The 72,089-nt window shown below is 33.3% G+C and overlaps 1 protein-coding gene across 1 annotated transcript; it reads right to left on the minus strand.

The window, feature by feature from the left end:
* Positions 1 to 32,953: 32,953 nt before the first annotated feature.
* Positions 32,954 to 53,258, minus strand: LOC137397102 (uncharacterized). The gene is made up of 7 exons (XM_068083389.1): positions 53,086 to 53,258; positions 44,767 to 44,926; positions 43,488 to 43,680; positions 42,887 to 43,083; positions 41,980 to 42,150; positions 39,862 to 39,970; positions 32,954 to 32,985 (listed from the first exon to the last, which is right to left on the minus strand). Exons 1-7 carry the CDS (start codon positions 53,256 to 53,258, stop codon positions 32,954 to 32,956), a joined length of 1,035 nt encoding a protein of 344 aa, XP_067939490.1.
* Between the last annotated feature and the right edge of the window lie 18,831 nt (positions 53,259 to 72,089).

The raw sequence follows: 72,089 nt of genomic DNA on the forward strand, positions 1-72,089 counted from the left end.
TTTTAAACTTTTTATGAACGGAATTTTTATACCACAGGCGAATGGTCTGAAATATTTGGGGGTTTTCATACAAAGCGACATCAAGTGGCACGAGCATATTTTAAACATTACCAAGAAAAGTAATAAGGCACTCGGACTTATCCGACGCTGCCTTTTTAATGCAAGCATATCAACAAAAATTGTCGCCTATAACACAATTGTTCGACCATTACTCGAATATGCCTGTCAGGTATGGTCACCGCACGCAAAAGGCTTAACTGACAAATTAGAAACAATTCAAAGACGGGGGGTTCGATGGATTTTCAGACTCGGGCCTATGGATAGTGTCACAGAGTGCATGCGTGTAAATAACATCCAAGAACTAAAAGATAGAAGAGAAGATTTGGATTTGAAATTTTTAAAAAGAATTGAGTTTGGTCTATACGATCTAGACCTCAATAACTATATCTCTTTTAACCCATCCCACCAAACCCGTCATGGAGTAGTCCACCCACATTTTAGGATAGACCAATATAAGCACTCTTTTTATAATAGAATGGCACCGAATGTTGTGGGTCAGGGCGTTGATGACTCCCTCAGTTTTTAATACGATCTTGGTGTTGCAACAAATTTAGGTTTTAGCGTTCTTATCAATCATTTTATCTCAAATTTTATGTTCATATAATGCCCTCGGGCGTATTGGACAGATTCGAATATATATATATATATGAGTATGGTGAATTTTTATTATATCATTTTTTCTGTCAATTGTTCTAATAGCTGTGCTATTGTTGAAATGAGCGCTACACAAGCTGACTCTATAATTAATAGTATCTATGTTGCTGTGTTATTGTTATAAAGTATTGAGGGAGTTGCATCAGAGCTATTGAGATGAGTAGAAAATGATATGACTACTGATATTAATATTACAAACTCTCAAGTACCTCGTCTCCAAGCTGTTCAAATAAGCATGACACCACAACACCTCCATTGCATTGGCTGATAATTGCTGTGATTCTGTTTACGTGTTCCAATTGCAATGCCAACTTACCATACTAGTACTTGCTTGCACTTGCCATTATGCTATTGCCTTAGTTTGTAACTACATGTATGATTTTTATTCCGGGGACCATGCTAGTTTTTAAAATGCATAATTTAAAAAATCAACATCTGCATCGCTTTATAAAAAACAAAACAACTCAAAAGTAGGAGAGAAAATGTCTATCAACAAAACATAAGTGTTACACTTACGCGCACTTGCACGCCTGATACGCACATGCACACACATACTCGAGCACGTGCATGCACACACATGCCTAAGCAAGCAAAACTGCGCGCAAACAAAAGTGTGCAAAGTTTGAAGATTATCTAAGTTTAGAGGTGGTGGTATAACTAATCATAGCCTAGTGTACATGCATCTCTCTCCTAGACTATGACTGAGTGTAATGCGGGTCGAGTACAATGTATATTTATATTGATTTTTATACTCTGCGAGTTTTGTTGATTATGCTATTCATCTATGATCTTTTAGGCTAGACCTATGATAATTGGGATGCACTGTTGGTGCAATTTCATGTGTATGTCCGTGGTTGCTAGGAAAAAGCTACCACTACTACACTTTGACTGGTGGGTGAAGAGATTTCTCACTTTCATCCTAAACAGCATTTCTAATTAAAGCATTATCATTAACTTAATGAAGCTAATCACATAGTTGGTAACAACAAACAATAACTATCTGCAAGTGAACAATTCCAGGGCCAGTAATTTGTTTAGGTACATTACACTGGTGAGCGCAGGACTTTGCTAGCGTTTGAGCTGGCAGGTGGCTTGCATTGCTCTCCAATTTTACTGTAAAGCAGCATGTATAAAAATGTTTGTATTCAATGTCATACAAATTTGATTATTTGAATGCAATCACCCACTACATTAAAACCTACGAATAGTATTTTATTTGTCATATTATCATTCATAATTGCCCGTAATCCTGGAGTTTATTGGAAGAAACATCTCGATAATGCTCCGCTTGGTTGTTCAAAACATCCTAACACCAGTTTCTTTCTTTTACTGTTAGTACTAAATACTTTTACATTGTCTCTAAAATCATATTGCACCAAGTAAATGCTATATGAATGAATGGTTAACTCAAAATTAATTAACTGTCCAGCTTTCATCACTGTATAAAATGTGATTATAAACTGTACCACATGTAGGCAAGGTGATTATATTGTAATTGATCAAAAAAATTCATAAACCAACAGCAAGAGAAGTACGCAGAAGAAAATGGCTGACTCTGTGTTTGTCAGCATTAAATTATTTGGTTTGATCTGAAAGCTTGACTTCCAGTTTCCTTTCAACTGAAATTGTTGAGTGTGATGCGTCAGCTAGTTCATTTTTTGACAGCGTGCATCTGTATAAACATATAACATTCGGTCTAAATATCTGGATAAATATGCAGCATTATGTCTAAAATCTCTGCATTGATATATTATGTTGTTTGAGAAATGATTGACATTTTAATGCAGACAGTATAGCCTACTACTATTACACTAGGACTGAGCTATTGTTCAAATGTAAGCTACCTCAACTGTTTCCATAAGTTCTACCATTAATTCAGCCTTGTTATGGTCACATGGACTTGACAGTCTTTGTCCAAGCAGTTCAAATGTCCATGACATGATAACACCTTTGTTTAGCTGAATGCTATCTGTTGTGATTCTGTTTGCCAGTACAATTGTCATACCATTTTACTAAACCATTCATTTGTACTTTAATACAGTTGCCCTAATGTCTAAATTTAAATTTTTGCAGCCATTTTACTGATTCTTTAGAAACATTAGTAATTGTACAATTAAAAACTGCAGCACATTACTCTATGGTCTATGGACCTTAGACCTTAGACCATAGAGCATAGAGCATAGAGCCATGACCATGCTTCATTGATAGACCATTGCTTTATAGAACAATGGTCTATCAATGACCCACTTAAATATTGCACACACAGGCCTGTGCAAGCAAAACTTTGCACTGAAGGAAAAGTTTGCAAAAAATGAAAACTATCCAAGCGTAAAGGAGTAATGGACTATCAATAAAAAAAGCAAATATTGCACAGGCCTGTTCGAGAGTCTAAGGTTTCTTAGGCTATGCCAATGATCAATAGGAATGCATTGTGTGAGCAGTTTCATTTCATACGTATGTTCCGTGATTACTAGGAGGAAGTTACTACTACTACACTTTGACTGGTGGGCAAAGAAATTTCTTACTTGTATCCTAAACAGCAGCTCTAACCAAAACATTATCATTAATTCTAACAGAGTAGTTGAAGATAAAGTACTAACCAGGTAACTTGAACTACTAGCTGGGAAGTTGTTAATAACCAACAATAATGATCTACAAGTGAACATATTCATAGCCGGTAATTTGTTTAAGTACATTACATTAATATACATTATGGTCTATTAATTGTTATTGTAAGTTTGCATCTTTGTGCCCTTTACTGATTGGCTAGTTTCAAAAATAGGATATTATCGATTCACTTAAAATACCTTGCTTTTTCCTCAACTGTTTAGGGTGAACTGGTTGAGCTAGTTAGGCTACTACTAAGGCACAGTTCAGCAATATCTGGTCTGCTATATAAATTAATTGTTAGAAATTTTCATGATATGCTTTTTATGTAATAATAACTCTAGCAGAAATTCAATATAATACAAAAAATATCTGATAAAATTAATAGGTAAAACAAGCTTGCATTTTACATGAAATACTGTATATTTTTTGGCCCTCTCTAAAAATAGCTACATGTACACCATTGTTCCTGACTACTGTTAGGTTAGGTAGCCAAGTATCAATAGATATACTACACGCTGTTTAGTAATTGCTGTTTGATTGAAAGAATTATTGCAGTTTTGCTGCTTGCAGTAGAAATATTTTGTAGCCTGCAGTAGAAAAATTTATTTTATCCTTGTTGTCATGAACCTTCTTGTAGCAAAATAATTATAGTGAGTGGCTAGCGTTGAGAACACAAAATAGTAAGCTTTCAGAACTTGTATACTTTGTTCTGTGACAGATATATATAGCTCTTCTTTTTATTGTCTCTTTTCTCATAATGGCTCAGCACCACAGAGATTATGATTGCTCATGGAATAGGGTTAATTGTTATCAACTGACTATGAGAATTGGTAAAAGGTCAATTGCATGTAAACATCTTCTCTAGCAACAAGCAAGGTCCTTGTTTAATATGAATCAATAGGCCAGTGATTATGAGTAAGTATACTAGCTACAAAAACACAGTAAGTGCTCAGTATCAGAAGCATACTTCCAAAAACGGAAATTTCTTACAAACTCTGCTTTTTAGGTGAAATATTGAAAAAACATTCATTGGTTCTTTAAGCGAAATCAATTTGCCATGAGAAAAAGTTTCTTTTTAGGAAATTTTTGTATTAAAACTGTTTTAATGACTTAATTACACCAGAGCACTAAAATGATACTCAGTAGAATTCAGAAACACCAATGATTTCAAACACAAACAGTTTAGTTCTCAAATAAAACTTTTGAGGGTATTTTGTTATAGAGTTTGCTTCTATAATCGGAACTCGATTTGGCAGGCATCCTTGAATTCGGCAGAATCAACCTTAGTCTGCTGTGAATAAGGAAATATTTGTGTTTTGTGTTTACTTCGAGAATTGCGCAAGAATTTTATTTAAAACAATTTGGTTAGTCATTTTTATTAGCCTCAAGTTCAATGGAAGTAAGTGCCCATTAAGCGCCAAAAAGGAACACAATGACAACCAGAGTTAATTTAACAAAAGAAAATTAGTAGCTATGGTGACTGGTATTACTTGTTTTTACAAGCTTATGACATGTTTTAAATACATATTTAATTCATCAGATCTATTCAAAAGTATATACATTATAATATGCCTAAAAATATTAATATGTTCACCCATATTTCCTAGAGAAGATTGACTCAGCGTTTAATAAATTTTGTTGTCATGCAAAATTGATCTCTAAGCAGGAAATATTTGCAGAGGGGTAGTCACATGATACTTTAAAAATATAAATTCTCACCACTGAGCGTTCACTAACTATGAGACTATGTGAGTTGCCTTTTTGATATACCATATGAAATTATTTTTGTAGTTCCTATCATGGCTAACATGGAAGAGATTGTGCCACCTGCCATTGAATGTGGTTTCTGTTTGAGACAAGGAGTGGCTCTGCCCATTCCTCGCCAGCTCACCTGCAACCATGTACATTGCCTTGAATGTCTGACTGGCTTCTATGATGAGAATAACATTCTCGTTTGTCCATTGAAAGATTGCAGGTATGTTGCTAGGTATCAGAATTTTAATTTTGGTTAAGGTTTCGAAGGCTGACGAAATTGGTCTATTCTGATAGCATTCATGCTGGGCATATTTAGTTCATTGAAACACAGTAAATATATTGTTTCTGTTTAACAATGATTTATTAGTTTAAAAATTTCATAAGGCAAGATAGCAGATAACTTCAGTCTATAAAATATGGAGCCTACTACAAGTCGAGTGAACGCACACACTAAAATTTTAAAACCAGTATCAGCTGAACACAGGCACTTTGTATATTCACTGGAGACTGTAAGTTGCAAAATAAAACATATGTCTGGTTGACACTGTATCACTTTGGCACCAGTTCCATGCTACATAGGAATTCATCTATCATATGGTTTTTAACATCATGACAAACCTATATGCATTGACTTTAGTGATTGGCCTGTAGCTTACATTATTTTTATACAATGTTGTCACTGTGGTGATAAATTACTAATCCTACGTGCGTGTGGAATATTTTATGCAGACAGCCTAGATCAAACAACTTGTGACAGCTTGTCACTATTGCCGAAGTAGCTCACATTACCTACACTTCTGTAATTCAATGGCAACATATTAATATGGGTAATATTGACACTTCATTGTTTCCCAGAATGTCTACAATGCCTTAGGAACGGTGTTGGTCTACTTGCCCGAAATCAATGAATAGCTTGCGAACACGGCTGCTAAGACAGTCTGACACACTGTATACTAGCTTTTGAGAGCCTTAGTGCGAATATATTGATTAAATGATTTGTGTTTTCTTTTGTGAACAATCAAATAGAGTGGCGCCACCTTTTTATGTAGACAATACGCCAAGACTAGGGATATAGTTGCTCCGCTTTACTAATGCAGAGTAAACTTTTGATCTTTTTCAAGAACCGGAGAAGGAAACCTAACACCTAACAGCTATTAGAGAAAATATGTGTATGTAGTCAGAAATAATGGATGATTATTGACTGGGTTTATCCTGAAATTAAGGAAAGAAATATTTGGGATTTCATCATTTCTGTATTAAACTATTAAACAATCAAGAATTACATTATCTATACTATCTCTATTTCTTAGCAGCTCTTTCTGTATGGCACTTGTGTTGCCACATAATATGCTTTCAGCAGAATCCCTTCAGATTATAATGGTTTCTTGCAGATTATATTAACTACAAATACTCACTAAGTGGGTTGCCCCTTTGATTTTGCAACGAAAAATCAGTCATACTTCAATTCTATATGCATTTTTTACGTTGTGAAGCATTTGCATCAATCTAACCTTGAGTTTAACAAAAATGATAATATTTTGTTTAAAAGAAAGCACTTTTTTAAATTTACAGGATAAGCTGTAATGATATCAATAGCTTTCGCTAAAGATTCTTCATTGCATGTCATGCATCAGTCATTGCATAAGTCATGTCAGTCATCAGTCATGCATGCATGATGCATTGTCATGCATCAGTTCTATATGCATTTATTCAAGTTGTGAAGCCTTTTCAACAATCTAACTTTGAGTTTGAAAAAGTGATAATATTTTGTAAAATACAAAATCCTTTTTTTAAACTTACAGGTTAAGCTGTAATTATATCAATAGATTTCGCTAAAGAACAACTTAAAAAAACAGATTCGTCATTGCGATTATTGAAGCAACGAGTTTCGCAAAATTAAGCAAATTGTCTAATAAGACTGAAGCATGCAGGAGACATAATTGATGATGCTGAAAATTAAAGAGTTAGCAGCAAGTGTTCATGAGAAACTATGCTGTGCACAATATGTTTGAAAATATGTCTAATTCGCTAGTCGTATTCTGTTAGCATTAAATCAATAAACATAAATCTCTGAAACTATAACACATCCTATTATACTGTGAATATTAATGGTGATATAATCTTTTATCAGTGAGCCACGGAAGTTGCTATTTTCAGTTCATAAAATAGCTGCTAGGAGTTGGGTAAATACCTGCACATGCACCGTCTAAATACAAGCATGTAACCAATTGAATAAGAACTGTAGGCTATAAAGTAAATGCAATGCTAAGAGTCTGTGTGCTCTGGTATCAATACCATGATTGGAACTGATGGCTAGATGATAAGGCTTCATACTTACAATGTAATCCACTTACCTGCAAGTAACAAGTTTAGACTGAGTCTGAGTAGATTGAACGGGCAAAGTAGAGTTTATGAACTATAAAATATTCATTCAATTTTGCAGTTCAAAGCGTTTTTATTTGTTTAACGTTATATCCGGTTGTTTAAAGAGCAACTCAATATTGCAATATTTCTTTCCATTTGGTTCAACTAGTCTAGACAATAAATATGCAGAGCAAAGGGCAAAAATTCATGTTATTTTATTATTATTTTTAACTAAACAGTGCAAAACATTGTATAGTGTCTCTTTTGTAAAAGACTTGGTAATGCACACTATTGATATGCACATTTTTCTCAGCCTACTTATTGGTAGCACCTGATGGAAACAAATATTGTTAGAAAAACCTATGATTTTCACTTGTCACTATATTAAATAGTTCTCAAGGAAAGGAAGCTGAACTTTTATAAACAGTTCAATGCTAGCACATGCATGCAAAGGAAAAATAGGGTTTTATACTAGCAGTACAGACTATATGACGTATTCATCTTGCCAATGAGACAAATGAACGAATAATTGAATTGATTTGAAGAATTTGTTTAAAATCAATCATTGCAAAGATTTTGTTCAAGGACAGACAACCCTATATTGTGCAATCTGTTTAGAAAAGATGAAAGCTATTAACAGCTGAATACAAATGAATCCATAAACGCTAAGAGTTGTGTGCTATATAGTAAACACACCAATAATAGTTATTGAGCAGCGATTGAGACTCGTGCTTAAATTGTATGCCTTCATGATCGCCATTTGTAGATTGGGTGACATGTACCAACATAATGGCACTTGCAGAAGTCTATTTGATCTATAATAGAAAAAACTATAAACTAAGAAAATAGCTAAACAAACTCAAACTGGTAACAAAGTCACTCATACACTGTTTTGTGTGTGGGATTTTACTCAGGCTTTATTGAATACTAATCCTTAAATGAATGAGAGCTTGGCAATGAATCAAAAACTCATCATGCAGAAAATCAATATTTAAAGCTGCATTCTGCAGCTACTATGAACTACACTGTACTTGTTAAAAAACCAGTACAATTTTGAAACGTGATCAAAAAACATTTTTTTGGCATAAATTACGATTTGTCGGTAATTATTACAAAACATACAATTTGCTATTTTCTTTTTGTTAAATACTTGATATAAATGATGTGAATTCTCATAAAGCGTTCAAAACCAGCGCAAACTAAATATAAGTACTCCCTGTGTTTGCTTAAAGCAACAAGCTATGAAGTGGCCAAAGTGATAAAAGCATGTGTGCATTGAGTAGGACTTTACTCTTAAAAAGAGGGTTTTCTATCTTTTTTGTAAAGAAGATAGACTTTAGTTTTCTAATAGACAGCTGCCTTTGTTCATAGCAAATGCGCTAATAGAAAGTATTTTGTCACAGGCTTTATTGGATTAGAGGGAACTGAGTCTCATTTGTTAAATAATACCAATAACTAGAATATCTACCTGTACAAATGCTATGCAAAAGAATAAGCTCATGCGGAAGCCGAAATGCATGATGATTATTACCTCCTTTTGGTTTGGAGTCTTCGAGTATAAACCGCATGTACCCAGAGCAAGTAATGGTAATCTCACCATTTTTGTGGCTCATATTTTAACTAAATACTCAGTAAAATAACACAAGTTTGCCAATAGAAAATTTGCAGGAATGTTGGTAGGTGACATCGTTTTAATATTTCATTAAATTTTTAAAGCAGGCTAACTTTGCCTATCATATTTGGTTGACAAAGTCTGTGTATGGGTGTTTTCTTAAAAAACAGTCTAAAAATAATTATTTGCAAAATGTGATTAGTTTTGGAAATTGTTATATAACAAAGATTAGGCTTTCATAGTCTTGTATTGTTCAAACAGTTAAATAAAGAGAGAAACAGGAAACAGTCAAGTAAAAAATTTGCACAAATGAAAACAAAAGTCTTATAGGGAGTTGCCCCTCCTTTGATTGACATGAGGAAACGACTTCAAACTGTGTGCATGATATTATGATGTTTATGAAAACCGCACAAACAATACTCCTACATAGTTTTTACAATTTGCAGAGGAAATAAGTGATACATGTAGTCAACGAGTGAATTATTATTCTCAATTATTGTCGAATTATTATTATCATTAATATTATTATTGTCAATGAACGAGTAGTTTACTAAATCACTAAATTACTAAATCAGGGGCGAGCGGTTTTGTGAAGATTTCAACTATGTTTTTCTCAGTCGGGCAATAAGAAGTTATTATGACACCGTTTTTGATAGCTTCTCTACAGTAGTGATACCTTATGTCAATGTCCTTAGTTCATTTCGTGTTTGAACTTGAGTTTGCTATCATGATAGTTGATTGGTTGTCAACGTAGACAGTAATTGCTGGAGTCAGGCAGTTGGTGACAGCGTCGTATACCTGACGAAGCCATGTGGCCTATCTTGCAGCATCATACAGCACTACATTATCTGCTTTGGCGGCAGATACGGCAACAATACTCTGCGGTTTACTGAACTAGCTTACTACCATTGTTTTTTATAAACTTCACATCGGTAGCCATTGGGGTAGAAACTAAAAAAGCATTTTCCATTCCATATTTGCGTAGAACTTCCTCGATATAATGTTTTTAATTTATCGTGATGGCGGTTTCACTTTGTCGGATGAAAATTCCCAGGCAGTAGTGCAAACTTCTAGGATGTTTCATCTGACACTGTTTGATGAAGATCAAACAAGATCAACTCTTGTTTAATCTTATTCATGTCACATTCAGTATCTGAAATAATAATTAAGCCATCGACGTATGCAGCAATGATGGTTTTCACTTTACATATGTTGCGTACATACGCACAATGATCCGCATTTGAATTACTGAAACTATGAGATTTGACAGAGTTATCTAACACAATGTCCCAACACCTTGGCTATTGCTCTAAACCCTACCACGACTTTCTGAGTTTACAGACTAGGTGTTCTTCTTTTGTCTTTTAAAACCCTGATGGCAGACGCATACAAATTTTTTCCTCGAGTACGCCATTTAAGAACGCTGTCACAATGTCCATCTGGTGCACTGGCATACCTCGATCTACAGCTTGAGTAAACGCAGCTCTAAGAGATGAGTGTCGAACTACCGGAGAGTATGTTTTATCATAATCGATGCCAGCTTTTTTGCGCATATCCTTTTTCTACAAGGCGATCTTTGAAACGATCGACTTGACAATCGGCATTGTACTTCTCCTTAAATACCCATTTGCATCCAATTGATTTACGTTGGGAAGGCAGCTCTAAGAGTTTCCATGTTTCATTGCTCAGAAGAACATCATACTCATTCTCAGCTGCAGCTAATCATTCATCTCACTGCTCACATCTTTCTATGTCAATAAGGTTCAATGGTTCGACAATCTCACTAACATGACAAGCAATGTCTATACGTCGACGCTGTGGTGATTTGCGAGGGCGGTCAAATTGGCAATGCTGAGTTTCATCAGCACTGGAAATATTTACTGTTACTGGACTTGCGGCTGGGATACACGATACATCTGTGATACTCAACAGTTGTTCATTGAGCATAACATCCCTTCTCACAACCACAGAATTAGATTGATGGTCGTACAAGCGATAGCCTTTAGACCTTACACTCTAGCTGACAAATGTCAAGGATTCAGCTTTGGCGTCAAGCGTTCTACGAATAGTGTCTGGTATGTGAGCATATGCCATGCAGCTGAAGACTCAAAGGTGATCTATATCAGGTTTCCCACCATACTATATCTGATAAGGTGTTGTAGGCGCTTTGTGTGTGCAAGTCGAAATTCTGTTTCTTCAATAAACAACAGTGGCAATGCCCTCAGCCCATAAAAATTTGAGAATATTTGCATTTATGATCATAGCACAAGCAGATTCACATACCGCTCTGTTATAACGTTCGGCTGCACCATTTTGCTCCTGAGTATGTCTAACGGTCAGTTCATGACGAATACATTGGGATTTTTGATGGTTTTCGAATTATGTAGAGATATACTTGCCACCCCAATCAGAACGTATTGCGCGGATTGTTTTTCCGGTTTGGTTGGTTACTTAAGCTGCAAACTCACAGAATCTAAAAAATACATCAGACTTATCTCGTATAAAATATGTATAAGTATACCTACTAAAATCATCAATAAAAGTAACATAGTATTTACTACCTCATATGGATTGTGTTTGCATAGGACCACACACATCTGTGTGTACAAGTTCAAAGACACGCGTAGACTTGATGTCGCTGTTGGGCTTAAAGGGTTTTCTTGAGATTTTCCGTTTACACACAGTTTAGACAAATCTAGTTTTACACAAGAGGGATTAACACCACTCACCAGTTGTTTCCTGTCTTACGATGTATAGCAGTTTCATCAACATGACCAAGGTGTTGATGCCATAGCTCACTGCTGTGCGAAGTGATGTTCGCACTGTCGTTTAAAGTTTCTATATCTAGGCAATACAGTTTATCTATGAGTGTTCCTCGGCCACATACTTGTTTTCATTGGTTTATAATCCAACATCGACTATCTCCAAATTGTACAATCAATCCCTTAGAGGCTGCAGCGCCAATAGAGAACAGGTGTGTGCTTAGTCAGGTATGTACAGAACACCATATAATGTAGCTTTTCCATTTACTCTACGACTTAACTGTGTTGATACTTCAATGTTACTTATCCTAATGACGTATACAGAGCTTCCATTAGGTACTTCTACTTTAGGAGGTTGGTCAAATTTAGTCAACTCGCTGAGCAAACTTTTATAAGGAGTCATGTACTTTGTAGCGCGTAAATGTATCTGCCAGCGCTGATTAATTTTATCGGTGGAGTCACTACTCATACCAGCCAAAAAGGCCAACTCATCTGTGTCAGAATAGTTATCTGCTGCATGCTTAGCATAGGTGTGGAACTTCTTTGGGTTCTGCATCTTTTCTCTCTCTACAGAAACGTTGAACGTGGCCATTTTATTACAGTACCAGCAGGTAACCCCTTGTCTAATTTGTCGTCATTGAGAGAGCAGTAGTAAGGTTGGCGACAGAGTTTCTTCTGCTAGAGGCTGATACAGAGCTATGCTCTTTTCGTTTCTGTTTGTTTAGAAGAGTTTGTCATGTCATATTCTTTAGATGACCTTCAATTGATCTGCTCTCAGACATTACTGAGCGAAAGTAGCGCTTCTTCAAGAACATTTTATTAGCTAAAGTGTCTCTCTTAAAATGTTTAGACAGTTTATATCACATCTCCTTGGCGGTTTCACATTCAGTTATAAAGTAGAGCAACTCATCGCTAACCGCAAGCACAATATGAGATGGTGACTTGCTCGAGTTTCTATTATAGGCAGCTTTTACAGCCCAATCAGCTGTGTTTGCCGGAACAACTGTAGTTCCATCAATATATCCAAAGAGCTCCTTACCAATCAGCAGATGTTTAAGCTTAAACTTCCATGTGGTATAGTTGCTGCTAGAAAGTTTGCCTACCCTCAATTTATTGCCCATAATGATCACAGATGACTAATCTAACTAGTTACACAGTACAAATAACGTTCCTGGTCCCATAACCTGTAGGAAACTGCTAGTTAACTAAGATTAGGCTTTCATAGTCTTGTATTGTTTGAACAGTTAATTACAGATATAAACAGGAAACAGTAAAGTAAAAGGTTTGCACAAATAATAACAAAAGTATTATAAGGAGTTGCCCCTCCTTTGATTAACATGAGGAAACAACTTCAATTTGTGTGCATGATATTATGATTTCCATAAAACTATATAAAGAATTATTAGCTAGAAGCCAATTACCATAAGGTTTGCAAATAACCATTGGCAATCCAGTAACTATTTGCTAAAAATCCTGTCAATGCTCTTAAAGGGCTTACAGCTGGCAGCAGCTAAATAAAAGTTCTTTAAGTGTTGATAAGAACTATAAAGCTATATCAAGCTATAAAGTAAACGCTGCTAAAAGCCCTTGTGCAGACTTATCAATTCAATAATTAGTGTTTCTCGTCAGAGAAGAAGGCCTCATATCGGCTATGTACACTGTTAGAGACAGTGATATAGCCTTAAGGCATAGCCACACAAGACGAAATCTGGTGTTTGTTTGACCGAAATCACGAAATGAACCAAAAAACACAGAATTATTAGGCTGAAATTCACCGAATTGTCAAAGCTGTCCATGCAAACCAAGATCGTCAACTAAATGCTTTTAATTGGTTAAACAAATTATTAGTGATCGCGATTTTAGGAGCATTCGTGATTGGTATAGTCTGAGACACGTATTATGACATACAACAAAAGTACTAGCTCACTTCAACATAATGCATACGATGCAGCTGTCTAATTTGTGCTATCGTTGGTTCATTATTGTTAGAACAGCATGGTTACAAATCATTTATTTTTATTAATAGCAAAATATTTTTATCAGCAACAGCTCCATAGTAAAAATAATTGCCATCTTTAGCGCAATGAAGTCAGCTGCATCGTATTTACTATGCCAAATCGCGTAAACCTTTTTATTGAGTGTTGCGTTATGTCTTGGACTATATAAATTGCCAAAGCTTCTAGAATCATGATCGTTAATGATTTGTTTAGGCAATTAAGAGAGAATGAACTACAGCTTCGGTGTGAATACACAGCTTTGACAATTCTGTAAATTTCACCTCAATTATTCAATGTTCTTGGTTAATTTCGTGATTTTAGGCAGAACCGATGAAAAAATTGTTAGAATGATTAAAATGGTAATGTTAAGGCCACCATTGAAAGTAGTTAAGGCTTTTTTTGAATTACTTTATTTACGTAAAAATAGCATTAAATTTTACAATTGATAAATAGTAGACGTGTAGACAAAGATGTGTCAGAGATTCAATGTTTCTTTATGGAAAGGTATCCACCATGAACGCATGTGATTGTTTGAGCTCTGCTAAAAATATTTTTTTAAAGGAAGACTTCGAATGTTTTTGAGGTGAAAATAAGGATTTCAGGTTTGAAAAATGTGGAGAAAAGAATGGAAGTAAAAAAGAAGATCAACAAAGTGAATCAGATTGCAAAATTGAGAGTGGAATGGCCGTTGAAACAGGGAATAATGACGGATACCAAAAAGGAACTGGTTTAAAATCCAAAGAATTGCACTTTGATGGCAGCTTGGCAGATGTAAAAGGCCGAACTCTTAGACAGATACGTATTTTTGATTTTTCAAAGTTTTTTATTAAATCGGCCACAATGAATTTTATAGTTAAAGAATAGAGAAAACATAATATTTGTATGCTTTATTATTTATCTTGAGGTGTTGACCGATGTTTTAAAAAAAGAATCAAGGAGATTGACCAACCAGAAGCTGAGATATAGCCAGCCAAACACAGGTCTATCAAAAAACATAAGTGTTTTGGTAGTCATCAATATATGACGTATGAAATCGACTTGTGTGCCATTGGTCAATTAAGCCAACTAATGCGCTCTCCTATAACAATCACGGCGTTTTAATTGGTTTAATCCCTGGAAGTATAGAACAATCAAATTGGGCCTAACAATCATTGCTCTGAGAATTACGAACCAGTCCCTCTGACATGTAGATTAGTTTTAGAATAAAATAATTACACGCATTTATTATTTCGCAACATTCTGCTATCACTTTCTACAAATTATATTAGTTACATAGTTACATCATTTATTCTATATGCAGTTATATTATTGTTTTGTATAATATGCATTATGATTATTATATTAATCATAAAAAATAATCATAGATAAGATAATAGGTCAATAGAAAAATCAAATCAAAAGTTATCGTTTTCTTTTCTTACAGCAAGAGCAGCACGGTCAAGTTATTCTTTTTAAGATTATGGCTGTAATGAACTTACAGTCTGTTAATAGTGACGATAATCATGAAAATCAACTAAATGCTGCAGTAGATACGCAATAGAAAAATGATGAATGAACAAAAATTCACATTCTCATTTCTTACTCTAAACGAACTGCAATCGCGGATGTCGCATATAGACTATACACGCGCCGTTCGTTGAACAGAGTATCTTCAGAGCATATCCGTGGAAATCGAGTTAAAATTTGAAGCACAATAGTCAAAATCTGCTCTTCTGTTTTGAAAAATCACGGCGAGGGGTTGTGGGCAAATGCCTTTACCACACAATGTTTGCTTGATTTTCCTGAGAAACCAGAGCTAGTCTGTAAATTATTTACAATCGCGTGAAGCGTTTCACATCTCGTAGCCAAAGCAATCATTATATGTCACGGCGGTAAGAGTGCACAACTCCGGCACATGAACATTAAGTCGATTTTATACGTCACAGTTTTCGGGATTTTCGAAGGGTTTTCCTCTGATTCTTTATTAGGTAGACCTGTGTTTAGCTGGCTATATCTCAGCTTCTGGTTGGTCAATCTCCTTGATTCTTTTTTTAGAACATCAGTCAACACCTTAAGATAACTAAAAAAGCATAATAATATTATGCTTTCTCTATTCTTTAACAAAACAAATAGATATTGCCTTAAACAACATGGCGATGCCTAGGAGCCAGTCGATGACAAAGATATATGGCAAGTTTTTGGTTTAGTTTTGTTTATGGGTATTGTCAAGAAGCCTACTTTGTTGTCTTAATGGTTCACTAATCCTTTTTTATCTACGACAATGTTGAGTAAAATGATTTCAAGAAACAGGTTTTTAATGGTTTTGAACAGTTTGAATTTTACTGACAAAACCCTGTTGGCAATACATTGTTTAGGCTAGGAAATGTTTTTGCCATGATATCCAGCTGGTTAACTTCTGTTTTGCTGCCTGGTACACTTATACCTATAAATGAAAGCTTGCTGGTTTAGGAAAAATAGCTGAGTTGCAGGCAGTATATTCCAGCTAAAATATTTGAAATAAAGTTATTTGCTCTCTGCGATGCTGTTTCTGGCTATGCGCACAAGCTGTCTGTGTACATTGGTGATGAGCGAGAGCAAGCCGAAGTAAGTGGTAGAGGAATCACTCACAACATAGTTATGAAATTAATGAGTGGTTTAATAAATTTAGGTCATTGTTTATTTATGGATAATTTTTATAATTCGCCAGAGCAGCTGAACATATGGCTTTGTTCTCATATTGCTCTGCAACCTAGCAGTCTATGATTTGCTGCTTCTGAATGCAATAAATGTTGCTTCTTGTCTTTTGCTGCTTGACCAAATATGTGATTACAGGATCACCACTCAATTTTTCTTGTACGCAGCCATTTAAGGCCGGGCCACACGTATCGTGTAATTTCAACTAATCTGGGAAATTCCATTCGTACGAAAGTTATGATCTGCCACACGAAGTTTCCCCACCACGGATTTGTACGAAACCAACTTTCAACTAGCCAATCATAACGCGGTGATAAATTGAAGCCGATTCTGTTTCAATCATTTGCTTCAGTATAAACATGCGGGTCAGATCTAAAAAAGGATAACGATTTGTGAGTTTCTAGTCGCATTTCCTAATTCATAAAATCGGTTGCGGAATGTACACGTAAATTAATTTCGGCGCCTGCAATATAACTGCGCATTAATAAGGTCGTTTCTACGCAACTACAAACCTGCTAATGCTAGTTGCACTGAGTAGCTGTAGTAGGCTGTTGTTGTAAATGGTTTTAGTATACTTTTGAATAGAGCTTGTACATTGATAATATTATTACAAACTATTACGTATGTACTACATTGCAAAATGGTTATTTTGTATGACTACAGCAAGTTTTGGCTTGCCCACAAAACCGTTTTACTTTTTCTTCTAATTAAAATACAAATTTGAACCTGACTTTTCAGCAATTATTAGCCTAGCTACAAAACAGTTATATTTCTATTAAATACATATTGGAACCTGACTTTTCAGCAAACATTATACTAGCTACAAAACAGTTATATTTCTATTAAATAAATCCATTATGTCCATGGTACTACTGATTACATATAATCGCCAACACAGTACACAGTTTTCAAACCGAGTTAGGAACTGTGGGCTAGAAACTCGCAAATACTTATCTTTTTTAGATATGACCAAACATGCGCAAAAGAAAACGGCCTTCAAACATTCAACTAACCTTTTCAACCGACCAATCAAACAGCGATTCGTAGGAATTTCTTACGTTTTGTCTAATTCAGGATTCGTTCATCGTGCGCAACCAACGATGGACGAAATCGTCCAAATGTCAATTCGTACGAATCGTTTCGTCCAAATTTCGTCGATTTCGTGAGAATATTGTCTCATGTGGCCTTACCTTAAATCTTTGATGCAGCACACATGATTTTGTGCAACGAGTTTACATGCAAAATTGTTACATAAGTTTTAAAAAATACATAAGACTCTGACAGCAAAAAATCACAACAGCGAATATATAGATCTCAAGTCGCAGTCATCACAGGTTGCCTGGGGCAAAAAATCTCAGTCTGTAGAAAACTATCTCAGCTTTCAGATGCATATTCATTTGCAGCTTCATGCAAATTTGCACAGAAGTTATAGCAGAGTTTTAGCAGCCATGTTGGGTAACTTTACTGCACTGCTTATCGACATGGCTTCATAAACATTTCGAACATCTGCACCTGCCATGCACCGGAGCTCCTAACTCTACTTTTAATGCACCTAAACGAAATATTTTCTTGTATACCTATGCATCCGTGCAGATGCGTCTCATAAACCGTTCTCACAGAGTGATTGTTTCAAAAAATGTAGTTTTGTCAAAATTTTATGGTGAAAAAGTGGAAAGTTCAACAAATCAGAGTTTTGACTGAAATGTTCGGAGACGATTTGCAGGGAACAAATGGCTGCTTGTAGAGAAATATCTAAACCTCTCAATGCATATTAATTTCTAGCTCCATGGCAATTTGCATGTAAGTTATAGCAAAGTTTAGGTGACCAAGTCAGGCCTATATTTTTCGCGGGTTATTTCTGTCACGTACTGAAAATGTTAAGTCGCGCTCATGCAATGCCTTGGAGATCAAAACTCTACTTTCAATGCTCTCTAACAACCCCATCTATTTTGCAAATTGTTGTGAAGCTATGAATCTATGCCAGTTTTCTTTATATAACATTGTAAATTACATTTATCAATTGGAAAAATGGGTTGCAAAATGGCAATTAAAAAAGATTCATAGTGTCAACAAATTTAGACTTGTGCTGTAAAGTATTTGCAAGCTATCTACATAAAAAATATCAGCTTGTTAAAAATTTCCCAGTTTTCCTATGCGGTCTAATTAATGCTACTACCACAATTTTGATGTAATTTACTGCAGTTTTTATGCAGCCAGATCAAAAGCTCAAAACACCCTAGTAATTGGCTACGCTGGGAATTTCCAAGCCATAAGTGCTCTTTCAAAACAGAAGTTTTTGTATCATGTTATCGGATACACATATACAGTGGTTTAACATATTGTGATATTAAATTCAGTAAAACTAGTCAACATAAGTTTTGATTCCAACTCTTAACCTATCGATAGATTTCTCAATAAATTTAATATAATGAAAATAGGCATCGTATCATATTCTAAGGAAGTTTAGTTCACATGAACATAAAGACTTGTTAACTTTGTTGTAGTCAAGTATGTGAGGTACCGCTCAACCAGCTGCCAGCGTACAAAATAGCCAAGGATAAGCCAAAGTGTTGTGATCTCTGTGCAAATAAAGGAAAGGACAACGAGCAAGCCTTTTCTTACTGTCCACTGTGTAATACAATTTTCTGTCTAAAGCATCATGAGGTATGAATAAGTTCATAGATTATTTTATATTTAATGGTTCAGTATCAGGCTTGGAGAACAAGTTGAATATCTGTTGTCACATGTATTTTTGGTTGATGAAAGTGTTTGAACTTAAGGTTTCAACAATATTGATAGTTTGGTCAACTACAACAAACTTCAAACTACATTTATGGGTTTTGCGATAAGGGTACACAATCTGAGCTCTGTAGATTAGATATCAAAAAATTGTTAGTAACTCACAATTTTCTGTGAAATTCCTGGTTTTCTGTGGTTCATATCCTTTAGAAGTTGTACTGCAAAGCGATTTCTCAGTTTTTAGCCTTTTTTGTTGCTTGTAATATTTCATTTGTTCAGAAATACTGATCAAGCCATGCTTTTTATATGTACTTTCTGCCAAGTTAGGAATTTATAGATAAACCAATGTTGTTTACAGGCTAATGACCTCTTTGTATTTATTTAGGAACAAACCTTGCTAATAACTGTAGAAAAATTAGAACGAAACTGTGGAGTGAATAAACCATACCACTTATCTATTGATCAACAACTGTTTTCATAATCTTTTGTTTTCATACCTCAGTAACTATCAGTAGTTAGGAGGAGGTTAGAAGAAGTTATTATTTATTATTATTTATAACTCAGTAAATATCAGTAAATAAAAGTGGGTTAGGAGAAGGTATTAAATGAGCTTAGTTAGTCAAAGATATCAAATTGGTTAACAAATTATACTTTTGGCTGAAATAGTCTATTTTCGAAGCTTTGCAATGGGAATTACGATAATGCAACAACCATGAATTGTAGCTTGCTAACTCAAAAATGGGGCCAATTGCAGACCAACTTCTTATGCAGAACGTGTTGTTAGTCGCCTAAAATAAATGTGAAGTTTTATAAGCATCTTTCTCATCGCAGCTTCAAGTGATTTTTAAATATCTCATTTATCTGGATTTGGGTCACTTTCAGTATATGTTTTGAACCATTTTGCATTTTAGTTTCATCAAGAGTACCATGAAGAGTTTGGAAAAGTTCATCCAACCATAAACATGGAACAGTATGAATTACTGAAGAGTCAGCAAAGCAGAGTCTGTGCTGATCACACTGACAAGCCAGTCAGTTTGGGATGTGATAAATGTCTGAAGATGATCTGCATTGAATGCGTTCGAGAAGACAAGTTTTGTGATGACGGTAATTGATAATAGCGAAAAAAAGCATCGTTCATATCCTATAAGAACGACTTGGCTATGTCAATCTTATAGTTTATAAAATTATAAGAAAGTACGTAAATGGTCTAAATTCATTTTTAAAGCTTTTGAATTACATGTATCATTGGTTTGAGTAAAGTAGTTCACATCGTATTTATGTAACTCTCCTCTCAACTCTTTTGGTGTTACATTTTGTATGTTTCAGGAAAGACTCATCAGATGATGACGTTAAATCAGCTTGTAGAGCAACTTGCTGATGAAATCAACAAGCTAAAGAAAGGTATGATTGAGAAGGAAGAGAGTTTGGAACAAATCTTCAAGTTTACCTCTCACACACTTGCTGAGTATGACCAAGAAACAACAGAGACACTGAAGAAGATTCATCATACAAGGGATGCGCAGGTTGGAATGACATTGAAATGTCCTTAGCAGACAGTTTTTTGACTCCAGTTGCAATTATTTTGACAAAATAAACATAGTTCACATGTAAACTATAAAACTTTTGAACATTTCTCAATATCTTGTCATATTAATCACCACAACATTACAAATTAATACTATATAAAATAATTATGATTGATTATCAACTCAAGTATCAATATAAGATCTAGAAGTTTCTAAGCTTGTTGTAATTATGTTTAGTTAATCAAACCTATTTCTGTTTATTCTTTGCAAAGGCGTCAATTTAGAAAAAAACTTTTTTGAATGACTGGATAGGAGGTCAGGTGAGTCATAAATCGACTTTTAGGTAAAAATAAAATTTGACTCAGTTTTTTATAGTGAAATATGTTTCAGAGTCTGTATAAAAGAACGGATTTTGCAGCAGTGTAATACCTATTTGATTATGGCTGTTTTACAATCCAAAAGGTTATTTCTACATTGTATGCTATGTTTTAGCGAGTAGTTATTCTTTACTAAAAACTTTCAAGAGGTTTTCATTATATCGTTCAATATAAAAGTATGCTGTGCGATAGATCAAGTTTATTACATAATGCTTAATTAAACAGAATGTTTCTAGCTGGGGGTTAGAAGATGTGATAAAAAAATAGAACTTTCCATTGTGGAGTTATGTGTTCAATGTATTGGATTATTCTCTTGTGTTCCACTTTTACAATTTGCAGGTAGTGATTACCAGCTATTGTAAACTACCACATTTTTTTCAAAGTTAGTCAAACGTTCTTGTGCAAAGCAAACTAGTGCTTTCCATTGCTTGCATTGATTCACTTGTTGAAGCTCAAAGCTTTGGAGTCTAAGTACACACAGCTAGAGGATGAATCTAAGCTACAGAAGGTCGACTAAGAACCAAAACTCTCATCACAGACTTTCTTGAAGATGAAATACTTAAGAAATGGAGCCAGATAAGAAATATCATGCGCAAAACAGAGTCTCGAGCAAAACATGCTCATCAGGTACCAGGGTAATTCAACAAGTAAATACACTTTTTAATCTTGAAGTGATTATATGAATCATATAACATCGTACAAGACCTGTATTCTTTACATGACCTACCTGCATCTCAATACATTGTTTCAATGTTTAACTAGCTTTCTGATATTACTAGGATATCAAATGTTTTGCATTATCAGAAGCGAGTTTTACATTCACTCTCCTTTGTGTCTCTTATAGTAAACAAGTGATTTACACGCTATGTGTGAGAGTCTCCCAGTTAATACAGTAAATTTTTTGAGGGATTTAAGCTGCTTGTGGAATTTTTGATACTTTATAAAATGGCAAGTTGACAAAATTCACCTCTATGCGAACCTGATTTTAATGAAGTTTGTCTAACACATTACAATACTTACTGCTGTTGACAGAACCATATTGGAAGAAAGCAAAATTGGGACCCTTCATATCTATAAATATTGCCAACATGATCTTTTTACCAGGTTTGCTGGCCTCCGAATTGTTAAGTCGTAACTGGTCTAGATTGTCCAATAAAGTCCCACAAATCTTCCTGTCAAGTTTCAAATTGGTGAAAAAGGGTTTTATCTGTATCTATAGACATCCATTCTGTTCATTTACCTAATCCTATACACTTTGAATTGAGCCCGATGTATTTCAGTTTCACTCCCTCCTTTCAGCATTAAAATATTATCACAGTCCTCAACTCTTTTAATGCACATCTGTACAGATGGCAGTAAACTTGGTCACATAACTATAGAAAGCATAGTGATTATTAGTAGTTGTGTTCTCTTGCAGTGATGACAAAGTCCTGTAGTTGAATGGTAGTCAAAGTACTATTCTCTAGTCAAAATATCATTTTGTTGAAGTTGTTGGTGTCTTTGTTCATTGAAACACCCTCACACTATTGTGACCTTGATAAATTGTCAAACATTAGTTTTGTGTTAATTTTGTAATATTTACAACCATTGATATCACAAGCCTTATTAATAATGTAATAGTGACCTTTGAAGGCCATGAAATATAATGAAAGTTAGTCAACCTGTAACCCAAATAGTTTTATGTTGCTTTGTTACTATATGAACAGACAAAATTAAAGACCACAATTATGGAATGTGAGTTGTCAGTATACTGTTAGTTTTAGTAACACTCAATATTTGAACATCCTTGAGACATGTTGAGGTTTAGTATTTTTAGAGGTCTCAAAATCTTCCGGAAATCAACCAAATTGATAAAGTGTGTCATTTTAACTGGAGCATATTAAAGGCATAGAAGTTTTGAAAATAACTTGAATCAATGCTAATTGGTGATTTTTAAAGTTTTGTGATCTCACATTCCCTTTTGCTTAAAGATTTAAACAGTTTTATACTATAATTGTTTTATTTATAATTTATACTATAATTTTCTTCAGACTGTGTTTAACCTTGACAACTTCAATTCTTCTATACTAACATTGCAGTGTGACATAGTCTCTAGCCACAGTGACACCAAGAATGACATGCAACGGTTGATTGATGAAATCATGCCATCAGTTGATGTACCTTCAGTCAGCAAAGTGAGAGAGAAAGGTAAGTCTAGTGAGAAATATTATAATCGACTGGCTGTTTCATAGGAACTTCTATTGCATGTAGTATTGTATTTTATTGATATAAAACAATTATTTCTCAATTTAACCCTTCCGCTAGAAAAAGTTCATTTTCTACTTATCAGAGTATTATGCACCAGTAGCTGATGTTTTACACTAGAGTCTTATAATACTGGGAAAGTACTAAAAATAGTTTTAACAAAAAAAGTTGGTAGTAATTTAATATTATAATTATTTAATTAGTAGTAATTTAATAATTATGGTAGTAATTACTTGATAGCAAAATAACTATAAAATAATTTTACTTTGAGAAAATCTGTGACATTATGAAGTGATATATATTCAGCATTATAATTAAACTCATTTGAAGAAGCTGACATATGTTCATTACAATTAAAATCAATAAAGATTTGCTACTGTGTTGAGGCACCAGTCAAACTCTCACCTTTAACTGAATTATTTGCATCTGAATTTACATCATTACCTTTAAAATACATTGTGAATTATTCTATATAGTGTCTACATTGTCAGTGAATGCCTGATAAACGTCTGAAAGATGTGACACAGATTTTTAAGCAACACATTTCGGTCATTCCACTAGATTGTATATTTGCTGTTTATTAGCTATGATTTTAATTTGAGGTTTTTTCATGTTTTCGATCAACACATTGGCTGTAAAAGATAGTCTGTTTGTATTTTCCCACATTTATGACTTGACAAACCTTTGCTGATATACCTCCAAAAATTAAGTTTGGTTCAGGAATACATACATGCACGCAGCCCATAACAATCATTTGTAGTTTTTCATCAAATTTTGGTTTGTGAGTAAAAATAATAACACGATAGACGTTTAACACTTAGTAGGTCATGTGTGGGCTTGTCAGATAAAATCTTTAGCCACATAGTATGGCTTAGCAAAGAATCTGTGTGTAGCTAACCAGCGCATGATGCAGCTTTAGCAAGCTTTATACCAACCATTTCTGATTGGTGAGTAGTTAATATATTACCCAATCATATCTGTACTCAAACAAAAGCAAACAACTATCTGCATGCGTTGAACCAATAAAATTGATGTAAAGCTCATCACAAACATAGTTTCCTTTTACCTAAACTTTCTTTTTTGTCGCAATTTATTCTTAGCACTGACCATTTGCGTCAAACGTAATACGACGACATAATTTTACTAGTTTTAGATCTGGGAACTTTCGAAGATTTATATTGAATAATGGTACTACTGAGAGTAATTATTTTATTTTTATCAGTAATAATAATGCCATAATATGTAATATTATTGACCATTCATCCGACTCAAACAATCTAATCAGCTTTTCAAAGATGGCTGAAAAAAGTGTCCGAGCTCAATGTGCAACACTTAGTATTTGCTAAAGAATTACCTGATTTTAAATTGTGTACCAATGGATCATGACAATGGCTAATGGCAATTTTTACAATTATTGGTAAAGTGTTAGGTTTTATCAATTTTTTTGTTATGCTCTGATGAAGAACTTGATTTGACAGTGAAAAAGGTTAATGACTACAAAACAATTTTACGAGTGTGTTATTTCAACACCATAATGTATTAAATTGATATATATTTGATGTCTTATTTTTAATTGCGTTACATTAAAGAAAATGGGAAACAAGGGCTTTTATATACTACATATTTAGTTTATAACTAAACTACCTTTGGAACCATTTCCCTTGTAAAAAACAACATAAATATATATTATCAGCTCCGTGCGCAAACTTCATTTGTGTCGTTTTGGTAGATGTTGACAAGGCAGGTGCCTAGTAAGACAAAAAGTAGATATCAATGTTGTCAAGTCATCAACATGTATTTAATAACATATTTAGTCATGTATTTATCAACTGATTTATCTATGATTGACTATGTGAAATGATTATCTGAAATAAAGCTTGGATTATGTTGATAATGTTGTACTTATAAGTTCTGTTGTTGGGAATACAAGACGTATATAGGCTACTATATAGCAAGCCCAATAAGCAGAATACCATTGCTATAAGCTTGAATGAACTTTTTGTAACTATTAGTGGAACAGTGGTTGGAGATATTTAACCACTTGCCTATAATTGTTGACCTTTCACTGACTTGGATGGTGATTAGCTTCCATTCTTCCACATTTATTTCCTCTCGCTCAGCCCCAAACTTCACCCACCTGGTTGTACTCCGTTCATTGATTATTTTATTCTTTCCAATGAAAAAAATAAAATAGGCTTGTGAAAATTTGAAGTAACAGACACTAATGATTACTATGAGTTACCATACAAAGCTGAGAGATATACAATAATGATCTAAACTCAATTTATTACAAAGTGCTACAGTTGCTCGATTAAGGGTCTATATTAAAGTTTGTCTACACAAAGATTTATTGAAAGCTAAAAACAACATCAGGTAACTTTAATAACAAAAAACTAATAAAAACATCCATTATTAAAAGCCAAGGAGTTGATACACACTGAGTCTCATGCTTAGCTTATTACATTTTCTGATGGCGTTACTGAGCCTCCATTTTTGAGCAGATGTTACGATCACCACTACAGGTTTAAAAGTCTCGGAACTTTTGACCATTAGGTGCTGACAAGGCTATTTCTTAAAAATAACAGCAATAAATGAAACAATCCTGAAACTTAAAGACTTCCACCGTTTAGTCCACTAGAATCACGATAAAAAATCACTAATGGTTCTAAAAGTACAATATTGCTGTCCCTAAGGGTGGATATGTGTGCAACAATGTGTATCATACAGCAGACTTTAAAATGCTTAGCTAAATATGTCATTAGTTGTCTTTACAAACCTTTACATAATCATAACGGGAAAAACACCATACAGTAGTACATGTCGATGACTACTTCACAAGGCGAGCTCTGTGTGAAGAAAAGCTCTAAAAAATACAAGTTACAGACTCATTTTTAAGAAGTTTAGGCCTGCCTGATGTCATCAATGATTAGCTCTCAATTAGGAGAGAAATAGGTAATGTGGACAGTTTTTCTTTTTATTATAGTTACTACTATGCTATTCTCTTGAAAATAATCAAATTATATCTCCAGTTTGAGGAGTTTGTTAGCTCTCTTTTCTTAATTGCATGTTTTGTAATACAAGCAATAGTTTTCCCAGAATGCACCATGTTGTAAAGCACAATATTATCCACATTACCCACTGTCGATGGGTAATGTGGACAGGTGCAGTGAGTAATGTGAACATGTTATCTTTTGGTAAAAAAATAAAAAGATTTTCAGATATTCAAATAACTACAAGTAATGTACGCATGCGGTTATACATAACTTAACGTGAACTATACAAAAATAATTCAAATCTGACAAAATGAGATAATATTTCTACTAAGTCAAGGTAATACCTCAGATTGTCTAAATTTGGCAGTAAGTTTACTAGTAAGCCATGTAGAAGTAGTAACAATTTAGACTTAACATTGAAACTAGCAAATTAGGCAGTTTATATCATATGCCTTGCAGCACAGGGTAATGTAGACATTTCCCTGAATCTGTTTTGTTTGTTGCAAAAATGGTAGCGACAGCTACGACGGACATTCCATGACATCATGGTTTAAAGAATGTGGCTACAGGTTTTGGCCAAAAAGAATATTTTATAGCATAATTACAAATAATTTGCTCTAGTGCACAAGCGAATAGATTTATAAGTCCTAAATATGTGTAGTTGTTAACAAGAATATATTATAGATCTAGTCAAATATGGCCTTATGGTACTAGTTTTATTGAACTGTCAATAAAACTACTTGTTTCTGCAACTTCTTATGAGAATTTGACCCTAAGAAAATGTCAATTCTTACCAGAAGTCGTTTCGGAAGTTTTTGATAACATGAAAAAAAATTTTAAACAGATTATTTAAATAATGATAGGCTGATTATTAACATAAGATTGGAAAGCTAATTGTGGGTCAAGAAGTATTTATTCAGTATTTGATATCAAAAGCTACCAAAGCTAGCATAGCTGTTCATCTACCAAAAAAACTGTAAAACCAGTTACAGCGTTTAACAATTATTTTACCAAAAATGAATAAATGAGTTTTCTCACAAGTATTTTACTTTTATTTACTATTTACTATTATTGTTTATTTAATTAACATATCTTTTAGTTCTATTGTTATAGTAAGCTGCTGTATCGGCTTATCAAAATGGTTTCACTTTTCTTTTTTATTACGAAGCGTACACATTATGTAGATCAGTCTTTTTTTTTTCAACATGACAACCTTGTCACCAATCACGTGCAACCAATCAAAGCTTTTTCTGCTAAAAATTTCCATTTCCAACAATTTTTTCAAAATGGGAAAACCAGATCGCAATCGTTATGGTAATAAGAATTTCCCTGCCTTCTTTTGATGCAAAAGAAGCGTAAGAAAAATTGCGAGAGTGGGATTCGCTAAAAGGTTTTACACTTATCTAGTAGAACTTTTTTTTTCTAAACAATGTGCATTTTACAGAAGAACAATAGCTGCACAGACTTTTGAAATATTGCATAAATATTAACAGTGTATCGAATTATCAAAAATTCGTTTCAATTTATTTTTTCAGAAAAGTGATTTTATCGCTTTAGGGAAAGTTCATGCATGATAAAATGTATACATTAAGTTGTCATTCTCTGGTCTGGTGAGAGTATTCCGTGAGCATATTTGTAATCAAGTATGCCTCAGTTCTTTTTGTTGAGTTTCGTGAAAAGTAGCAATAAAAACTTTTGCCAAACTCCTCAGTACGCCTCCTTTACATCCTCAACTCTCCAAACTCTTCAGTACGCCTCCTTTACACCCTCAACTCTCCAAACTTTTCAGTACGCCTCCTTTACACCCTCAACTCTCCAAACTCTTCAGTACGCCTCCTTTACACCCTCAACTCTCCAAACTCTTCAGTACGCCTCCTTTACACCCTCAACTCTCCAAACTCTTCAGTACGCCTCCTTTACAGCCTCAACTCTCCAAACTCTTCAGTACGCCTCCTTTACATCCTCAACTCTCCAAACTCTTCAGTACGCCTCCTTTACACCCTCAACTCTCCAAACTCTTCAGTACGCCTCCTTTGCACCCTCAACTCTCCAAACTCTTCAGTACGCCTCCTTTGCACCCTCAACTCTCCAAACTCTTCAGTACGCCTCCTTTACACCCTCAACTCTCCAAACTCTCCAGTACGCCTCCTTTACACCCTCAACTCTCCAAACTCTTCAGTACGCCTCCTTTGCACCCTCAACTCTCCAAACTCTTCAGTACGCCTCCTTTACACCCTCAACTCTCCAAACTCTCCAGTACGCCTCCTTTACACCCTCAACTCTCCAAACTCTTCAGTACGCCTCCTTTACACCCTCAACTCTCCAAATTGCCAGCAGTAATAAGTAAACCTAGAACCAGATAAAAATGCTTAACTTTGAGGAAAATTTGATTTTGTTAGACTGGAGTTCATTAGTTTATTCTTCACAATTTTTACTTTTTTGTTTTGGATTGCACTATGTATATGCACTAGTGATTATGCAAGTACAGTTTTATTACATGCAAATCCTTATTTAATGTATTTAATTACAATAATTTATCTTCAACGAATTTCATTTTCACAAATCTAAATCTACAAAATAAGCAATGCTCACTAAGATAGTCACACGCACCTGCAAAATAAGCTGTAATCCTTAGCATAAAAAGATAAATATGTAAAGTAGGTAGCTAACATGATACATGTATATTCAAATGAACATATAAACTAGACGGTAAACGCTGATATGAATTTATTAACCTGTAGACCTAGCGTTAATTTCTGGCATAATTACATAAAAATATGAAACAGCAGCACATGCTTACTTAGTCATCCTAACCTTTATAAACTTTCTACTTTAGTGTGTTGTGGTTGACACGAGCACATCTTGGCCCGACTGGGCCGGCCATCCTTCTTTTATCTGACTGGCGAGTTGTCGGTCTAAATAAATTTTGGCTAGCGTCCCCAGCATATAGTGTAATGACAGATTCATGTACATAACTCTGTTAATAAAAACGTGAATAACTTGAAAAGATAAACTAAGCGAAAAGTCAAAAGTCAAGGTTTTAATTCAAATATCTGGAAGCTACTAGACACTCTCAATGAGCTTCAAGTTATCAAAAACTGTTCATAAATAACAAGCAAAACACTATAATTATTTTTTATATATTTAAACAAAAGATTGAATACAATTTTTAAAAGTTTCTTGTTTTCAAACATATTTGGAAATATAAGTTGAAATCTAACTTTTGTGCATACCTTAGATTACCCTTGTTTGCTCATTTTGCTGTTCACTCATACAAATCTCACAAGCTAATTTTTTTATCAAGCTTGATGAATGCGCAATGAGTGAGTTCACCTCACTAGTATCTTTGACTCTGATATTACTCATTTACCAGAGCATATTGTCTTGCATCCATTTTGCAATGACATGATAAAATAAGTTTCATGTGTAAATATTAGACTTATTTACAGGTGGAAGTTGTGAGGTAATGTTAGAAGTTGTCTCCACTGATGGGTTTCTAATGGGAAAGCAGCAAGAAATTCGACCTTCTAAACCTCTTCCAAAGTCCCTCAAACTCCTTCACACGGTTTGTTTACCATCACATCCTTATTCAACAAGAGTCTGGAACTCTCAAATATTAACTGGAATGTACAATAAAGCAGTAGCTACTATTGACAACAACTACCAAGTAAAAGGTTCATTCATCACATTCAACAACTACCCTGGAGCAATGGAGGTCTACAAGGACAGGCTATATACAGCAGTGGATGGCAATCTTTGGACCATCTATGTACATGATCATCAGGGAAAGCAAGTCACTTCCTGGACTCACAATGACTATGATGCCAGCTGTATCACAGGACTAGCCATCACTTGTGATAAAGTAGTTGCTCCAGACAGAAAGAACAAGCTTCTCATCATTTACTCACTCACAGGAAATAAACTCAAAGACATTTCTTGTCCCCAACTTAGCCAACACCGGGTCTCACTCTGCGTTTCAGGATCAGGCAAGGTTGTTGTGTCTGACTATGTTTCATCTCAAGTCTGCTTGATAGACATCACTCAAGGTCAGCTGCTTTGGACTTGTAAATATGTGCCTCATCCATTAGGAGTAGCCTGCTATGGAGAGAGGTATATCCTGGTGGCAGCATTCAACAGCAGCACTGTGAGAATCCTGGATAGCTCAACTGGTTAGTTTACTTATAAATGGTATACAGAATATGTGTGAGCAGTTGTGGTGACAAATGTGCTGTACAATCTAGTAATTGATAGATATACTAGTAGATACATAGTGTTGATTGTAAACACATGTAATGCTACCCTGACTACTTCTCATAGTAAAATTAAACACTATACAAATTAATACAGAGCTATGGTAGTCTACTTGCTATAGACTTAGTATTAGCGCATGATTTGGAGTAACTGTATAAGTTTTATGATATCTCATTCATTAGCAAATTATTGTAGATTTGGCTGCACACTCAGCAGACTATCACAGATAAAATGAATATCATATAGTTATTGGTATGATATCCTGTGTTATCATTGGGTTTTGAGTAAATTATTAATGAAATTAATTAATAAAAAATTGGCTAAGAAGGAAGCGAAACAGAGTATATATAAATGATAAAAGATTTGGTGAAATATCCTTATCTCACTTTACTACTATTTATGTTTACTTGTATTTATTAACACATTTACAGTATTTACTTGTGTTTATGTAGAAAGTGATGAAGTTGACATAAAATGTATTGATAAACAATTTAGTAAAAGTTTACAGGATTCCTATTTATTTGCTTAGTCATAGTAAAATTTGAACTGATATTTAGACAGAGTCTTTGTCTGTCAGTTTGTTGAAGTAGAAATAAAATTAGTGTAAGCCTATATTTATAATATGAACTTTTTCTTACAAACCAACTCACATTACTTATTGAATGGACCTCAGATAATTGCTTATAAACCTTTGACTGCGTCTTGAACTGCAGGCCACGCATATAATTCTTATTTGGAAGTTATTTTCACTCTGCTGTTAGCTTTTTATTATAGCTAGTATTTGACATCATGCCAACATTCATATGAACGTGAGATATATCATGATATTAGGTACTAGTCGTCTGCATCATGTTCATAACTCAGTCAGCTGGTACTTAGTCTATTTTTATTCTGCATGACGGGCCGTTGAAGGGCAGCCATTCCAGCTTAGAAAGGCTTGTTCTAGTGATAAGTAAGTGAGCGATGTACTCTCAGCTTGGTATAAACATCACTCAATAAGGTGGAGCATAACTGAGGAAGTGATAATTTTGAAGTATGAAGCTTGCCATGAACAAAAACATGATATATACTTTTTGCCCCATCAAAAGCGATACAATAATTAATAAAACCTTGTCAAAGTTTTTCCACATTATTTAGTAATGTTGTAGCTTCAGAAATTTAGTTATAACTTCACGACAAAAAAGTTTCAGAGAGCTTTCCACAAAATTTCCAACTAATTAGTTGTTGTGCAGTTTTATGGCAGCTCAGTGATGGATGATTCTATGTGAGGTGACGATATATCGAGAAAAGGCTACATTGATGAGTTGACTGAAGAATACAGTAATACAGTAGCTGGCATCATGCCAACATTCCTATGTGATTTATTACTGGATTATTTATCTTCTCTCTTTGATTGACCCTGTGGTATTTGTAGTGGCTGGCATCATGCCAACATTCCTATGACTGTAAGTGATGACATAAAATTAGGTACTAGTAATCTGCATCATGTTCTTGATATCATGATATTAGATACTAGTTGTTTGCACCATGTGCAAAACCCAGTCAGCTGGTACTTAGTCTATCTTATTATGAATGACGGGGGCTTTTGAAGGGCAGCCTATCAAGCTAGGAGAGACTTGGTCTAAAAGTAATCAGGCTAGTGCTGTAATCTCAGCTTAGTGTAACATAACTCAATAAAGTGGAGCAGAACTGGGGAAGTTATAAGGTTAAAGTAGGTATGAAGCTTGCACTGAATATAAATTAAAAATATTTATTCACAAAAAGCAATGCAATAATGAATGAAGAATTGTCAAAAGTTTTTCCTGCAGTCTGGAATAGTGTTGTAGCCTTAAAACTTTAATTGTATTTTCAATACAAATAGTTTTATGCAGCCTTCTAAAACACATCCAACTAATTAGCTGCTGTGTAAATTCTATGGCAGCTCAGTGATGGATGAATCTATGTGAAGGGAGGATAAAGCTAAGATTAGCTATTTTTCTGAGTGACTGAAGAACACAGTGTAAACATTTTTAGAATATTAATTTAAACTATTTTAAATAGAGTTAAAATCATAAATAGGCTGTGACTAATGATAATAGTCATTATATTTCAGGTGAGATAGTTTCAGAGTTGTCAGACAGTGCTATTGAGAGTGATTGTGTATTTTACATGGACATCTCTGGAGACAGACTAATTGTAGCTAACTTCCATAGAAAGAACATAGCAATCTTCCAGCTACAACCATAGCTACTGGTTCATCAGTCTGAGTTGCTGCCTTCTCTTTATTATCATAAACTACATGTATAAGCTACTCTATGAAAAAGCTAAGAGAGATGTACCAATGTTGACAGGATGGTTTACACGTAGCTCGCCTCTTTTCCATAAAAGGCTGTAATTTGCAACACCACAAAGATTAATAAACTTATCATGAATAGTGGTCTCTCCGAATCTTAACTTTGCTGCTTGTGACTTTCATCGATTGATTCAGACGACAAAATGTGCATTTTGTAGAATTTTCTTTTTTAGCAATTGATACAATAAATAGTTTTGACATTCTTGTTAGTCCTAATAATTTTTTCCACTAAGAACAATGGTCAAATATTGTTAACAGTAGAAACTTAACAAAATAATGCTTCCTGTTCGACACTTAAATATGTGAATAAGATTTGATTTATCTTTGAATATATATCTTTATCTATTTTATTATATATCTTTATTATATTTATCTTTGATTTATATTTGAAATCATCTGTAACAGAATAGTAAATTTTTGTTTGTGTTTAAATTTTTTATGTTATTTTTTAATACCCATCGCATTTAAACCCAAATTCTTTATTAATATGTAATAGATTTCATGTCATAGGACCAGTTCAATAAGCTATTATATTATTAGTGACAATAAAATGAGATTGGAAAAATCTTAATAATTTACTTCTGCATATTTACCACAACATACAGTAGGTACTAATAATTTGGGTAGTATTTTGACTCATGTGTCCTACTAGTATTCATCAAGTTTCACATCATGAAATGGCTTACATCTGCACCAAAAAGATTCATATTAAATGATGTCGTTATAGAGGGTAATTTTGACATTTCAGGTAAAGTTTTGTTTTTAGATGTCTGCCAAGTAAGCTAAAAAAACTGGATGAGGCTCAGATCATACTCTTTTCAGTTTTCCATAGGTAGGCCTACTAACAAATGAACCTAAAATGAAAACATTTATGTAGCATTTTTTATTTAAAACTTTAAGATGTTTTGAATCATTGTCATATTTCATTAAAACAGATCCTGAGTACAGTGCAACCTCAAAGTACAACTCTGTACAAAAAAATTGTACTTTGGGGTATAGTAACCATATTAATTACATGCACATAATACAAATACTGGTAAAAATTGTCAAAGTTCTAAATAAACTCTGCACACATTAAAAATACATGACAAAACAGCGTGTCAACCTGAGTAAATATAGTTACCTACAGTAAATTTAATGTATTTAGTATATTAGGTGGCTATGATCTGCAAAAGTAACATTATAATGTGCCATAGGGAGTTCTTACCTTCAAGACAGACGCACGTATAATATAAAGCTGGAATTCACCTCAAACAAGTTTAGCTTACTAAACACACATTCTTAAAACTAATATTTAGTGTGTATTTTTAACTGTTTCACTGAATTTAAACTTTTTATCACTAAAATTATGTCAGTTTTCGGTTTTTTGTCTTTGCTTTCGTTATAATTTTTAGCAGATCCATTTAAAGCTTTTCTATCCTAGTTTAGCAGAAAAGCACGATCGATGCCGTTTTCATAATGAAGTGGATTTTTGTTAGCTGGTTAAGAGAAGTTGTCTGACTACTCATCTTCTGCTTGAAGCGATTGCATCTTCAACTTTGCTATTTGATTTAATGTGTAAATATTAGCGTTTTACAAATAAGAATTGCTAAACTTAAGGTATCAGTCATTGTGTCTCTTTCAACAGTAGTGAGATAATTTCCAGCGCACCACACTTTTTCGTTTTTATTATTTTGATGTACGTACAGAATAAGCACACAGAGTGCCAAAAGTTAACTCACCCAAAAATTTTGTTGAATTCGTAAAGTGTAAAAGGCGCAATGTATTCTGATTGCAAACTCTTGACAATTGAGTGGCTTCAACAGAAGCACTGACAATTCTAGTTTTTGATCTCCAAACGTCTCCCTTAATCGTAGGAATGTGCTGGTATTACTAGACAACGACAGAATTAGGTTTGGGCTTGCTCTTATGGATGGTATCATAGCAAACTACCGTAAAACCTTTAATTGAACGCCATGACACTTTACTTTTCAACTTTTTCTCTATAGTGGCAGTCACTTGGAGGTAGAGTTAAAATAGAAGCTGGCCTTGTATTTTTCAAGTTGCTCTTCAAAAATTTGAAACATTAAATTTAGCCCTTTCTCCGGTGAAGCAAATGCCACCAATAATTTCCCCTCTTCTTTTGATGAAGCGATAATAAACCTTCTGGATGCAACAAATCTGCGAACTTACCTCCAGCTTGTCAGAGGTTTTTTACCAGGTATGCATTGAAAACCTGAAAAATATCTTTCCAGTTGTTATCTATATCTTCCAATTAACAGGATATGATATTATATTATGTGTCCTACTTCGCAATTTGTAGGATAAAACTCATACAAGCTTAACGTATGAATAATAACATTTCCACAGGTAACATTAAACTTGCTTTAATTGCTGGTAATGTTCATAAGGCATGTGGAGTTAGTCTTTTAACCTTTTCGCAGTCTGCCCTATTTTGTAGAATAGTAAGTACGACAAATTTTACCAAATGCAGTTTTCACTTTTCAAATCAAACTACAATACGAGTTGCTTCCTGTGCTTGTATATATTGTTTAAAGAATAGAGAAAGCATAATATTTTTATGCTTTATTATTTATTTTGAGGTGTTGACTGATGTTCTAAAAAAAGAATCAAGGAGATTGACCAACCAGAAGCTGAGATATAGCCAGCCAAACACAGGTCTACCAAAAAACATAAGTTTTTTGGTAGTCATCAATATATGACGTATGAAATCGACTTGTGTGCCATTGGTCAATTAAGCCAACTAATGCGCTCTCCTATAACAATCGCGGCGTTTTAATTGGCTTAATCCCTGGAAGTATAGAACAATCAAATTGGGCCTAACAATCATTGCTCTGAGAATTCCGAACCAGTCCCTCTGACGTGTAGATTAGTTTTAGAATAAAATAATTACACGCATCTATTAGTTCGCAACATTCTGCTATCACTTTCTACAAATTATATTAGTTACATCATTTATTCTATACGCAGTTATATTATTATTTTGTATAATATGCATTATGATTATAATATTAATCATAAAAAATAATCATAGATAAGATAATAGATCAATAGAAAAATCAAATCAAAAGTTATCGTTTTCTTTTTTTACAGCAAGAGCAGCACGGTCAAGTTATTCTTTTTAAGATTATGGCTGTAGTGAACTTACAGTCTGTTAATAGTGACGATAATCATGAAAATCAACTAAATGCTGCAGTAGATACACAATAGAAAAATGATGAATGAACAAAAATTCACATCCTCATTTCTTATTCTAAACGACTTGCAATCGCGGATGTCGCATATAGACTATACACGCGCCGTTCGTTGAACAGAGGATCTTCGGAGCATATCCGTGGAGATCGAGTTAAAGTTTGAAGCACAATAGTCAAAATATGCTCTTCTGTTTTGACAAATCACGGCAGGGGTTGTGGGCAAATGCCTTTACCACACAATGTTTGCTTGGTTTTCCTGAGAAACCAGAGCTAGTCTGTACATTATTTACTATCGCGAGTAGCTTTTCACATCTCGTAGCCAAAACAATCATTATACGTAACGGCGGTAAGGGTGCACAACTCCGGCACATGAACATTAAGTCGATTTTATACGTCACAGTTTTCGGGATTTTCGAAGGGTTTTTCTCTGATTCTTTATTAGGTAGACCTGTGTTTGGCTGGCTATATCTCAGCTTCTAGTGGGTCAATCTTCTTGATTCTTTTTTTAGAACATCAGTCAACACCTCAAGATAACTAATAAAGTATAATAATATTATGCTTTCTCTATTCTTTAAGTAACTTTGAACATATATTAAGCTGATCATCAAACATTAATTATATTTGCTGATTCGCTAACAACTTCTATAGCGCTTGAGTAGTGCTCATAATAATATATGTTTTAACAAGTCATATTTGCATTTCTATGCTTTGAAACAGCCAAACCAGTTTTATGCTATCAAACTTTTGAACTCTGGTAATTTGAATTAGCACATTGCGTAGCATGTGCCAGACACCCTAGCGGCCGGAACAACTTTATTCAAAAGGCTCTGTTTACAAAGGATGTTTCTTAGTCACAGCGTAAACTAATCAAAGTTATCTTGCACAGGTCATTAGACCATAAATTCCACCTACATTTAAAAAAATTATAAATATTTTTATCCACTTCCTTTGTTGTAATAACAACTTTTATCAACACAATACTGCAAAAAAAATGGAGCAATGAATCAATAATGAACGCGTATTCGATAGATGTTTCTGTGAATGTTTTAATGAGCTTTTAAAATATTACAATTTCTTATGTTTTGAATAACTGTATTTGTTGAATAACTGTAAAGAACTTTTTTTTCTGTTTGGCGACATTTGCTGTAAAGAACCTAACTTTTTTTTACTAGTATTTTAGCAAGTACAACTGTATTATAAGCAAATTTAAATATACATGTATTTAATAGAAGTTTAAAAACTTTCGACGCCTGGATAAATTGCTCCGTGTTACTGACACACGTTGACAAAGATTGTCATGGTTCATTGAAAAAAAACAGGTTTACAACAAATTCAACTGTTTGGCCTGCCATGTACTCTGCAGTTCAAGCTATCAAGTGTATTCCACAACTACGCAGTCACGCAGCTATTGTGTGCTACAGAAACAAATGTTGATACTGACACTTTATTTTAGCTACCCTATATTTGTTTTGTTCCAGCAGGGAGGCACAGAGTCCAACTTGTGCAAATACTAGCCTAACTATTTTACAACTAAGTGTAACTCGATCAGCATTGGACATCGCTCCTCTAGAGTGCCCACGCTTTAGTTGCGTCATCTTGGAATTTCAGGGCTATTTGGTTCGTATTAGTCGCACATCTGCATACTCTTGTGTGGCAGGGTTTGAATTATTAAATATACTAGACTGGGCAATCTATTGCATCGAAGCTCATGCAGCATTGGGTGCCACTTGAATAGTAACATTCTTTGCAGATGCAATATCACTGTTTTGTTCACTTTACCTAGTCCAGGCCATAATTCTATGTAGGAAGCCATTAGAAATGGAGCTAATACCAGCCTACAGAATGAAAATATTCGATGATTATAAAAATTTGCGATTTAGCGAACAGTCAATTCCGCCAATTATTAAATTCCGTGAATAGTTAGTTCTATTTTTAATCACAAGGGAAAATAACTACTGCATCAAATTAAAAACTAGCTGCTAGGCTAGTTTTTAATATAAATACTAAGCGTAGTTGAGTTCCAAAACATTTTTAAAATAATTGTCCGGGCTTTGATCTAACACCATTGCCAATGCATCACATTTCTTTACAAAATTATTCAAGGTTGTCACAAGGTATGCAAAATGGCGTCATCTCAAAAATAGCCGCTAGGAAAAAGTACTAAATGTAGCGGAGTTTCAAAACTTCTTTAAAATCATCGCCGGGCTTCGAGTTTTATTGCCATTGCATCAAACTTTACAAAATTATTCAAGGTTTTCACTAGTTATTCGGCATGGCTTAGTCATCGCAAAAAATTTCTCCTACAGTTTATAAACTACAATATCGAATGATTTTTTCTATATTTTCATTACTAGCCAAAATGTCAGATGTTAAGGAGTGATTAGGCTCCTCTAATTATAATACTAAAAACTAAAATACATCTACAATATTTTGACTAATATTGAAAAATATGAAAACCATAAGTTTGGTACTAAGCATTAGATAAGAATTTTGCTAGCTTTTAGTTGAATAAAACAGAGCATCTATGAACAACTTATTATGCAATGTTCACAGATGTGAAATACAAAGTTACAAAAGTTCAAGCAGCCAACTATTTTCATTGCAATATAATACTAATTATTATATGTAAGAAAACCGACTTTCTCAGCTATGGATAAAATAAATTATTTTTCATAACAATGCTTCTGTAACTGTTGAAGAAAACAAAGATTTATGAAAAAGCACCTCAGATTTCCTTAAAAATTTTCCAAAGACAATTCATAGGAGAATCGAACAATTAAGGAGTCAATGATTGAGGAGCATTAAATTTTGCTGGGATAATATTGATGCCTAGTATCTACATGTATCACTAACAAGTATAAAGTCCCACCTGTTGATGCCTAGTATCTACATGTATCACTAACAAGTATAAGTTCACACCTGACCTACTTACTGCTGAAAAATGATTTTTTATATATTTCCTCCTCATACGCTAAAGTTTGAGGACAAACTACAGAGGAATACTATTACCAGCTTACACTATCTATTTACACTGTCTATCTCCTTTAACATGAATAAAATTCTAACTGTAGATGGCAAAATAATTGCCAAATTTTAACCAGTAAAGTGCTGAACCGTCAATTTTTCAAAACAAATTTACTGCCATAGACATGGAATAGGTTTAATTTTAGTTTGTAATTTGTACTGACCAACTATGCAGTCTGTGAAAATAACCAACAAAGTGATAGAAAGGTGTATCTTGATATATTTGTGTCACATATTGCTTAATTGTTGATTAGACGCTCACCAGAAATTCAGTTATTACTTAGAATGTTCCACAATCCCCTTTGTGGTGTTGATGTATTTTCTGACATGACTAATTAACAGTTTGAGGGCGTGTGAATTTTTGACAATTGCTTTGGAACGTAGCATTTTTAGATACTTGAAATTTGCCTAACCTATTATTAAGTTTTTTGTACAAACTTATTGTAAAATCAGGAATTTTTTTTATCCTAGAAAACATTTTAGTAAATGTCCTACTGAAAAATTATTGTATAGCAATTTTTTCCCAAAAATAAGACCCTTACCTACAAGGTTGGCTGGCTAATGCTACATTTTTTTTAATATTTTCATTAGTGGATGGAAAACATATTTTAGTACCGGGGACAAAATAGGAACCAAGCTCTCAAAAAATTCCTAAAAAACATATTTTATATTATAATTTTTTCAGTGGACTTACTTTTCTCTCTCACTTTTTTGACTGAAGGTACTTGAACTGATGGCATGATTTCATCAATCAACCTTTGTATCTCATCCTTTGTGTCGCTGTAGTTGGAGACTATATCACACTACAATAACAGCGTAAAAACAGTTAGAAAAATTAGGTGAAAGTAGCCTATGAAATAATATATCATATGAAAAATTGCCAATTTTTCTACAAGTTAAATTAACCACATAATCACAAAAAGCTTTCAAAGCTGGTCTGACACACTTAGTTTAGGTGATTGATTAGCATTAGAACTGAATGACTTGAAAATTTATTTAACCAAAACATATCTTTTCATGTGACTGTGTAATATTTTGTGTGTATTTGAGAGTACCAGTTTACTGAAAACTACTATTACATAAAGAATGCTCACTATTTTCCAACATTAAAAATGTAACCAAACATCATTGAACATTTGGAAGGATACTTTGAAAAACTTTTACGTTATTCTTTGCTCTAGATAGTCAGTATCGCAATATTGTTAAAAACTTATATCAATGTTTTTAAGGATAATCTAACTAACCTTAAGCTAACTTTTAATTTTTAAAAACTCTGCTGGTCCTTAAAATATATTTAATCCTCAACATACATAACAATTTCATCTCCAGATTATTTTAAAGGTTGACTTGCAACAAACTTTACATTAAAGTTATTTAGTAGCAAAATGTTATATGTTAAAAATATGTGGAAATGTGATTACAAGCTCTTAAATTACAAAAAATTGAACAGAGAATTGCAGCCATTTTGAAAACAGCCATATGTTGGACTCCCTCAAAAAATGGCTCAAATGTGACATACATGTAGTTGAACCTGATGTGCCTATGTTTACACCTTCATGCAACCTCATTTGGCAAAATTATTTCACAAAATAATACACTTCAGACATTCCATTAAACCATGTCAATTGTGATATTGGCTCTATTTAACTATCATTGTGATGCTATCACTTTGGGCACTGATATATCAAAACCCAGCTTAAAAATCAGATTAATTTGTTAACCTTAGCTCGAGGGATGCCTATCATCTCCTGATAAACATGAGAAATATGTTGGCCACCTGTGATGGTCAAAAAATTCTACAGAAATTTTTTGAACTATCTGGTGAGAAATATGAGTCATGTGATCATGTTATGACTAGAAGATTAGATTAATTTGAAACAAAACGGTAAAGTAGCGAGCATTTATATTTGCTAAGTTTTTTTTGGGTCGAACCCATAGTGTTTGGCATAAACTAGTGTTTCATGAAGTTTTATATTGTGCCTTTTATTGGCCATTTGTTTCATGTGATAACATCACGTGTCAAAACAATAACCACACCGAGTTGAGCACAACATTAAAATAAGAGATTCCAACCTGCGGCCATTTCTTAGCTGTTCGTTTTACAGCTTATAAAAACTTATAACCACATTTCCACATATTTTGAACCTACAACACAGCATAGTAAGACATGGTGAACCTTTTGATACCAAAAAAACTGTATTTTTAATTTTTTTGCCAGTCATCCTATAAAACTCTCACATTTGAGCATACTGTAGGCATAGTCAATTCAAAATATATTAATGATATACAAATCAACAATTCATCATCTATGTTCTTTTAGATTTGGACTATAAATAATTTTCTAATTAAATACTTATAATATATATATATATAAATATATAAATATAAATAGATAAATATATGTAAATATATATAAATATAATTATATAAATATAAATATATATATATAAATATATATATATATATATAAATATATGTATAAGTATATATATATATAAATATATATATATACATATATATATATATATATATGTATATATATATATAAATATATATATAAATATATATATATACATATATATATACATATATATATACATATATATATATACATATATATATATATATACATATATATACATATATATATATATATATATATATATATATATATACTGCTTATATATTAATAATTAGCTAAAATTTATTGAGTATTTCCTGTAATGAATATGCTGGTTTTATATTTGTTTGAAAGCTCATGAATCTTTAAATTATTTTTAAGATCGATTACTTAGCAATAGTACAAAAATACCTGATGAGCATGCTTGGCTCTAGATTCTGTTGCGCGCATGATATTTCTTATCTGTCTCCATTTCTTGAGTATCTTGTCTTCGAGGAAGTCTGTGACGGCGAGTTTTGTCTTTACTTGATTATCCCCATAATCATTGAGTAGCTGTTTGTAATTTAACTCCAGAGGTTTGTTCTTCAACAAGTCAAATTATATGATAATATTTTGCATTCAACAGAACGTATGAGCTCAATGCAAATATGCTCTACTAAATGTAGCACACATTTGAACTGTTTTCTATTGTGACTTGTCTCATTACAATATAGATATATCACGCCTAGTATCATAGTTTTATGAAGCATTTTTAAAATTCATAATTTTATACAAAAAATAATCTAAATATGTTGTTTTAATAAGTGTTCTGAGAATAAATAAGCCATCTTTGGATGGCAATGCAGCTACAAATACACAGACATACCAATATTACATATGTATTGCACAAATTTTAACTACATTCTATGTGGCATCTTTTTGTTTGAAACAGCCACAAATGTTTTTACCTTTCGTATATCAAAAATATTTTATGACAGATGTGATGTGTCTGACAGCCATTCATAATTAAGTTGGATTGAAAAATTATTTTGCCAGCAAATGAAGATTAATAGATTTGATGTACAAAAAAGCAGTTTCCATTCAAGAAAGGGTCAATATGAAGTTGGAGGCCAATAATTCATACATAAATGATATGATGTTTGCAATTCATATAATTGTTTTTTCATAAATATTTGGGGAATCATATAACACGTTTGCAAATAACATATTTATTCAAGATTTTTTACAATTACAAGAATATTGTTTAATTAAACTGTTACAAAAACCTCTGAGCTAGAACAATAAATGAATTTTTAAACAATTTATATGGCGTTCAAACCTGTAAATCCTGTTTATCATGGATTATTTTCAATGTCTCAGCTGTTTCCTTGTCATATTCAGCAAGTGTTTGGGTGGTGAATTTGAAGATTTGTTCCAAAGCCTCTTCCTTTTCAATCATCAATTTCATTAGCTTGTTGATCTCATCATTAAGTTGGTCCACAAGCTCATCCAGAGGCATCAGCTGATGAGACTCGTCTAATGCAAATAAAAACTGATAGAAAATAATAACTATGTTTGATTTAATATGCTATGACATTTATACCAGGGTACTGTTAATTGTACCAACTATAACAATTGAACAGCTAAATATATGCAACTGTTAAAGTTATAAAAAAGGGTTGTGTCTAACTAACAGACCTAGTGACATGGAATGCAGTAAAGAATAGGCTCGGTATGTTATTTGAAATATTTTAGTCAATTTCTTTAAAACTATAGATAAAAACAAAAGTCAATAATTCTGATCTGCCCTGATCTGATCTGATAATAGATAAAAACAAAAAGTCAATAATTCTGAACACAATGCGCAAAAAGATGAACAAAACTTGAGCAATCATACTACTAACTAATGTACATTCATATATATAAATGGGACCATTTACCATCATCACAAGTTCCAACTGAAGAGACACATCCTAGGCAGTTCATCTTTAGGCATTTTCTACATCCTAAACTGATTATCTTGTTGTTATGATCAACACAGACTCTGCTTTGCTGACTCTTCAATAGCTTATACTCTTCCATGTCTATGGTTGGATGAACTTTTCCTATCTCTTTGTGATACTTTTTATGCAACTAAAATATTAAAAACCTGCAGTGTTGTTCTGCACACAAAGTATATATCTGTTGTCCCCCTCATTTTATACCTGCTGCTTGTACTTGACTGAGTATTTTAATTTAATGGCTCTGCCTAATTTCTTACAGAAAGATAAAAATCATACAAATAATAAAATTGTTTCAACATCTGCTAATCTAGAACATGTGTAACTTTTAACCATACTTTGAAGCAAAAAATATCATGTTCTTGATCATCCAGCAAAGCATCAAGTAGTTTTATTTATTTTCAGTCAAACTGGCAAAAGCCATTGAATAGTAGTCTAACAAACTAATTATTTTTACCTGAAATTTGGTAAACCTACCAAACGGCATGTAAACTATATGATTCAGGAAACAATTGCTAATCAATTAAGAATCCCTGTTTTTTATTTACAGTTCCTAAGGTTTTGAGCAGTGTTTGTTTATAAACAAATATACAGAGGTCACTAGGCAGCTGTTAACAACCTTTATTTTATCTATAAATTACTAAATTGGCAAAAAAAATTTTGAAACTATGTCTTAAATGCTTTTTAAAACCTAATAAAATTTTTGAGCTAACATGATCGTAAATACAATGGGAATGAAGTAAGTAATCCTAATCAGTTGTGAGACCAACAATGAACGTATGACGGAACAAATAGTGCAAAACTCTATATCATATTTGCAAGTTAGAAACACTAAGTGAACCACAACTGTATCTTTAAAAAGTTTTTTTGTTAATAGCAAGTCAACAAAGTTCCAGTCTTTCACTTAAAATATTTTATTGCAAGTTTATTGTTTCAGTTCAAGATGAAATAACAGTCGATTGATTAATACTTTGACAAAAAAAAAACAAAGCAAAACGAAATTACTTTGAACATAAAGCTATAGCACATTTGTGGTCTTTTTTCTAACAAAGGTTTATCATAAATAAATATATATTGCAAAAAACCATGACTAGTTAATGCAACTTTGATAACCCTCAAGAATTTGCACGTTTGAACCATTTGGAAAAATTATGATTTTTTTTTCAAAACCTGAAGCTAAAAATACCAAAGAGAGAATTATTTGTAAACAAGTTTTTACCTCATGATGCTTTATACAGTAAATTGTATCACATCGTGAACAATAGGAAAGTGCTAGCTGGTCATTCTTTCCTTTTTTTGCACAGAGATCACAAGTTTTCGGCTCATCCTTGACTGTATCATATGCTGGCAGCTGGTTCAGTGAAACCTCACAGACTTGACTAAAACAAAATAATCATCAAACATACACGCTCTTATGCGAACAAAATTCTACAAATGAATTAAACAATTAAACAATTGTTTAAACAATTGTTTAACAAGCGATTAAACAATTCATGAAGTATAATTTCTAATGGTGTTTTTGTTTTTATTTTAGAGTAACTTCTTATTGGAGACATAGTGTAAAACACTTTTATACTCAGAATTCTATTAACTGTGTGGTGAAAACAGTGGAGCTGAGCCCCCCACTTAGCAATGCACAATGTGTCCGGCAGATGCGTTGCCAGCCAGACATAAGCCAAGCAGGTAACTTGTTGGTACTTGACCCATTAGCATTCATATGAAAGGAATTGCTTCCCTAAGAACATCATATTAGCTAACATTATAACATTGACATTACAACATTGATGGTTGTGTTTGACAAGTGATTAGGCTACATTATATTTGTTTTTAGTTATTTGTAGTAAATTATTGCTATGACAATTTTTTTTACTAGTACTTGTACTTTACTACATATAGCAAAATCCTATAGGGAAAGGGTACTCACACTCATTGATATCTATTTTGAGAATGTCACAGTTTGAGTTTTTCATTCACCTGTACAGTTGCATAATTTCATTTGTTGATAATAAAGATTGTTCCTAAACCATGGAGTACAAGTATATAAACAAAATATCAATCATTGAAAACTTTTAAAACCAATCCAGTCATTCTCCGAAATTGTGGCTTTCTTTATAATCGAGAAAGCCAAAATCTGTCGGTCAATATTGGCAGTTGAAGGTTTCTACACTGGTATTACTGAATCGACCAACACAGCTTTTTTGGAAATTGATAAATATTTCAAAAATATGAGTCAAAGCACTCACTGAATATTAATTAATAATTTGTTAGCCCAATCGACACACTGAAATAAGAATAACTAAAATCTTGGACACTATCTAGTTATGAAGATTTGACAAACAAAAGTGAGTGCTGGTTGCATGAATAAAAATGGTGGGATATTATAATACATAAAATGGATACACTTCTTTCAGGGGCATAGATTGACCAGAACATAGCCTTTTTTTACTGATGGTATCTACTGGATGTCAAATTCTGCCTCTCACATCCACACACTCCATGCTTATGATATACCTATTGTTTTAGATGTAAATGTAAAAACTGGGAAAATACCTGAAGCGACCAAACGAAAATACTGCCTGAAAAATTCAGCATTTGGAAACTCAAATGACGAACGAAGGATTGGCTTTTTATTGCATTGAATGGCGATCTCTCAAATATCAAACACAGTAGAAACTCTAAAAAAGAGCAGTATCTGTATTTGTATCACATAGAACTCTGACTTATCAAAGAATCTTGATCAAAAAAATAGTTAGGACCTTATTTAGCCAGTCAAACACAATAATATGATTAAAACGCAAAGCTCTCTGCAAACTGGCTGATGCGCTAAAATGACTGCAATAATTTTGCTAATACTAGACTACCAGTGCCAGTACCAATGTACGATGAGTACCAGATATACATTTAATCTTAGGATGTAGAATACTTAATCAGCTAACTTCAAAAAATTGCTAATACCATTCAGTAGAGTAGACAGTTATACTTCATCTCAAAAAGACACCCAAACAAGAGGCCGTTGTTTGTGCCTAAGCTAACAGAATGTGAGCTGCATTAAACGTAACACATGATCAATTCAGACTTGTCCTTACCTCGGGACTGACTAAACTGAGTCTTTACAGATTGAAAGAATTTTGCAAATCACATGTGGCCTTGCTTGTTCCGTCGCCATACAATGGCCAAAGCAACGTTCTGCAACTTTCTGAATCACCATTTCTGCATAGAAATTGTTTGGCTATACCCATACCCACACATGCGTTGACTTTTGGGCTGAGAACAAGTTTATAAAAATTGAAGCTTAAGAAATGCAACCGGAAGTCACCCTGTCCGAAATGTGGAAGAGAACCAACCAAACCATGTACAAAATACGAAGGATGATGTAGTCACTCTGATCACTTTTAATGGTTAGGTGGCTGGCCGAACAGTTTGAAAAGCTGGAAAACAGCCCTATACAATTTCTTTGGTACAAATTAGAGCAAACAAAACAAAAATATTTTTGCAAAAGTTTAAGGAACAGGAAATTCCAGTAAAACTTTTCAGTTATCCGATGGGTAGTCCAAAAACATGTGAGGGTCATCACAGCAGACCACGCTATATACATGTAGTAGTTTAAGGAGGCACTATAGATACTCAAACACACCACTACTCAAAAAGGGGACTGAAAACTATGCTTGCAATTTCCCATACAACAGCAACTATGGTTTGAAGAAAAGACATGCTTATTGCTATGAAGTGGCAAATCCAAATCCAACGCTGACTAAGAGGGCGGACACATAAACGCCCCTAGATAGTGCCATGTGTGGCTAAATCTAACCCTATTGAACCTAGCTGGCTAAATTGACAAGAGAATTGAATGATAACAAGCACTGGACAACTTGACTACCTAGCTGGTCCGACAGGATAACGAGGAGGAGGTTCTTTCTTTAGCGCAGATCTTTTGTCAGTTTCTTCTACACAAGTTATTTTCTTCTCGGAAAACTGCTAGGTTGGCTTGCTCAGTCTCTTCTAGATACAAGTTGCATTGCAAACTTGGTAAGTAAGCAAATCTGCAACCAGCTTCTGTAGAACCAGCTTTAAAAATGACATCCGTTGGCTGCACCAAAAGAATCAAACATTTGGTCATCTAAATGCTAACTATTGCAGCTTAGGCATTGGAACTTGAGCCAAATATATAGCCAAGATTGTTTATCCGTTCAAGGTGAATGTGATCCAGAACTGACTGACCAAAAGATTAGATCGGAAGCAGAGAAAGTTTTGAGAGTATGATAATTCATCACTAGCAGCACAGTTTGTTTTTTCTGCTGTAATGCCTCTCCAAAGTCTGAATAAGAGGGTGAATCATATAGTGGCACTAAGAACATGTTTGAAACCAAAAAGATCATTTAACCATTGAACATTTTAGAACCAGCTTAACTACATTTTTTCTTTTGGGTACCAAGGAATAGAAACAAAAAAGAGACAGTGCTATTACATAATGAAGGCCAAAAGAAAAAAGTGATTGCTCATTACAGCAAAATCTTTACATCTGTCAAGAAAAACTGCTCTGATACAAAGGGTGCAGCTGGCAGTTATCACAGGGCTGATGCACTTCTGCCAATACCTATGTGACAGAAAGATGCTTATCTCAGCAGACGACACCTCTATCCTGTGACCAGCCTGTTACCACACAATAATCCTTCTTATCAGATAGTACGTTGGATGGTGAACCTGGCCAAAATATTCTATCCTCGAGCACCAAACAGTTCTGACACACATGAAAACCAATGAGATGAACCAGCAAACCTGCAAAGACTGCCAGCTGTATGAGACTATAAAATAGTAGAATTGCAGACCTACCAAAAAAAGAGCTGGTTCAACAAGGCTAAGATGGAGAAGAAACATTAGCGTAAAAAATTAAGACCAATTTAGGCCAATTAAGACCAACTAATTTTATAGCCTGCAGCATTTAGCGATTATAGAATTAAGTTGTATTTAGCTGATACCAGTTTATATTGTTTCTAACCATGTTCCAGCATTGCAGTATTGTCTGTCCACACAATGGATATTCGCAATGATTGATTTTGTTTTGGATATTTTTAAACCAATTCAACTATTAATTCATTCTTAAAAAGGCAACGTACATACTATATACTCTGTACTTCTAGTATACAAATAAGTAGAGATATTTTAAAACTCATGAACTTCACTTGGTCTATTCAATCTACTTAGTCTCAGTCTAGACTTGTTACTTGTAATTGAGGGGTGTAATAACGATCAACCACTTGTGAATAGTGACAAGTTAACCTCTACTAGCTTTGACATGAGTCATTCCGAACCTTTTTCCACCTGACAAAAAATTGATTTACAAAAACTCACGATTTATAAAAGTTCATCTGTGTTTCCTTCAAAACTATTGAAAATGGTGGCGAGTAAAAATTCGAGGTTTGCTGAGAATATTTGTTTTTGTAAGAAGTGCTACAAATGGGCAGGCTGATCATAATATGCATATCACTGGTGTGCATTTTTCAGCTTTTTACAACAGAGGTACTATGCAAAATGTTGCACTATTTCGATAATAACAATAAAATATTTAATAAAATAACATGAACTTTATCCCATTGCTCTGCCTGTTCTCCTTATACTGCCTACGACGTATTAAATCAAATGCAAGGAAAGATAATTGTCATCATTACCTTTTGACTACAATCATTTAACTTTTTACTTGTCCTCACAACAATGAAACCAATGTGAAACTTTGTTTCCTCTACTTCAATAAAGCATATGAGCTATGTATATCCCTATTATATACAAAACAACATAAAACATATAGTATATTACTTTTCACTTGTCATTGCAGATATAATTTGACTAGTGCATGCAATTTTTCTTATCAGTGAGACTTAAAAGAAAGGTATGATTCTTTTTAGCATTATCTCATTGTCTGCAGCCATCAGCTGCATCACTCTAATTTATTCGTTAAAAAAGTGAAGCTTCCCAATTAGGTTTTGAGTCCTAATCAGTACACACTGGCTTTTAGTGTATTGTTTACTTCATAGGTTGTGGTTATTACAGTTGATTCAAACATTTCTATTACAATTAGGAGTTGTCCACTCAATGTTTATTCATTGGCTACGTACATCATAAACCCATGGCAACCTTGAACGAACTTGAATTCGTTGCAAGGACACCAGCTGTACAGCTTTTCAGACAAACAGACAGTCTGCCAAGAGTCTATGACAGCCTTTGCAATGTTCATCACTTTATTGATTGTGATTGGTTGTCCTAAATAGTGATGGTGATTGATCGTCCTAAACTTTTTTATTTATACTTAAATCTGAGACAGTTGCTTTAATATTAGTACTTCAATGTTTTATTACTAAATTGTATAAAAAGACCAACATTCCATTGGCTACTCGCTGATGTAAACACAAACTGGTTTGTGATTACGTAAAAAATGTTATCACAGAATATCATTAAAGTAATAAGTGATTGGCACGGACATCCTCCCCTAAGGTGTAACATGTGTCAGTTTTTAAAACTGGCCTGTATTTTATTAAACATTTTACAGATTTGACTTCAGTTATTTACTTACATTCATAATACTTTTACCCAACTAGTTAGACAAATTATAATAGAACAATAAAAATTTGATCTTTAGCGTTAACACTAGCTGCTCTAACACAATTTTCCATATCTTTTTTGATGAGTCTGTTGCAAAGAAAGAAAAAAACGCAGAGAAAAAACCTACTAAGAAATAAGTGGCTCTTTAGGCAAAAAAATATAATTTTGAATAAAATGGTTTTAAACTGAAATATCAAATGCGCATTTTAAAACTCATGAACTTCACTTGGTCTATTCAATCTACTTAGTCTCAGTCTAGACTTGTTACTTGTAAATGAGGGATGTAATAACCATCAACCACTTGTGAATATTGACAAGTTAACCTCGACTAGCTTTGACATGAGTCAACATTCCAAACCTTTTTCCACCTGACAAAAACAAAACTTGATTATTTCTGTCACAGCGTTGTGTAGGGCTATGCACATATTGTTAACACAGACTCGTTGTATTAAAGTATTGATTGACCACATCAGTAAGTATGGAGTCTTATCATCTATCCATCTGTCCTAATCACTATGTTGATATCAGAGCATAAAAGCTCTTAGCATTGTGTTTACTTTATAGCCTGTAGTTCTTATTCAACACAGTTTAGGCGGATCAATTGTATTTAAGCTGTACGTGTGCCAGTATTCATCCAACTTTTAGCAGCCGTTTTATAAACTGAGACTAGTTACTTGCCTGTCTCACTAATGAAAAGTTAGGTAACAATGAATGTGCACATTATAGTATGTGTTACATTTTCAGAGATTTCTGGTTACTGATTTCATAATAACAGAATATGATTGGAAAATTAGACCTACATCCAAATGTATAGTTTTTCATGTACACATCCTATTGGTACTGTAATTCACAGCATCATCAATCATGTCTCTAGCATTATTCAGCCTAAACAGCTCATACGCTTAATTGTACAAAACTGGTTGCTCTAATAACTACAATATCTAACTAATATTTGATTGTAGCTTTTAGCGGAAAATATAGATATAATTACCATTAACCTGTCGGTTTCAGAAATAGGTTTTCTTGTTCGCAACATATTTTCACTGTTTTAAAACTTAAAGTTAAATAGTTGCCAATGCTTAAGAACTTGAGAAATTGCATATAAAACTGAGCAATGACGGGTACGCTGTTGCAAGCGCAAAGGGGCAACCTACTTGGTGAATATGTTAGTTAAGATAGCATGTGTTATCCATCATAATCAGATGTTAACATGAAAATCAACTGAAAAAATATTACATAGTAAAACAGATAGCATACAGAACTAGTTGCTAAGCAACATGTATTGTTAATACTCAATTGTTTAATAGTTTAATACATAAATAATCAAATCTTACGTAATTCTTCACCAACTTCCGGGCTGATCTCAATCAATATTCAACAATTGGTTCTGACTAGCCACGTATTGATCTCTAATAGCTGTTTCTTCCTCAACTATTTCTCTCCTCGTGGTTGTTACAAAAGATCAATAGTTCACTCTGCATTAGCAAAGAAAGCAGGCCCGTATTCCCTGGAGCTGCTGGGTGGCTGAGCAGCCCCAACTTTTTAGTAATTTTTAACGGCTAAGTGCTAAGAATTGCCGTCTAAGTTCAATCACTTGGAAATTCCAACTACTAATTACGGGCTCTAGTTGCTCTCTAGTGCAACTAGCGATGAGGCTCACTAATCTAGAATTGGTTTTGCCTGCCACTAATGCAGTGAGTGAGAGATCCTTTTCTGCATTGAAGCAAATCAAAACAGCAATGAGGAGCACTATCGGACAGGCTCGCTTAAATAATCTTTTAATATTACACATATATAAAGATGTTGAAATATTTGTAGATACAGAATCGGTTGTAAAAGGTTTCTGCCATGGACAGATTGACAGAACAAAAGCTATTGCAGTAAAGAAGTAAGACCTCTGGTTCTTTCAATGCTTTTTTACAGAAATCTGTATTGTCATGAGTTTTATATTGTTTGTTGAATAAAGAAAAAGTTTTGCCAACCATGAACCATAAAAAAATATTTATGCAGATTTCCATGCTTACAATTGATTGCATTTAAGCATAATTTGAGGGTGGTTGATGCCTAAAAGGTCCAGAGCTTTTGGGCGCTGCCCTATATCCTGTTGAAGAGGGAGCTAACACCACCCCCTAAACCCCCAAATGTGCATAACTAGTCAGCTAACATTTGCTGCCCCAACTTGCAACCAGGGAATACAGGCCTGAGGGAAAGCAATTATATTTCTAGTTTAGGCATTTTGTTGACATAAAAAATGGGGCATCACGCTAATTGATTGTTCACAATAGCCAGAACAAGCCATTTGAATTCAGGCATAAGACCAAATCATTAAACCAGTATAACTACTCTAAGGCTCTCAAAACCGCTATACACAGTGTCACAGCATGTCATACCAGCCCTCATTTGTAAGTATTTGTTGACTGTGGACATGATAGACCATTGTCATTGCTGAAACATTGTAGGTATTCGGGAAACGATACAGCTGTCAATATTTTCTAACGTTTTGCCATTGGTCTACAATTATGTGTAAGTACATGTAATGTGAATCACTTCGGCAATAGTGACAGGCTGTCACAAGTTTCTTGATTCAGGTAGTCTGCATGATAGATTCACGATGGTCTGCAACTTACAATCCCTAGTGAATATACAATGTGCCTGTGTTTAGCTGACACTGGTTTTAAACTATTTGTGTGTGTTCACTATATTTATAGTATATATTTTACAGACTGATTTAATCTACTAACTTGTCTCATTAATTGTTTGAACTGATAAATTGAAGTTAACAAAGACATTATTCTACTTTCTTGAATGGAAGTAAAAAAAAACAATATTTTTGAATGCGTTTTAAAGAATTAAATATGCACAGAGTGCAAAATAATAAAATAGGCAAAATTGTGCGAGTGTCCAACTCTAAACAGTATTTAAATGTTGGTACCCTGAGACCAACCTGCAATCTTCCCATGGACATATCAGGATGTTATTCTCATCATAGAAGCCAGTCAGACATTCCAGGCAATGCACATGACTGCAGGTGAGCTGGCGTGGATCTGGCAGAGCCACTCCTTGTCTCAAACAGAAACCACATTTTATGGCAGACGCAATCTCTCTTATGTTAGCCATGACCAGAACTACAAATATTATTTCATATAGTATATCGCAAAATAAACTCGCACGATCTTCTAGCTAGTGAACACTCAAGTAGTGTAAATTTGTATTTACACCACTTGTGTTTGGAATCGTGGACATTCTAGATTCTACCGCATATCATTTTAGTATCTTTGGGTAATTATGTCTTTAAGGAAGTTATACCAAAAGTGTTTCTTAATAAACTTTGCTGATGGCAAGTTGACTATGCTGAAAGAACTGAATAATGTTCCCACTAATATATCACCTAATAAGCAGAATCCTCACCGAACACAATTTTTGTGAGATTGGTTTCATACTTGAGTACTGACTGTGGTTTATGACAAGTATATTGACTTGTGATCATTGAGTCACTGACTCAACTAACATAAGGAGTATAATTGGTGCTAAAATGGATGTTCGACTGCAAATGATCGATTACCCAATCTTACAATCAATTGGTTACAATAAATCCAACTACCTGAACAATCTATTATTGGTGGTGCTGAACCTTATCAGAAAGTAACAACAAAAAGAGCTAAGCATATCTGGCACCGGGCAAAGTATACAAGCTTTAAGTGCTTATTATATCATGTGCTCAACTCAAGCTGCTCACTACCAATTTTTCATGAGAGACTTTTGAAAGTTCTGAAAACTTCACAGATTTAAGAAATACGTAAAAGTTAAAACAGTATTTGAATTATGAAAAACATAAATTAAAATAACGTATATTTGAAAAGATTAAACTGTTTTATATAAAGTATTTTATTCAACTCTGTTGCATTTGCTCTGTAACACCCTAATTCATGTGCAAGGCACCACTATCAAAATGTTTATGATAGCATAAGTTTGTTTTATGATAAATTATCAGTAAAAAATGAAATTAATAAGATGATATGTGAATGATTGACTGTAGCGAGAATGAACATTCAGAAAAGGAGAAACTTTGTATGACATTCACTACTAACAATTAAGGACTCGCTGCTTTACTGCAAAATTTGAGCACAATACAAACTACTATGAGCTCAAACAGTAGCAAAGTCCGGCAATGATCAATGTAACGTACTTTAACCTTTCACTGGCTATGCAAAATTTCAATCCCAGATAATTATTGAAAGTTGTTGCAAACTAGGTATGCTTTGTTAGTAAAACTATCTTTAAGGATTTCATTAAAGTTAATGATAATGTTTTGGTTAGAGCCACTGTTTACCATACAAGTAAAATATCTCTTCACCCACCCTTCAATGTGTAGTAGCGGTAGCTTCGTCCTAGTAGCCACGGAACATACGTGTCCAATGAAACTTCTCTCACAATGCATTCCAATTGATAATAGGCCTAGCCTATGAGACCATGAGTAAATAGCATAATCAGTGATACTAGCGGAGTACAATAATCAATAGAAATATCTTTTGTAAACGACTTGCATTGCACTCAGTCATAGTCGAATAAAGAGCTGTATGTACACTGAGCTATGATTAGTAATATTTCTGCCTTCTAACTTAGAAAGTTTCTAACTTTTTGCTACTTGTCTTTCAGTGTTTAGCTTTGGTTGTATAGGCCTGTGCAATATTTGTGTTTTTCTTGAATAGCGCATTTTTCCTCTAAGCTTGGGTAGTCTCCAATTTTCACACACTTTGCTTTTTGCTCGCACAGGCCTGTGTGCGCAATATTTGGAGGTGTCATTGATAAACCATTGCTTACCTATATAGACCATTGATAGACACTTTCCTACATTCAAGTGTTTTTTGTTTAGTTTTTGTAATCAACAGCAACTTCTATTTTCAAAAACGAGAATGGTTTTTAAAAATTAGTAAGTTAATGCAATAAAAATTAATTTCAGAGATTAATGCAATAGCATAATGACAAGTGCAAGGGAGTGCCATGGTAATTTGGCATTGCAATTGATACACGCCAAATATATTGCCAAGTGAAAGTTTTTGGTGTCATTCTTATTTGAATAGCTTAGATGCAGGTTCTCGAGAGTTTGTAACACTAATATGGGTAGTCATATCATTTTTTGCTCACTTCAATAGCTCGGAGACCACACTCTCAAGATCTTGTAACAATAACAAGGCTGTGTAGATAATATTAATTATAGAGTCGGTTTGTGTAGCTGTCATCTATACAATAGGGCAGCGCTAGTGGATTATTTGTATTCTGTCTGCAATGAAATGCCAGCCATTTATCTCACCTCTGATTATGACTCTGCAAATTCCATAGATACATGTATGACGCTTTGAGTTCATACAGATGCCCACCATTAGCAAATCAACTAACCGATGCATATTATCGGACAATTTAGTTAAAAAGGAAATCCGAGCTTAACCTTTCAGATTCAGTCAAAACAATTTACACCCACAAACACACAGCTAGCAATTTTCTCCTGTGTATTTATTTTGTTAATGGCTTTGAACTTGCTTGAGTAGTCACCAAAGACTTACATTGTCTACAAGTGCTACAACTTATAATAATAGTTAATGTGATGAAGAAAGCTGAACAGGCAATATGTTGCAATTTAATCTTTTATATTTTATTGATCAGCACAATATTATCTTGGAGATAAGGTGAGACAGTAACAGTGTCTCTTTGTAAAAGGTAAAAGAGAGAAACAGACTTTAGATGTAGGATAGTTTTTGGATGATCTAACATCTATTAAAGGCAGAGCGATGCCGTATTATTTGGCAGTCAGGTTATCGGCAGTTGTTAAAAGTGGTAATAACATTGTACGCAATCCTTAACTAGATTCTGTTGAAACACTATAATTTTATTTGATAAACATTCATGAAATTTTATAAAAAGTACACATGTTTGGGGAGACTGTTCTCAAGTAATATTCAATAAGAAATAAGTTGCTGAGGTCAGAGGGTGTTTTAGCGAATGAGTCTTTCTTGAGAAAGTATGGTAGATTTACATTCATGTTTCACACACAGCGTCAGAAGTAACCTACTCAATGCACAGCTGAAGTTTAACACTACATAAATTGTTTCTTCCTATGCTAGAGATAATCACACTCGTCATATACTCTTTATGTAATAATACCAGATACATACTTAACATCACAATAATTTTGAGATGTGCATGTTCATGATAAAAAATGAGTAAGGCAATGTGTAAATTAGTTATACTGACTTACAATACAGAATGATTATGCTGGCTTTAACCTCTGTTTCCTTCAATTATTGTTTATGTATTTCACACCCTATTGTTACAGAGGTTTATTGAAATGTTTGCACTCTGCTACCTTGACACACACGCACACACGCACACACGCAGTCTTGTAAACGCATGCAATTGGGGACGCGACATTTTTACCATCACTTTGAGGACAATTTTCATCTATCATTGAGAGCTTTAAAAAACAACATATTAAAACATTTTTTGTTGGGTTTACAAATGCACTGATTTTTGGAGCTGTCATCTTATCCGTTTTTCAGTTATAGCCCGTGAGAATTTAACACTAACTTTGGGGACTTCACCTCACACACATGTATGAATTTTTTATCTAATAAACGGGACTTTTGCATAGAGAAGATAACTCTATCTTATTTTTGTTTTTTTCAATCATTTTGGAGTTGTCGGTATGTGATATTCTTCCCACACTTTCGTAAATGTGCTTGTAAAAGTTATCCATCACTTAATTTTGTCCTCAAATATCAACTTAGAAGTTTAATAGTTCTTTATTAAACCTATTTAAAGTACTAATTCTACACATGTATGGTGCGCAAAGGTTGAATCGACCTGAGACTTTTATGTTTATTAATAAATTCAGTGTAATCAATTGCTTCTCAGAATTTATGGTGATCCGTTCAAGTTAAGGTTTTGAATTGCAAACAGCCAGGCCAAGGTTGCAGGCTGATGTCTATCTAGATTTACTACTTTTCAACATTTAACGCGAGTATGTTCAAGGTAAACATTTTAACATAGTTTTCATAGAACTCTTAAGCCCTGAGATCTGGGCAACAAATTTAATTACTATAATCGATAAAGTATTTTGCTACATCTCATTTTTATCGCTACCAAGAGCAGCCATCAGAAAATTTACATTGCGCGATCATGAGTTAACTTTTTTAAACAAAAGTAAAAATAACCAGGCCAGCAAATGTGAGTAATTTTTTTAAAATCAGGAAGCCAAATAAATTTGGATATAGTTAATTTTAGTCGTACTTTTCTGTTTGGTTCCACATGATGATTATCACTTTTAATTTAAATTTTTGCGCAATTCCTTTGTTTGTAAGCCATGCATAAAAAGCCAAGCATAGACGGAGACATATTAGAATCAAGCTTTGGAAATGAAGCATTGGTATCTCCAATATGCCTAATGTAAGCCCAAAAACCTTTACCTTATAAAAATATCTTTATGTTTAATAAATCGTGTTATCCGTACCAAAAATTTGCCTTCTATTACATTTTCCTAAAAATATATTGAGTTGCCCATCTTTGCAAAAGCCATACATTTAACTGTAATCTATTCAAATGTTTAATAACAAGATTGACTCAATTTTTAGTGCAGATATGATCAAAAGTTTGCTAAATATTTTAACCATTAGCTTGGGAGTGTTAAATAAATACTATCACTGCACACACTGATTTGAGCTATCTCGGTACTATTGAAATAAACTTTGTTCAATTTGAAGGCGTGTACGTCATCCACATTACGTATGATACTACAGTCAATGTTTTTTGAAGTAATTGGCCAGTTATTGGAACTGCAAACCATCAAAAATAGTCTCAAATATGTTGTCATACAATTTTTCTGATGTATGATGTAAACATAAAACAAAAGTGTCTTTGTATTAGTATACAAGTATATTCATTATTTAGGTACAATTGACCAACTATTATAAGTGCACACGATATCATAAATTCTCTCAATGCTAGTCTAATAGGGAATCTGTACTTTTCACCCTCAACTATTTAGAGGGCAATTTGAGCACAAGGGAATGTTTGGTACTTTAATCAGCAAGTTTGTAACCATTAGTTTAACAAATTGGTAGAAATATTATTGAGAAAAGATATCCCTATATTGGTTGTAGAAAAATTATCGCAGGTGTGTATGATATTTTTACCATTGATTTGGAGACACTGACTGATTATTTTATTTCATATCACAGTCATCATCATTCCTAATACCATTGCTGCAAGATGTTCCAAATTTAATGCCAGAGTATAAACCCCAATGAATATACTTCTTATTAAGCAGTTTCCTGAGCACATTGACCAATTAGAACAAAAGAGCACAGTCATTCATAGAATATGTCAACACCATTGCAACAATATGTCCCCAATTTGATGGTAAAATTATTCTCACAGGTGTGTATGATATTTTAACCATTGATTTGGGGACATTGACTGACTATCTTATTCTATATCACAGTTAAGATCATTCCTAATACCATTGCTGCAAGATGTTCCAAATTTAATGCCAAAATATCAACCTCGATGAATATGCTTCTTAAGCAGTTTCCTGAACACATTGAACAATTATAACAAAATAACTCAGTCAGTCATAGAATATGTCAACCTCATTGCAACGATATGTCCCAATTTGATGGTAAAATTATTCTCACAAGTGTGTATGATCTTTTAACGATTCATTTGGAGACATTGACTGATTATCTTATTTGATATCAGTCATGAATATTTCTAATACCATTGCTGCAAGATGTTCCAAATTTAATGCCAAAATACCAACCTCAAAAATATGCTTCTAAAGCAGTTTCCCGAGCACATTGACCAATTATAACAAAACAACACAGTCAGTCATAGAATATGTCAACACCATTGCAACGATATGTCCCCAATTTGATGGTAAAATTATTTTCACACGTGTGTATGATATTTTAACCATTGATTTGGGGACATTGACTGATTATTTTATTTGAAATCACAGTCATCATCATTCATAATACCATTGCTGCTAGATGTTCCAATTTTAATGCCAAAATAGCAACCCCAATAAATATGCTTCTAAAGCAGTTTCCCGAGCACATTGACCAATTATAACAAAACAACACAGTCAGTCATAGAATATGTCAACACCATTGCAGCGATATGTCCCCAATTTGATGGTAAAATTATTCTCACACGTGTGTATGATATTTTAACCATTGATTTGGGGACATTGACTGATTATTTTATTTGAAATCACAGTCATCATCATTCATAATACCATTGCTGCTAGATGTTCCAATTTTAATGCCAAAATATCAACCCCAGTAAATATGCTTCTAAAGCAGTTTCCCGAGTACATTGACCAATTATAATAAAACAACACAGTCAGTCAGTCATAGAATATGTCAACACCATTGCAACGAAATGTCCCCAATTTGATGGTAAAATTATTCTCACACGTGTGTATGATATTTTAACCATTGATTTGGGGACATTGACTGGTTATCTTATTTGAAATCACAGTCATCATCATTCATAATACCATTGCTGCTAGATGTTTTCCAATTTTAATGCCAAAATATCAACCCCAATAAATATGCTTTTTAAACAGTTTTCTGAGCACATTGACCAATTAGAACAAAACAACACAGTCAGTCATAGAATATGTCAACACCATTGCAACAATATGTCCCCAATTTGATGGTAAAATTATTCTCACACGTGTGTATAATATTTTAACCATTGATTTGGGGACATTGACTGGTTATCTTATTTGATATCACAGTCATCATCATTCATACTACCATTGCTGCTAGATGTTCAAATTTTAATGCCAAAATATCAACAACCCCAGTAAATATGCTTCTAAAGCAATTTCCCGAGTACATTGACCAATTATAATAAAACAACACAGTCAGTCATAGAATATGTCAACACCATTGCAACGAAATGTCCCCAATTTGATGGTAAAATTATTCTCACAGGTGTGTGTGATATTTTAACCATTGATTTGGGGACATTGACTGATTATTTTATTTGAAATCACAGTCATCATCATTCATAATACCATTGCTGCTAGATGTTCCAATTTTAATGCCAAAATATCAACCCCAGTAAATATGCTTCTAAAGCAGTTTCCCGAGTACATTGACCAATTATAATAAAACAACACAGTCAGTCATAGAATATGTCAACACCATTGCAATGAAATGTCCCCAATTTGATGGTAAAATTATTCTCACACGTGTGTATGATATTTTAACCATTGATTTGGGGACATTGACTGATCATTTTATTTGAAATCACAGTCATCATCATTCATAATACCATTGCTGCAAGATGTTCCAATTTTAATGCCAAAATATCAACCCCAATAAATATGCTTTTTAAACAGTTTTCTGAGCACATGGACCAATTATAACAAAACAACACAGTCAGTCATAGAATATGTCAACACCATTGCAACGACATGTCCCCAATTTGATGGTAAAATTATTCTCACACGTGTGTATGATATTTTAACCATTGATTTGGGGACATTGACTGGTTATCTTATTTGATATCACAGTCATCATCATTCATAATACCATTGCTGCTAGATGTTCCAATTTTAATGCCAAAATATCAACCCCAATAAATATGCTTTTTAAACAGTTTTCTGAGCACATTGACCAATTATAATAAAACAACACAGTCAGTCATAGAATATGTCAACACCATTGCAACGAAATGTCCCCAATTTGATGGTAAAATTATTCTCACATGTGTGCATGATATTTTAACCACTGATTTGGGGACATTGACTGATTATTTTATTTGAAATCACAGTCATCATCATTCATAATACCATTGCTGCAAGATGTTCCAATTTTAATGCCAAAATATCAACCCCAATAAATATGCTTTTTAAACAGTTTTCTGAGCACATGGACCAATTATAACAAAACAACATAGTCAGTCATAGAATATGTCAACACCATTGCAACGATATGTCCCCAATTTAATGGTAAAATTATTCTCACACATATGTATGATATTTTAACCATAGATTTGGGGACATTGACTGGTTATCTTATTTGATATAACAGTCATGAATATTCCTAATACCAAAATGCTGCTAGATGTTCCAAATCTAATGCCAAAATATCAACCCCAGTAAATATGCTTCTAAAGCAGTTTCCCGAGTACATTGACCAATTATAATAAAACAACACAGTCAGTCATAGAATATGTCAACACCATTGCAACGAAATGTCCCCAATTTGATGGTAAAATTATTCTCACAGGTGTGTATGATATTTTAACCATTGATTTGGGGACATTGACTGATTATTTTATTTGAAATCACAGTCATCATCATTCATAATACCATTGCTGCTAGATGTTCCAATTTTAATGCCAAAATATCAACCCCAGTAAATATGCTTCTAAAGCAGTTTCCCGAGTACATTGACCAATTATAATAAAACAACACAGTCAGTCATAGAATATGTCAACACCATTGCAATGAAATGTCCCCAATTTGATGGTAAAATTATTCTCACATGTGTGTATGATATTTTAACCATTGATTTGGGGACATTGACTGATCATTTTATTTGAAATCACAGTCATCATCATTCATAATACCATTGCTGCAAGATGTTCCAATTTTAATGCCAAAATATCAACCCCAATAAATATGCTTTTTAAACAGTTTTCTGAGCACATGGACCAATTATAACAAAACAACACAGTCAGTCATAGAATATGTCAACACCATTGCAACGACATGTCCCCAATTTGATGGTAAAATTATTCTCACACGTGTGTATGATATTTTAACCATTGATTTGGGGACATTGACTGGTTATCTTATTTGATATCACAGTCATCATCATTCATAATACCATTGCTGCTAGATGTTCCAATTTTAATGCCAAAATATCAACCCCAGTAAATATGCTTCTAAAGCAGTTTCCCGAGTACATTGACCAATTATAATAAAACAACACAGTCAGTCATAGAATATGTCAACACCATTGCAACGAAATGTCCCCAATTTGATGGTAAAATTATTCTCACACGTGTGCATGATATTTTAACCATTGATTTGGGGACATTGACTGATTATTTTATTTGAAATCACAGTCATCATCATTCATAATACCATTGCTGCAAGATGTTCCAATTTTAATGCCAAAATATCAACCCCAGTAAATATGCTTCTAAAGCAGTTTCCCGAGTACATTGACCAATTATAATAAAACAACACAGTCAGTCATAGAATATGTCAACACCATTGCAACGAAATGTCCCCAATTTGATGGTAAAATCATTCTCACAGGTGTGTATGATATTTTAACCATTGATTTGGGGACGTTGACAGATTATTTTATTTGAAATCACAGTCATCATCATTATTAATACCATTGCTGCTAGATGTTCCAATTTTAATGCCAAAATATCAACCCCAATAAATATGCTTTTTTAAACAGTTTTCTGAGCACATTGACCAATTAGAACAAAAGAACACAGTCAGTCATAGACAATGTCAACACCATTGCAACAATATGTCCCCAATTTGATGGTAAAATTATTCTCACAGGTGTGTATGATATTTTAATCATTAATTTGGGGACATGGAACAATTATTATGTGTGAACTAACAGTCATGAACAATCTAAAAACTGTTGCTGTAAGATGGCCGTAATTTGACAGCCAAATATCTCAGACATGTTTACGCTATTTTAAACATTTGTATGGTCGCATTAACCAATTCTGATAAAAGAATGTACAGTTTTAAGCCATGTAAATTCATCATGGCAAGATGTCTCAATTTGATGACAGAACTATTATCACATGTGCATATGACTTTACAATTTTGTGTAAGTTCACTTACAGTCACTAATCATTTCAAAGCATTTGGGCTGTGGTAAAATCTCTCTAATTTAATGGCACAAATATCACAGCAAGTTTTTGTTATATTTGAAACGTTAGCTTGAAAAAATTGATCTATAATTGTAAGTGCACACTTATTCGTTAACCATCTTAAAGCGAATGTGTGAGAAGATTTCAACAATTTTGTGGCAAAACTATTATTGCAACTGTGAATGATATTGCTTCCATTAGTTTGAAACATTGACCAATTATTACCAATCTACACGCAGTTATCAAGCATCTCATAGCTATTGTGACAAGATGTCCTTAAATAGATGCTAAGATACCATCACCAGTGTTTATAATTATGTAACTATTCTGGGAAGTTGGCCAATTGATGCAACTCCGCTCACAGTCATACAAATATGTATAAACAAATATGTAGAAGTCATATGTAATAAAATGTCCCTAATGCCTGCTCCATTATCTCCACAAAGCGTGTATGATTTTTTAACCATTTGCTCGGGGATATTGAGCAATTATTACAAAAGCAGTTTGAGTGATATAGCATATCAACGCCATTGTGCTATGTTGTTGCTAATTTGAGGGTTCCAATATAACCACGAGTTTGCATAACCTTTTAACCATTGGTTTGAAATAATTGTCAAAATTTACTGGTGCATGCATAGTATTAATTCATATCAAGGATGTTATAAAAAGTTTCCTTCAGTTTGTTGTTACATTTGATGACAAAGAATAAAATATTTCTAATTTGGAAAGACGAATACCCCAACAAATACTTATTATATTACAACCATTAGTTTCGAACATTACACAATGATTATAAGAGCAGAATTAGTCGCCACCAATCTCAAAACATTTGTAATAAAATTTTCCCAAATTGATGGTAAAAATATCAGTGCATGAACATTTGCTTGTATGGCCATTGGTTTGAAAACATAAAGCAAATATCATAACTGTACATACAGTCATAAAATTTCTCAATGCTATTTCAATAACTACGAATATTATCAAAACCATTCATTAAAATACAACCATTACTTTTAGAATATTGATGAATTAATTGATTATACTTTCATCCGTAAAAAATTCATTGAACACATATCCTCATTTCGGTTTCGGAATTATTATCATGGGTGTGTATGCCATATAACCTATTAGTTTGGGATTTTTACTAAATCTTGTACGAAAATTATTGGGTGTAATAAAATATATTTATTTGTTTCAAATATTAGCATGATAGAAACTATTGAGCCTATAATTGGCACACGTAAACAAGACAACAACACTAATGCAATACAAATATAATATAATTTGTGTACAGCTAAAAGACAATATTGCAACTAAAGGTGAATTGCTGTCTACTAAGTAGATATTTGCCAGATTATTTTCAGAACCTGTGAAACAGAATACAACCTTTCAAACACATTTCACTTGCTATGCCTGTTTGGCTTTTAATTCATATTGAAGTTTTTAAAAATAAAAATAGACAGTAACTATCAAATTCTTTAAGTATTTAATAAAATTTTAAGTATAACATTTCAGTGTGAAACCTTCGGCCATGTTTTCCTAAGTCAGTATTGTTTATGATGATAATCATCTATGTGAGCAACCACTAATAATATGAAATATTTTGAAAAGGTGATTCGTCGTTACCGTTAACTGTTGTTCACTTTACTTTTTCGATTCAAGACGCGTGGCATAACTCTTTGGCAATTGTGCAGTAAGTTGATGGATCGTGAAAGCTGTTTAGATTGGCAAATATGTACGCATGTCTTTAAAAAATGGGCATAGTGGAAACCATGTGATATATAATAGAAGTGAGCATGACTATCTGATGTTGCAAATAAAGTTTAAAATCTTGCGCCTAGGTAGAATCTTGACAAATTATTTGCAGTGTATGTGAGATTTACAAGCAACCATTTTATTAACAACATGTCTTACTCACTGAATCTGCTTTGTTTCTAACTAACCATAAATCCTTGCACAGAATAGGATATTATAGAATGGAGTAGACAGAAAATATTAAATTCATTGAATATTTGAAAAGTGTATACGCTATTGAGCACAAACTTTATGAGAGTTTAGGATCTTATTTGTCTTTGATGTAGTGTACAAGCATAAAATGTTATAATCTTGTTATTGTGCATGAGCAGTACTGAATTTTACTGATTGCAGTATTGAATAAGTTTCTTTGTTCTCGGAGTTTAATTGGTGCTACTTCAATATTACATAATCATAAGCAGAACACGACATGTTCAATGTATGACAGGCAAAGTTTCAACAGTGATAAACATGTTGGCTCAGAAAAATCTCAAACAGCGCAGAAAGTTTATCAATGCTGCGAGACTTTTTCAAAGCAATTATTAATAAAAAGGGGTGGCTATATACATGTATGAGCTACGCAGAGTAAAGTGAGATGAGTTTTCCAATCTTTAAAACTATATGTAAGCTTTCCAACAAAAGTAGTCAACGGCCAGCTATAGAATATTTCTAAAAAAAAGGTTAGTTCAAATTAGCGATCCCAATAGAACAATAAGTAGGTTATTGCACTATTGCTATTGCTATCTAAAATTATTTTGTTACAATGCAATTTCTAAAAAGACTTGTGTAGTTTTTTAAACAAAATTACAAATTGACAAAACAGGAATTTTGGCTCGTGAGCTTCCTTGAGTAAAAGACCAAAAGTAATAACTTTGTCAGCAGTAATAAAAACAGTTGACAAGGATCTTCAGGCAATTTTGCAAGTGTGCTTTTGCGAATTTTCAACAAGGGATCTACCAGTTGGTAATTATTGGTGCTCAACACAAGTTTTTGTTTAATTTTGTATCTAAATTTTCCGAAATATTTTTGCAAATTGGTATCATTCCTGCAGACCTTTTATTATTGTGAATTTTATAAGCAATTATCAGCCTCTCTTGCTTCATATAAAATTAGCATTGTAATTAAAACTGTTAAATATTTTTCAGTGTAGTATGTTATGGAGAGCATATCTTAAGAGAACAAATTTCTTCTCTGGATGAGAGACTGTGTAAAAGCCGCAAACCATATAATCTTATTATTGCCTGCGAGTAACCATATTGCATAACTTGCTTTGTTCTATTAATAGATCTTGTTGCTGTTTGATGTTGCATCATGATTACCCGGGCCCTTGCTGCTTAATGTTTAGCAGAAAATAAGTGGAAAATAATAATATTTACTTGGTTCAGGAGATTCTCTAACAACACTGAAAGTATACCAAAACGACGGATATTAAACAAAAATTATTAGAAAAACATTGGCACTAGAAAACAACTTAGCAATAATCGCTCACTATTAAAGTTCTTGCTGTGCAAGCCGTTACATCAACCGAACTATCTAATGTGATGCAAAAGAAAAAAACTTTGTGAGTGTGATATTCCAACAATCAACCTTGAGAATCATGCATTTTGAGTTTAAAATATTTTTCCAATTGCGATTTAAATTAAAAACTAAAGCAAATCAGTAAATACATGACTTCAAGCCTTCCATAGTTGGGGGAGATATAATTCCATTGTCTATCATAATTTTCTTCTGGTATAAGTTGCTTATGGTTAAAGTGCATATAAATTGTCAAAATAATAAATTTCTCTTGAGAAATTGAAAAAGGTTTCATAAGAAAGATCCTTCATATTTGTTTTAAAATATAACTGTTCAACTCTTTTTAAATTCGATAGTCTGATTAAAGAATTAATTTGTGTTCCATATTACAGGTTGTTTTTCATAATGTTATCAAATAAATCATTTGACAATATTGCCCTATGTCAGTATAGCGTATGATAATAGTAGTCTATGGGAACAACATCAATTTAGATGAAACATTTTAAAAATATGATTTGTGTTGATTGTTAGCTTTTGTTCATTTTATTTTTTCTATTTAAGACGCATGTGATAACTCTTTGGAAACTATGCAGTGATTTGATGCACTGCGAAAGCTGTTTAGATAGGCAAATATGTACGCATTTCCTTAAAAAATGGGCTTAGTGAAAATCATGTGATCTGAAATGAACGTGAGCATGACTATCATTAATCCAAAACAAATGTAATATTTCCTGTTTGAGGCTAGCTAGGTGATGTTGCAAATAAAGTTTAAAACCTGGCACCTGGGTAGATTCTTAAAAACTATTTGCAGTGTCTGGAGATTTTGAAACCACCATAGCATTTACAACATGTCTCACTTGCTGAGTCTGATTGCATTTTAGCTAACCATAAAGCTTTGCGCAGAATAAAATATTGTAGAGCAAAGTAGACAGAAAATACTAAATTCATCGAATATTTGTAAATTGTATATGCTAGCAAGAGCAAACTTTATGAGAGTAAACATTTGATTTGTCTTTGATTGGTGTATAAAGCATCGAATGTTATAATCTTGTTATTGTATATGACCAGCAGTACTGAATAAGTTTCTTTGTTCTCCAGATTTAACTCCTGCTTCTTTGATATTACATAATCATAAGCAAGACACTACAGGCTCAAGGTATGACAGGCAAAGATTGAGAAGCGATAACATGTTGGGTCAGACAAATCGCAAACAGCATCAAAATTTCACTAATGCCGTGAGACATTTTCAGAGTAATTATGGAAAAAAGAGCAACTATCAGTAACACAAAGTACATTTAAATGGGTTTTCCAAACATTGAAACTGTAGATAAAATTTACAACCCAAGTTGTCAATGACCAGTTATAAAATAATTCTCATAAAACTGATTAGTTCAAATTAGCAATCACAATAACAATAGAACAATAAGTAAATTATTGCACTATTGATATCTAAAATTAGTTTGCTACACTGCAATCTATAAAAAATTCTTGCGAATGTCAAATAGGATGTTTCCATGTGAAATATTTGACAACATTGATCTATGTCTGTATAGTTTATGACAACAGTGATCTTTGTGTGCAACATCAATTCAGATGTAATATTTTGCAAATATGATCCGGCTTGATTATTACAGGTGGTTCACTTTATTTTCTCTATTTAAAACATATAACATTACTCTTTGGCGCCTGAGCAGTAATTTGATGCATTTTGAAAGCTATTTATATTGGCAAATAAGTACGCATTTTCTTAAAAAGATTGGCATAGTAAAAACCATGTGATTTAAAGTGAACGTGAACATGAGTATCAATAATACAAAACAAATACAATTTGTTCTGTTTGAGGCTAACTGGGTGATATTGCAAAGGAAGTTCAAAATCCCGCGCCTAGGTAAATTATTGACAAATTATTTGCAGTGTCTGTGAAATTTACAAGCTACTATTTTATTAAAAACATGTCTCACTCACTGCATCTGCTTGGTTTTTAATTAACAATAAAGCCTTGTGCCAATAGAATATTATAAAATGGAGTAAATGGAAAATAATAAACTCATTGAATATTTGTAAATTGTATATGCTATTGAGCACAAATTTTATGGAAGTAAACATCTTATTTGTCTTTGATTTGGTGTGTAAAGCATCCAATGTTATAATCTTGTTATTACAGATGACCAGCAGTACTGAATAAGTTTCTTTGTTCTCTATATTTAACTTGTGGTTCTGCGATGTTACATAATCATAAGCAAGACACTACAGGCTAAATGTATGACAGGCAAAGGTTGAGAAGCGATAACACGTTGGCTCAAATAAATCTCAGATAGCACGAAAATTTTACCAATGCTGTGAGAGTTTTTTAAAGTAACTATTAAAAAAACAATCAACTGTGACCAACAAAAAGTTAAAAAGTCGGTTTTTCAAACATTAAAATGTAGGTAAGCTTTCTAACAGAAGTAGTCAATGGCCAGCTATAGAATAATTCTCATAATACTGTTTACTTCAAATTAGGAATCACAATAACAATAGCACCATAATTAAATTATTGCCCTATCGCTATTGATATTTAAAATTAGTTTGTTACAATGCAATCTATAAAAAATAATTGCAAAGTTTTAGGAACAAAATTAATAATAGCATCTACTATAGATTTACAAATACTACAAATAGATCTACTACTTGGTTTTTTTTTGGTGATCAACAGAATTTTTGGTTTCATTTTGTGTTTTAATTATAAAAAATGTTTTTTTTTTATATTGGTCTAACTTCTTTAGATTTTTTATTGTTGTGAATTTTTACAAATAGGTAGCAGCCTCTCTTGCTTTATATAAAACAAGCAGATTGCCCGATTTTGCATGGGTAATAAAAATGACGTTTTTAAATAAAGCTTTGTTTTATTTCTGCGTACTGCATTTATTTCTGTGTACTGTTTATATATTTGTGTAATTCATACTGTGCCTGTTTCAGTCCTACTACAGCTCTCTACTGATTGCAATATTCTTGCTTAGCATATCAATCAAGCTTATGAGAGAGTCATGTAAGTTATGCATTGTTATGTTAAAACAATGCATACTTGTTATAAATAAACATACAATAAAAGACAAAAAGACGCTGATATTTATATATAGATTTTCAGTATGCATTGCTTATTTGTTGAGACGTTAGCTAAGCGCATTTGGCTTTGTATCGTATAGCAAACAAAGTTTCATGCATTCACTGAACCGTATTAGGCTCTTACATATATACATTACTGAAATCCAGCTAAAATTATATATGATGAATACTACAATAAAATTAAAAAATTTTTTATCTTTTGCATTCCCATGAACGAAGTAGTAATAAACATTAAAAAAATCATTCATGTCGATGATTTTTTGCGTTCAGTATTTCATACCCATTTAACACCCCAAAAAATCTTTTTATTGTTTGCGAGTATACAAAAAAACTTTGTATACTTAACTTTTTGCCAATTTCATGTGCTCGGTGGACAATTTCATGTGCAATTTCAAGTGCACACTTTCATAATTATGCTATTAAAAGTTATGCATGACTTCATTTCTACTTCAAACTCAGTTCAAAAGTTCCATAGTTGTCTATGAAATCTTTGTTGAGTAATAAATATACATATTATGACACTTTTTTAATTTACTTTTAGGAACTATTAATTCTACACATGTATGATGTACAAAGGATAACTCAGCATTAGGCCATTAGCGATTGGCATAAACAGACAACAAATTAAATTACGTTACTGAATTAATTTTGTTGCCGTATCTCGTTTTATACTGCTAGCAATGCCAGTCATCAACATATTTACATTGCGTCAGCATGAGTTAACTATTATAAACAAAAGTAAAAAGAACAAGTGAGGTGATGGCAAGCACTTTTTCAAAAATCCAAAAGCCAAAAATAATTAAATATATTCATTAAATGTTGGCACTGCTGCTTAGTTTTGCACATTGATAACCGCAATTGATTAAACTTGAAACTTGTATAATTCCATTGTTTTCAAGCCATACATAAAAAGCAAGCATAGGGACATAGGAGTTAAATTACAATCAAGCTTTAGATAAAAAGATTGGTATTGTCAACATACTCAATATAAACTTGATGAAATATATATATTTTCTAAAACAACTATAAGTATTTTCAATGAGGAGCGATAAATGTATTGCAGAATTTTCCATCTAGCTATTTCATTCTCAAAATATATACTACCTTGTCAATCTTTGTAATTGACTCTGATCTTTTAGTAGCAACGAAAGTTTTTTAAGACTATGTGAAATTAACCTGAGATTTTATGCAGCTATAACTTATGTAAGAAATGTACGTAATGAATTAAAACAAATCTTTTGAATAATAAAGCGCAGTTTTTTTTAATTGCGTATAAACTACAACCATACTAAAATGAAAGCTAATAAGTGAAGAAGGATGCATATGTGAGAATATTTGAAAAAGTACAAGAGCTCTCAAGGATTATTAAAGGCCTGAACTATTGAAGGAAGCAAACGAGACCCACTTTCAAATGTCTGCTGAGCGTGTATAACTGCTGACCAAATACATTATAATGTAAAAAAAACTTTGCAAATGCTAAACTACAAAATACATTTGTAATGCAGAAGAGCAAATATAGCCTTTAGCTAAACATAAGTTCAAAAATAGTGTAAACGCTCAATTTGCTTCCGAAGCTACATTAAAAAAAACTCACAAATATTGTGACTTTTCACTCACAAATATTGTGAGTTTTCATCTCTTGTAATTTCATTCTTGTAGAAACTCGCAAATATTGTGAGTTTTTACAAGGTAGAAATTAGCTCCCCAATAAGATATAATGTCCCCAATTGTTAGGTAAAAAGTTTCTATGAGAAGAAAACTCCGAAAATATTTGCCTACTAACAAATGGAAACAAGTCAAATGTGTGTGAGAATTTAACAAACTTTATGGGGACTTACATATTTTTTCACACACCCACACTCACAGATGTTCTCGTACAAATGCAGGCAATTGGGGACAGTGCTCAGATTTTGTCGGGAGTTGGATTAAACTATATATTTTTTAGTTTTTTATAAGAAAAAAGGGGTTAAAAGATTGGGGACGTCCCCAATTTCCGAACGTCCCCAATTTGTCTGTTAAATTCCGGTGTGAGTCCCCAATTGCATGCATTTACAAGTTCACGCACACACCCACACACGCACACACGCACACACGCACACACACAGTCTTGTAAACGCATGCAATTGGGGACGCGATATTTTTACCATCACTTTGAGGACAATTTTCATCTGTCATTAAGAGCTTTAAAAAATAACATGTTGCAATATTTTTTGTTGGGTTTACGAATGCACTGATTTTGGGAGCTGTCACTTTATTCGTTTTTCAGTTATAGCCCGTGAGAATTTAACACTAACTTTGGGGACTTCACTTCACACACATGTATGAATTTTTTATCTAATAAACGGGGACTTTTGCATGGAGAAGATAACTCTGGCTAATTTTCGTTTTTTTCAACTATTTTGGAGTTGTCGGTATGTGATACTTTTCTCACACTTTCATAAATTTGCTTATAAAAGTTATCCATGACTTCATTTTTCCTAAAATATCAACTTAGAAGTTTAATAGTTTTTATTAAATTTATGTAGAGTACTAAATCCACACATGTATGACGTGTAAAGGTTAAATTGACATTAGACTTTTGTGTTTGGTAATAATTTCAGTGTAACCAATTGC

Source organism: Watersipora subatra, chromosome 5 (assembly GCF_963576615.1).
Source record: "Watersipora subatra chromosome 5, tzWatSuba1.1, whole genome shotgun sequence".
NCBI classification, from domain to species: domain Eukaryota; kingdom Metazoa; phylum Bryozoa; class Gymnolaemata; order Cheilostomatida; family Watersiporidae; genus Watersipora; species Watersipora subatra.

Bases quoted from the DNA above. Each gene is read 5' to 3' on its own strand.
- LOC137397102 (XM_068083389.1), bottom strand. From the start codon at position 53,258: ATGGCTAACATAAGAGAGATTGCGTCTGCCATAAAATGTGGTTTCTGT. The intron at 43,084-43,487 runs GTAAATGGTCCC...TATTTGCATTAG, and splicing joins AGTTGGAACTTGTGATGATG to ACGAGTCTCATCAGCTGATG. The intron at 39,971-41,979 runs GTATTTTTGTAC...CTGTTATTGTAG, and splicing joins GAGCCAAGCATGCTCATCAG to TGTGATATAGTCTCCAACTA.